The sequence below is a fragment of the Ornithorhynchus anatinus genome, chromosome 12 (assembly GCF_004115215.2).
Source record: "Ornithorhynchus anatinus isolate Pmale09 chromosome 12, mOrnAna1.pri.v4, whole genome shotgun sequence".
NCBI lineage: Eukaryota > Metazoa > Chordata > Mammalia > Monotremata > Ornithorhynchidae > Ornithorhynchus > Ornithorhynchus anatinus.
Window position 1 is genome coordinate 25,695,977 of NC_041739.1, and position 72,089 is coordinate 25,768,065.

Below are 72,089 nucleotides of genomic sequence, written 5' to 3' on the forward strand. Positions count from 1 at the left end.
GAGCAGAATTTCAGCCTTTTCACCGTTCCAAGTCGACAGTCGCGACCGCACTCATCGTGACCAAATGCTACAGCAGCAGTCACCACAGCCTCCCTGACACTTTGTGGAGACAGCACTGTGCTGTAGCTGCTCTTCTTTGTCCTTCTGGGGTGGGGTGGGGTGGGTGGTGTAGGGCAGACCAGAATGGAGGTTCACTCAGTGACACAGAGGATTTTGGCCGGGTGGGGTAGGGGGAGGGAGTGCGGCAGGCCGATAGAGGAGGCCGCCCGCGGCCCTGGCGGCCACAGCCGGGGTTGGCAGGCCAACGGAGGATTCGTTTGGCCGTCTGGTGAGGAGAGAGGCATGGCGAATATTTAACAAATAACGGTATTTGTTAAGCACTTACTATGTTCCAGACACTATTCTAAGAGTTGGGGTAGATACAGGGTAATCAGGTTGGACACAGTCCATGTCCCACATGGGGCTCACAGGCTTCATCCTCATTTTACAGAAGAAGTAACGGGCACAGGGAAGTTAAGTGACTTCCCAAGGTCACACAGCAAACGAGTGGCAGAGTCAAGATTAGAACCCTGGTCCCTCTGATTCCCAGGCCCATGCTCTATCCACTAGGCCATTCTTAATTCCACTTGGCTGACGGTACACAGGGCATGCTGGGAGCAGAGCCTTGGGTGCCAAGCGACCGTGAAACTTTCCAGAAATTTCTCTACTAAATAATACCACATCAAACGTCATGATTTTGAGCGCTTATTTTGGCAAGGCACGGTGTTCCATTTAAAGTTATTCCGGTAGGGCATCACAGTTGGGGGTAGTAACATTGAGCTAAAGGATTTTTTGCTTTGGAATTTGACTTGAACATATGACTGAAAAGTCTGGATATCCTCAGTTCGATAGGTTAGTCAAAAATGGGGTCAAAATAGTTGAGATTATTTACAAAAGCGCAAAGTATTAAGGAGAGGACCCCTGTTTGTTGGAGTTCAGATACTCAACCACAACTTTGGTAATGGGTTGCTCACTAATGATGTTATTTGGGAAGAAAGTCTGAAACACTTCTGACAAATTTTGAAAAAAAAAAAAAAAAGATGGAGCAGACATTTACTGGAGATAATGTGACCTGAAAAATGAAAACAAACTGTGGCATGATAGGCACTCTCACACTTGGCCTGAATTAAGGAGGGATGATTAAGTTACTTTACTGAATGGAAAATGTTGGGAGGATAAGGGTGCTATGTGTAAGTGATGGTTCCAAGATTGTATGAGGTTAAAATGAAAAGGGAGGAACAGAAGGAATAGAAAATGTTTACAACTACTAGCAGCTGGGAGTAATAAAACCACTCCCTTACACAATAAGGGAAGCAGCGTGGCCTATGGGATAAAGCACGGGCCTGGGAGCCAGAAAACCTGGGTTCTAATCCCAGTTCCACCACTTGCCTCCTATGTGATATTCAGCAAGTCACTTAACTTCTCTCTGCCTCGGTTTCTTCAACTGCAAAATGGGGATCCAGCACGTGTTCTCCCTCCTACTTAGTCTGTGATTCCCATGTGGGACAAGGACTATTGAGCACTTTAACAAATGCCAAGGGGAGAAAATTAGGGTTTTAGGAAAAAAAACTGGTAACAAGAAACGTGAATGAAGAGATTCCTAAGTAATGGCGGGGAATAATAATATCTCAGGCTGTGAGCCCCATGTGGGACAAGGACTGTGATCAACCTGATTATCTTGAATCTCCCCCAACACTTGGCGCAGTGCCTAACACATAGTATGTGTTTAACAAGTACCATTAAAAAAATTTAAGGGAAGAATGAAAGGATGAAATATTTATGTCGACTAGATTTATATCATTTTTTTCAGGTAAATGAACTGTTAAAACCCTTTAAATATTAATGGTTGAATATAAAAAGTAGTCATATGTTTTATACGGGAGAAAACACTGTTTTGTTTTGCTTTTTTAAATATTTGTTAGGCACTTACCACATGCTAGGCATTGTACTGACCGCTGCGGTAGATACAAGCTAATCAGGTTGGACACGGTCCAGGTCCCACATAGGGCTCACGGTCTTAATCTTCATTTTATAGATGAGGTACTGAGGCACAGAGAAGTTAAGTGACTTGCACAAGGTCACACAGCAGACTTAGACTGTGAACCCCATACAGGTCAGGGACTGTGACCAAACCTGATTAACCTATACCTACCCCAACACTTAAAACACTGACACATAGTAAGTGCTTAACAAATATCATTTAAAAAAAATGGCAGACGAGAAATTAGAACCCAGGTCTTTCTGACGCCTAGGCCCATGCTGTTTTAACTAGGTCACACTACTTCTCAAGGGTTAGAGTACCTTTAAGAGATGAATGTTCCAGAGTAGGTTTTCAATCACACGGGGCCTTTGCGGGCATGAGGAAGGATGAGCAAAGAAGATCTGGGGGAAGGCGGGAAAGGTGGGAACAGTGTCTCCTGCTAACATGCTATTGCAGCCGTGGAGTTTGCAGCTCTAGGATCCTGGACCAGGGTGAGAGGAATGATGGCAGATGTGAGTGGCAAATCATTCTCTCTTTGCTCCCCTTCCCCAACCCAGGCCAACGGCACTGCATCTGGTCCTTTGACCCGAACCCACATCCCCTCAGGAGTGGTCCTGTTCAAGGCTGCAGGGGTGCCATTTCTAAGCATCGAATATGAAATATTGCCCCGAACAGCACAGCATCAAGCAAGAGGAGCAGAATCGCGGAGGCGTTTGCAACCATCTGAGTGTCTGTAGATTTAAGAATACAATATAACAGAGTCGGTAGACGTGCCCTGCCCATGAGAACTTTACAGTCCAGAGGGAGAGACAGACATTAATACAAATATGTACATACGTACGGTGGGACTGAGGTTGGGGGTGAATAGTCATTCATTCATTCAATAGTATTTACTGAGTGCTTACTATGTGCAGAGCACTGTACTAAGCGCTTGGAATGTCCAAATCGGTAACAGATAGAGACAGTCCCTGCCCTTTGACGGGCTTACAGTCTAATCGGGGGAATATCAAGTGCAAGGGCCACACTGAATGGAGATGGAGTAGGAGGAATGAGGGCTTAATTGAGGAAGGCCTCTTGGAGATGTGATTTTAATGAGGCTTTGAAGATGGGTAGAGTGATGGTCAGTTGGGTATGACGGGGAAGGAAGTTCCAGGCCAGAGGCAAGATGAGAGAGGGATGGATGGTGAGACAGACGCGATTGAGGTCCTGTGAGTAGGTTGGCTTTTGAGGAGTGTAGTGAACATGCTGGGTCATAGTAGGAAATCAGCGAGGTAACACAGGAGGGGCCGCATGTCTTCCAACTCCATATTTTCCCAAGGTCTTAGTACAGTCCTCTGCACACAGTAAACAGTCAATAAATGCAATTGATTTAACTCTTCATGGTAAACACCAAACTTAGGGAGTTTCTGGGAGGGGGGACTCCCCCATTCCACTCCTCCCCCAACTTCTAAGCCTCTGTGTCCTCTCTCTAAGCTTCCTCTGAACACGGGTGCTGCTTTTGAGCTGCAGAAGTTGGTGGCAGGAGCCGAGCCAGAGGGAGACTCAACACTTAAAAACACTCTACATAAAGATGTCCGTTGAAATATCCCTCCTGGACAGTGTAAAGGACAGCTGGAAACCACGCAAATGCTCACTCTACAGGAGTACCAGAAGCTTGAGGCTGTGCTAGAACCTCCTTAGGTTCAGCTGCCTGCTTTGACAAGAGAGAGCTTCCTTCTGAGTTTCTGGAATGAAGCACTGCAAATAAGGTTTTTCATTTACTCAAATTCAGCTTCCCAATTACTTAAAAAGTGAGCACCTAAGCTTAGACATCCCCGCTCCCCACTTACCCCGTCGTGGAGGCTGGCTACCTCACTACTCTAGTTCATCAAACCATGATCCAGCTGTGTAGACAAATTCCAACTTCAGCTGGGGATAGCCCACTTGAAATCATCCTCCTCGGAGTTACATTTTGGCCTTCTCAAAATCTCACGGATCATGGTTTCCCGACACAGGATCACAGGTCCTGGTGGTGTTTTGGGAAAGTGGATCAACCACTTAGAGGAATCATGGAGAAATATAGAACTTCCCTGACATTCTGAATCATAAATGTTTTATGCAGGAATTTAGATTTAACAACGGCAAACACAAAAGGTGAGAGAGAACTAAATTCTTATATTAACACTTATAGGAGGATTTGGGAGGATCTGAATAGCTGGATTTGAGCCTAAAAGCTTCCAGGGTTGCCATGCAGAGGTGATTGTGAGTTCACCGGAAGAAACAGGAGAAAAGAGACCATGCTTTTCCTCTCTTGGATTTGAGTGCTTACTGTGTGCAGAGCAATATACTAAATGCTTTGGGAGAGTATAATACAGTAGAGTTCTTAGACGTACGAAGCTTACGCTCTGGTGGAGGCTTTAACGTTGCAAATGGAATTAAATTTTCCCTCAGATAATTATTGGCACATTCAGTGTAGATGGAAGGAATGGGGAGTCAATGCTCTTGTCTCGTGTTTGACTTGATGTGTCTGACTTTCTTTTCACCTTGGGTGAGGCACCCAAACTCTCAGCCCTTCAGTTTTCCTGCCCATAAAAGGGCTATAATATGACCTTCCTTCTCCACTGACATGTCATTATTATTTATGAGCATTTATATATCACATAATACTTTCGAAGTGCTTTACAATCACTAATTAGCTCTTCAACCCATCACCCCATGAGGTAGGTCGGTATTATTAACTCCATTTTATGGGGGGGAAACTGAGACACAGGAGCTTTAGAAGCTTGCTTCATAGTTGTCTGTCAGGAACTGAGGCAAAGTTAGAACTCGGGAGTTCCTGACTACTAAATCTGTACACTGTACTGCATGCCTCCAAAGTGGGGGAAGAAGGGGGAAGGAGGGCGAGGAGGAGAGGGTCGGGATACCTGAAAGAACAAGAGTCCACAAGAACAACAGTGAGAAGATGATAAAAACTAGTGAATGTGGCAACATGAAGGATTAACAGAATCTTCCCAAGTTTAGCATTCCAGCAAAGCTCCAACTGAATTATAATTTATCTTGGTTCTTTAACCCATCTGTAATCTAATCCATGTGTTTCTGATTCATTTACACTCATTAACCAGCTCTTTAATAATAATAATGTTGGTTTTAGCTAGAACTTCTTTGTTTCAGATGAGACTCTGTTAATCATTTCTGTCTGAAACCTGTAAGTCATATTTGCCTTGTTCTAATGAGACGTGAACCCCAGGAGATCCAGTTGGGTTTTCAAATTTTGCATCTTCCATTTTGAAATCCCTAAGGGATGAGCAGTTTTCTTCTAAAGGGAGATGCTGTGGAATGGTTAAAAAACAAATATAAATTTTCCAAAAACTTCAAAAGTATTTTTCCATTCACCTTTAAACAATGCTGGTAGTGTTAGCAAATGATGTACTTGACCTATAATCTGTGGTTTCCTTAACTTAGCATATATGTCATCGTGGCTGTAGCCTCAATTCCCTCCACTGCAATGAATTGTATGATTAGGTGGCTGCAGGAAAGGCACCAACAGTAAGCAAACCGAAGTTAAACGATCAAGCATTGAAGTCTCAAAGGACCAGCCAATCAGAGGCTTTTTTTTGTCAACCACAGTAGTGGAAGGAAATGGCTAATTAAAAGAAGCTTGATCCATGCCATTTCAGATGCTGAAATTGAAGGTTCTGCCAGGCCAAGAATGAGGATGGTACAGAGAGTGACCACCCTTCCTTGGAAGGGAGTTGTTATTGGGCTTCCTTGGGTGCCAAAGTAAAGCGATAGGATTAGAGTGATATTAAAATAGAATGATAAAGATAAAGTTATTCGGGAAAATCAGGTAAAAATGGGCTTTATTCCTCCAAAATATCCCAGGCTGTAGACACACTTTCACTCACAGACACTTCACATATATATATATATATTTTTGGTTGGATACCTGGTTTCAGAAAATTACTTGTCACAAAATGAATGCAAAAAAGGTACCATCCATTTCCTTTCAATTTTTGAATAAATTTATTTTGAACAAATTTCCTTCTCCTTTTATACATTCATACTTTACTGATTGCATGGTAACTAATGCAGGAGAGTTTCAAACTTACATCCCAGTGATATTTCAAATTTTAGAGGTATCTGGATACTTCTCTGCCACAGTGAATCCCAAATGATTTCTTTCAAGTTTTGAAATAGTGAGAAAAGTGTAGTTTAATAATTTGATTGGCTGGGGCCACATTTTATTCCTGTCTCCCTTACTAATTCACTCCATGTTACTAAGCAAATTATTTATCTGGGGTGTTTTAATTTCCTATTCTGTAAAATAGTTCTAATAACACATTTTGCCTTCCTCTTTCAAAGTATGTTGCACTAACAGACAAAGATGTGGAAAGTTTGCACTCCATTCTGCAGACTGTCCAACAGTATCAAGGGTCAGATCGAGTTACAGGTACACAGAGTGATAGTGTCCAATCCTCGTTATGGTTTCAGGATTTAGACTTCTCACTGACTTCAGACCTGAGGGCATCATCTAAATAGTACTTGGGTGGACATAATTCTGGCCAGAATGAGAAGAAGAGAGTGAGGATATAGAGGTGTTTGACTCTACTCCCCAACAGGTTTATATGCAGGAGGGAGACAGTGCTGACTTAGATATACGTATAGAATGCGGACACATCAAGTCAGAACTCCCTTCTCACCTCCCAGTAAATACAAATGAATATCTCAATTTTCCCCTTCACCCCAGACACACACTTTCCATGGCAACACAGGGAAAAGGAGCCTCCTTCCTCCTTTCTTTTCTGGGCTCTCCCCTCTCAGAATCAAGTTCCTGGTTGGACTCAAACCAGAAGGCAGTTGACCATTCCTGCAGGATATGGATCTCTCTCTCTTTCTCTTCCATCTGTGACTTAGGTTGAGATGGGAAATTAGCATTCATGCATTAATAGGTAGTTTATTGGTCTTATCAGGACATACTTTAATGACCCCACTTTTCCCTTCTATAGGACCTCAGAGCTTAGTAATGGTGCTTTCAGTGGCTACCCGATATACTAGATTTGGGAAAGAAAAGGGGAAACAATTGATGAAAAAAGGCGGTGATGGGAGGTCAGGGAGTAGTGAGGAATGGTTAAAGGGAAGGACATAAAGCATAGAGTGGGTCAATCAATCAGTGGTATTTATTGATCCCTTACTGTTTGCAGAGTCCTGTACTAAGCACTTGGGAGAGTAGGCTATAACAGAGTTGGTAGACATGCTCCCTGCCCCCAGCGAGTTTACAAGGGGTAAAACAAAACCTGGGAAGGGCAAGAATAAAGTTGGAGCAGGAACAAAGTTCAGGGGAGAATTTGTGATGTTGGAGTTAATTCTTGACTTAGGAATTTTGAATCGAAAGCAAGACAGAAATATCTTGGAGTAGGGGAATTGAGGAAAACTTAGGAAAGGTTCAGGAGTAAAAATGGAAAAGAGGAAAGAAAATTATGAAAGTTAAACTTGAATTTTCAGATGACTGTATTTCCGTTCTGCCATCTCAAGCAAATGGGATGCAACCTTGAGAGAGTCAGGGACCTTCAGAGGGTGCCCGACTAGGCAGGTAGGCCCACTTCCCACATTACGGAGAATGCGGACTTCTATTTTCCTTGTCTCTGGCGTGGAAGTCACACACGGAGCAATAAAGCTGGGAATGAAGACTTACAAGAGACTATCTAGTGCTGCCCCCTGCTCCTGGGCAGATGAACAACTAAGCCATCCTGGACAGATAGTTGTCTCTTCTGTCCTTAAATTTCCCCTAGGTTGGAAATTCCACCGTCTCCTTTGGGAATCTTTCCCAGGTTTTTTAATAATGATAATAGTAATAACTTTGTATTTAAGTGCTTACTATGTGCCAAGCACCCTGGCAACCCCGAAGTATGATTTTATGTGTAGCTGAACTCTCTCTTGCTGTAATTTAAACTCATTTCTTGTTTGGTTTTCTGTGATCCTGGGGAGTGACTGGTCAGAGTCCTCCCTATAAAATACTTCACTGACTCGAAGACAGTTTCCAAGTCCTTCCTTAGCCTGAATTCCTTTCATCTTTTCCTCTAAAAATCTATTTTTTTTTTTAACATCACTCGTTCAGGTCACCTCCCCGATTCCAGGCGGCTATCAGTCGGCGACTAGGCTCGCTTCTGAGTTGTTCACGGGTGGGACATGAGAAAACCCAAAGCTGCTTCACAGATTCCCCCCATTTCAGCCACACTCTATCTGTACTATTTTAATCATCAAGACAGGTGGCAATTCAAGCCAAACCTTCCCACCCCCATCACCCTTTTATAAACACACACACTTCCACTTTGTATATACTTGGTGATTTAGGTGGTTCTAATTGGACCTGGCATCAGTGGAAAGAGATATATACACATCATCTCTAACTAGAAAGAAGGGTTTATTCAAGGAAAAGTAAACAGTGTAAAAAAAAAAAAAAAGCTCATAGTAGCTCGTAGGATGAAAACCTTAACAAAAAATAGCCTGGAGCCTTTTTTGAAATTATAGTTCTGACCTCTCTAATATGCTGTCTTACTTAGTTCTCAGTCCCTATCTTATTTCCCTTGGAGATGATCCATGTAACTTTACCACCCTGTCAGAAGGAGAAGCGGTCACCGGCAGCTCTATCTGCCGATTCTGTAAATGTTGGGCCGAACCCCACCTGAATGAATACACAAAGGTTATAAACGCGTGCGAGTGGGAGACGCTTTTTGATAATTGGCTAAGTTTAAAAATATATTCTTTGGAGAGTTTGCCAGTGTCCTGAGAATGCGTGTGTGTCTCCTGCTCTGTTACATATAAACTCGCACTCACACCCCTCAACAAATCTACACGTATGCTTTTAAACTTACCTAATCACATTTTCATATTTTTTTCTTTAAATCTAAGTTTTAGGTTGCATCCTGAATATTCCATAGTTTTAGTTTCTTTGAAAGAAATAATACTGGGTTTCAGTGCTTCTCAAGAGCAATTTATGGGATATGCATAAAACATATTGGCCAAAAATAAGACTGTTTGACATTTTCTGTTAATTATGAGCTTGAAGTGAATTTAGCCATGAACATCCCAATAAGAGAACTCCAAGAGTCCCCAAGTCATGCTCTGAAGCCCTGAAAACATAGCTAAATAGAAAAATGTAATAATATGGCTTTAAATGGCAGCCAGATGGCAACATCTGTGCCAGATCCAGACCACAGCAAAATCCTAATCTCTGGTCATCTCAGTTCCTAATGCAGGACTGCAGACATTGCAGTTGTCAAGTCCTCTGAGGGGGGGGGGAAAGTATGTGTGGCCTGATTTTTAACTTCGAACTTTAAAAAAAAAAAAAGATCAAGGTTAAGGGTCAAAAGAAAATGGACTCCCTAAGAAAATTTAATTAAAATGTAACCATTATCTCCCTTAAGGTAAGTCTTCTACTGACTCTTTTGTTTCTTTACTAAAGGAAAGAAGGGTGTCTTGCTTCATGTGAGTTTTTGCTTTTAAGTGTCAGAAAATCAGTAAGGTTATATAAATTAATTGTGCCTCCCCGGCTCTGACACATAATAGGCTCTGTAGAAACATCGTATCTGAGTGGGGATGACTTTTTCTTTTTACCACCCACATTATGTTATGAGTAAAACAGGGGACTTTTAAGTACTTTGGCACAGAACGTGAATAAAAAACTGATCCTGAAAATACCATTATCGTTATTTATTTTGAAATTAACATTGTGCCCTATTTTAAGACTTATAACCCGTTTTATCTGTCTATCTCAGATAATCCAACACATACACAAAACCATTCCCATCTCCTTTTTTTTCATTTAATTTTATATTTTTTTTTTTTTTGCAAAAAGGTGAAGAAAACAGAGGTCCAGAAAAAGAAATCAATTGAGGAATTTTGTTTATTATGATTGGACAGCTGCAGTAGGTCCAGTAAGGATCATTTTATGTTTTATTTTGATTGAGGAGATATCATTCTGCCAACCATAATTTTTACAATTCAGCTTTTGCAGTCCAAACTAGGTGACCTTTTGTTTTTTCAGCAGATGGTGGTCCCCCTGCAAGTGTCACTGCTTGACAAGATTATCCTTCTGTTACCTTAAGCATAATTGATTGGGTATTAAATTTAAGAAACTTTGGGGGTTTTCTCTTGCTTTTTCTACTTGGGTACAGATCTGTTTTATCTAAAACTGGAGGAAAAACCTCTTAAAGCAACAGAGGAATAGAATCTAGATTGTGCCTTCTATGTTGTTCCTTTTGGAGAATTCCACAAAACCTCGACTTCTTTATAATCTCTTAAATCACAAGGTGTGTGTAGGCAGAATGTTGATCCAGCCTATAGGGTAGCTTGAAGTATTCTCCTTTAATAATCTCCCCCATGATCTGTTCCTGGTATTTAATTTGAAAACAGGATTTTCACGTATTGGCTGACCTCAAATAGGCTACATAGGCTAATGGTATAAATACGCAGAAAGATTACAGTGACACCTGTGTAGGAAAGTATCACCTTTTTTTTTTAAGTAAAGATGGCTGGCGTATACTTTAGGAGACTGAGTGCTATGCTAGAGTGGCTTCAAGCTTCAACTCAAGTTGAGTATTACCTGCTGGGTGAATTTGGGCGAGTCATTTAACTTCTCTGTGCTTCAGTTTCCTCATCTGTAAAATGGGGGTGAAATTCCTGCTCTTCCTCAGACTTACACTGTTCCTGTGGAACAGGGACTGTATTCAACCTGAGTGCCTTGTCCTACCCCCAGTGTTTGGCACATAGTGTTTAAAAAAAAAAATCACAGATATTCGATGGCCGGCCTTCAGTATAGTTATAAGACTTCACATTACCACGGGTGCCACATCTGAGTTCCTGACCAATTGTTTTAGCCAATACATATTCAATCTCTCAGCAGATCCTTTCAGTTCTACCTTCACAACATTGCTAAAATCCACCCTTTCCTCTCTGTTCAAACTGCTATCATGCTGATTTAAAACATTTATCCTATTCCTCCTTGACTAATGCATCAGCCTCCTCACTGACCTCCCGGCCTCCTCTGTCTCCACACTCTGCTGCCTGGATCATTTATCAACAGAAATGTTCGGTCCATGTCTCCGTACTCCTCAAGAATCGCCAGCGGCTGCCCATCCACCTTTGCGTCAAACTCCTTATCATTGGCTTCAAAGTACTCAGTGTGGGCTCTCCCAATCCTACCTCACCTGATTCATATACTACAGACAATTTAACCCAGTCCACTCTTCTAGTGCCAGCTTACTCACTGTGCCCTAAACTCTTCTATCTTGCCGACACCCTTCCCATGTCCTCCCCCCTAGCCTGGAATGCTCTCCCCTTTCATATATTCCAGACCACCCCCTTTTTCTACCTTCAGAGCATTGTTAAGGTCACATCTCCTCCAAGAAGCCTGCCCCGACTGAGCCCTCTTTCCCCCATTTCACTCTTCCTTCTGCATCATCTATGCACTGGGATTTGTGACCTTTGGACACTTGATAATCACCCCATCCCTAATCCCACAGCGCCTGTGTACATCTCTTTAAGTTATATATTATAAATTATTCATATTAGTGTCTGTCTCCCCCTCTGAACTGTAAACTCATTATGGGCAGGGGATCTCTAATTCTGTTGCAATGTACTTTCCCAAGCACTTAGTACAGTCCTCTGCACATAGTAAGCACTCAATAAAACAGTGTGAACTAATGGACGGAGCAGAGGCCCGGGAGTCAGAAGGACCTGGGTTCTAGTCCCAGCTCTACCCTTTGTCTGCCCGCTTAACCTTAGGCAAGTCACTTAACTTCTCTGTGCCTCAGTTACCGCGTCTGTAAAGTGGAGATTAAGACTGTAAGCCTTAGTGCCTCAGAGTAAGTGCTAAAAAATACCAGTGATTGATTGGTTTAGTTACATAATGGCGATGCTTGAAATGGCAAGAGAGGATCACAGTGGGTGACCTCCAGCAATGAGACGTTGCTTATCGCAGTAGAGCATCAGTGGCTAATACTTATCCTATCAGGATCCTCAGCCAGTCGCTGTAAGCAAACTGTCATAAAAGATGTCAGAGGAAACATTTTGAAAGAATCAGTGAACTCTAATGATGTTCAAGGCCTGCTGGAAGACAACGGCGGCACTGGGGCCATCTTGCATGTAGTGGTTAGGGCCAGGGTGGCTCCCGGATTGTGATGGCAAAAGGGAGAGCGCTCATACTTCAGGAGCCCCCAAACGCAGGCAGTAATGTCCGATACCTAGAGCTGAATTCTCACCCCAGCGTGAGGGAGACAGATCCTTTCTTCAGATTACCTCCTGGAGAGGGGGCCGTTATAAACTCAGGCAGAGAGCGAGGCCTCTTGGAAAGGACCTGGGCTTGGGAATCAGAAGACTGGGTTCTAATCCTGGCTCCACAACTTTCCTTCTGTGTGGCCTGGGGCAAATTAGTCAACTCCTCTCTGCCTCAGTTTCCTCTACCATCAAATGAGGATTCCATACCTGCCTTCCTTCCTACTTAGACTGTGGGCCCCATGTGGGACGGGGACTGTGACCTGATCAATTCATAACTACCCCGGCACTTAGAACAGTGTTTGACACTCAGTAAGCGCTTAACAGATACCAAATTGATCAGCGGAGGGAACGGTGTCCGCAGACTCGTGTCTCCCCTCTCTGCTTTGGGTACCGATGCTACACGGCAGGTACGCACGCTTCCATAACTGCTTGTGTGGACCGCAGGCTGGGCAAGGCAGCCTAAGTGCCCTGCGGAACTTCTTTCGGGACCCGACAGCAATTTCTGCTCCGCTTGTGTAACTCCCATGGCGTTTCTAGGAGATACCCATGGGGCTACCTTGTTGACGGCCATAGGAGGATGTGAGCAGTGGGAGAGGTGGGTTCCTTTCTCTCTTCACCTCTGACAGGAGGACAGACGGGATCCAGCTAGTTCTGCATGCCAGCATTCTGTACGATGCTTCAGAAGCAAACTGAAGGAAGTAGCCTATGCTGCCGGCTTCCGGGACTCTTATCTTCAAAAGGTCTCACTGTGATACCTCGGTGTAGGTTTTAACACTCAAGCGGGCACTGAGGTAAAATTATAACCCGGGCAGCTTTGAAAAATGCCTTTCAGAACAAGGGGCTTCCATTTTTTTTCTCTTGACCATATGCTCTTAATTCCTGAAGTGCTGAAGGATACATGTGGCATCTTACTCATGTCTATTTTAGGAAGTGGTTTGGTGTAAGGATAAATCTGACCCTTATTTAGATGTGGCTTTGTAGCCCAAATATTTGCTTTGGTTGCAAACATTTGCTTCCAAAATGGAAAAATTTCAATTGTTATAGCAGAACATTTGTTTTGTTTGGGATATATAGCTCAAGCTAGAGAGCACATCCCACACGTGTCTAGCACCCACCTCTTTTTCCGCCCAACATTAATGTAGAAAAATCCCTCCAGTGAAGTTTTTATCTTTCACCCGCTACATATGTATCTGTAGTGAAGAGACTCTTGACAAATATCCTTCCTCTATGACAGTCATGCCACTGCCTTGCCACTTTTCTTCAGCTCACTGGTCAAAGATGCTGTCAGGTCATCACCAGTATCATTTCCTGTGGATTTATATTTATTATGCTTCATTTGTTTCCAAAATGGAAACACTTAGTTCAGTTTTGTAGTTGACCAATTGTTTGGTTTGGGGTAAAGAGATGGGCCCTGAATTTATTCACAATTCCAGGGGCCTCCTGCTGAGCTCTCTCTCTCCCGCCAAAGCAAACTTTTTAAATGTCCAGGAACTCTCCCTGAGCTCTAATGGTGATCTATTGGAAATGTTTGCAAAATACTAGCATGGCTCAAACGCTTTCATTTGTCAAACCCTTTTGCGCCGGCAGAATGAATCTTCGTAAATGGATTGGAAACACCACAGTGTTTTGGTTGGAATTACATTCCCAACTGAGACAGGAAATGCAGGCTAATGATAATTCCTGCGGACGATGTGCAAAATTCATGAATTTTAATTATGAGAAACACAAAGCTGTCATTTACATTATTTGCCCTACATATATATATATATTTCCAACATATGTTCACCCAAACATGCCTATCAGTCATTATTGGGGCAACTGAGAGGACTCTTTGGTGGCCATATAATAATCAAAAATGGAGCATTGATCATATAGAGACATCAGTCGATTGTATTTACCGGGTACTTCCTGTGTGCCGAGCTCTGTACTAAGTGCTTTTTTCTTAACGGTATTTGTTAAGTGCTCACTCTGTGCCAGTCACCTTTCTCCGTCCTAGGGTAGATACAAGCTAATCAGGTTGGATGCAGGCCATGTCCCACATGGGGCTCACAGCCTTTATCCCCATTTTACAGATGAGGTAACTGAGGCATAGGGAAGTGAAGTAACTTGCCCAAGGTCACACAGCAGCCAAGTGGCTGAGTCAGGATTAGACCCCGATTCCTTCTGAGTCCCAAGCTGTGCTCTAGCCACTAGACCCCACTGCTTCTCTTGGAAGACTGCTTGGAAGAGTACAATGTAACAGTTGGTAGACACGCTCCCACAAGGAGCTGGCAATCTAGAGGGGCAACAACCATCTGATTAATACTAAGTGCTAAACAGTGTGATCATTGATCAAACCAAACAATGATCTGCCCACTTCATTCATTCAAATGTATTTATGTAATCATCACTGCTTACCACTTAGCTAGCAGAGATTGCATTTCACTTAAGAATAAATGAGCAAGACTGTGGGGCAGGGACTGTGTCCAACCCGATTATCTCGTATCTACCCGAGTGCTTACTACAGTGCCTGGCGTATAGTGAGCACTTAAATACCACAGGTATTATTATTGTTATTTGGGGCTTTTCTGTTAACTTGGTTTAGAGGCTGACATCATTCAATGGTACCTCATCATTCAAAAGGTATTCAATCAATCAGTAGTATTTATTGAGCACTTTGGGCAGAGCACTGTACTAAGCACTTGGGAAGATACTCTACAATAGAGTCGGTAGATGCTTGCAGCAATGCTTTACCCTGCTTGCAAGAAGTTTACAGTCCACAGGGGAAGACAACTATAAAAATAGATTCGTGATGGGGGAAAAGTAGAGTAAAAAAATGTTTACAGAAGCGCTGCGGGCCCGGGGTGGGTATCAAAGTGCTTAAGATGTACACAGCCAAGTGAATAGTCAGCACAGAGGAAAGGAGAAATTTATTCAGGAAGGTTTCTCCCCGAATCTCAGATCCAATATCTTTTTGGAAACGGTGCCTTTTTAGGATCGAGGCGGGCGATGTGGACAGAAGAATAACAGTATCTTTGAGGATGTAGCACAGAAAAAATATGAGCCTAAAATGATTTTCTTTTTTCATCATCAAAGCACTAGAGGTCAGCTCAATGCTTCATCCTCAGGATCAGTTGACTGTATCCCGTAGCTGATAACTCAAGCCACTTGTCCGGGCCAAATAGCAGTTTTATTCTGGGTGAACAGAAAACAGGGCTGATTTTATTTATTTTTATGAGCTGTGTTGCCTCCTAAGGAGAAGGGGGCTGGTGAGGAAGAAAGAGTTTGGGGCCAGTAAATTCTTTGTTGGGTGTTAACAAGGGAGTAAAGAATTGGGCTTCCTGCTTCCTCATTACAGAACCTGGCGTTATCTGGGCAAGATGGCGGCGGCGGTGGTGTCGGTGATAGTGGTGGCCCTGGGTGGGGAATTCGTCATTCTGGAATCCTTAGCTTTGGTTTTCCTGAGCTTGTGTAGCGAGGAAATACCATCAGATTGGACCAGCGCTTGACCCTGCCCATTTTCCACATATAGAGAAGAGTTGAATCTCTAAAGTACTATATATGTATGTATATATAAAATTTGTATATATAATATATACATATATATTGTGTATATTGTGTACACATACACACACACACACACACACATATATATGTTTAGCCATAGATTCTGTGAAACCTCTAGCTATAGGTGCCATCTACAAGACCAATACACACACACACACACGTTTAGCCATAGATTCTGTGAAACCTCTAGCTATAGGTGCCATCTACAAGATCAGTCCACACATATAGGTGACTATGTTAGTGATGATGGCTGGAACACTGCCTCGTACAATGTGAACACACATTGCCGGCAAGGGAATTGATGAGTTGGTTGGGACTCCTTCCTGGGAGATGTGAACAGAAATCCAACAGCGTGTTACTAACCTTACTGAAAGCCAATCAGTCGATTGCACTCTCTGTATGCAGAGCACTGTACTGAGCACTTGGGAGATTGCAACAGAACTAGCAGACACATTCCCTGCCCATACCATGCAGATGGTCTAGATCTAAATAACCTTTAGATCTTGAGACCTATTGCCCGATATTATTTTATACATAGTAAGCAATTAAGAAGAATAGTCAACCCGCTGATCGTTTTCATGAGTAATGGGACTCTTGGATAGTGGTAAATTGGGAGATTCAAGAGACGTCAGCTTTCACTGCCCCTGGGGTTCTGAGAGAATATGGGTCATTTCAGCTTTATTTCTGCCAAGACCCAATTTTTTTAAAAAATATTCAGTCCACCTGTATCCCTGTGATTATCAGAGCTCCGATTTTGAAAAGAAGTACCATCTCCGTCACCTATTGTTTATATTGTAAATCAGACACATTTTGATCTTTTAATTAGGGTTCACATGCACCAGAATGACCCAACTTGATTTTCCCCAACACAGGTGTCCTCAAAGCCCATTTGGTCAAGAAATCCTCTGGACAGAAGTCAGCACGGCTCTGGGAACTGGTAAGTTTGGATGGCATTTCAAAATTTCAAAGTACTTGGGTTATTGTCCACAGTTCTGCAGTTGGAATTTCTATTCAGGGTGCAGTCAAACTCTCCTCTCCTGCTTCTGAGAATGGCTCTAATACAGAAGGAAAAAGCTCCCCTCCCCCTCGGGCCCGTCTTCTCTTTTCTGCCTCATCTTGGGCCGGATGAAGGGGAGAATCGTTCTCCAGTCGCCCAGGGTCTCTGTGACTCCTGGGAAAGGAGCATCTCCCCTGCTGGGGTCACAGGAGAGGCAGCAGAATCGCCATTTGTGCACCACACCCATCCCTGTCCCCAAGCCGGTCCTGGCTGCCTTCAAATGTCCAGCTCATTGCGGGAGATTAATCTTCCCACTTTGCCCCCCAACACATCGATTGTTTATATGTCTCTTTGGACTGGAGGGAAACTGATACCGGTTAATTGGCAAATACACGCTCCCAGGCGGGGGCAGCACTCCTAGGAGAATCCGGGATTCCTGACTCCATCTTCCACTCTAGCCATGACTCGGCATGCCCTCTCTTTCCTAGCTCGTTCGCTTTCTGTTTCCTAAATTCTGCGGACCGGATGGCTTGAGCAGAGTTTGAGTTTAGCCAGGTTGCTAGTGAATAGGTCTTTACCCTCTGAAAGCTGCTTTGACGGGCTCTGTCAAATGAGTTCGCGGACACCCACAGCAGAATTGGCACCCTCGCCGGCAGTCTCGGAAGAGATCAAAGCCTGGATGTTACGTAGAGGCTGTTGCCTTAGGTCAGCGTTGAAGCTTCCTGGCAGGGCACAGGAGGAGGCTTCACCGGCTTTTACCCGTGCCATGCTTGCTGGCTAACACCGCTACCTGTTCTGGGCTTGTGCACTAAAAGGGAGCTTTCAGTCTTCAAGTCTATTCTTTGGCAGCTTTCACTCTTGGCGTAGTTAGAAACCATAGAACCGACTCTATTACTTTTAAAATGCAGTAAGCAGACGATTGTTGGCTTGTTGGCTTTTTCTTTCCCTTCACACTGTCCCTTTGTTTCTCCTGGGCTGCAATAATGAAACACATTCAAAACGGGGTGGGGGAGTTTGGGGGTGCAGCATTCCGTGAAGGACCTGGGGGGGGGTTGCGGGACATTGGCGTCAGCCAGATTCTCTGCCGAACACTGCGCGGAAGGGTTAAGAGTGTGTATTTATTGTTCTTAAACCACTTTCCCCCCGCTTGCCAGCAGGATCCCAAGCGCCGGCAAGAGGCCGGGCCTTGTAAACGTCTGGCATTTGGCATGGAAAAGAGCCTGTTTTATGGAAAAGACTACTCTATTATGCATGGGGGCTAGCTCCCAAGTGCTTCGTGAAGGCTTGTCAAAAAAAAAAAAAACTCCCTCCTTTCTACAGACACTGGATATAAAATGGGAGCGAGACGTCGTCCGGGGCCGCCTTACCTCCGAGGGGCCAAGATTCGAGGTGTCTAACAAGGCAGCAGCTCCACCGTATTGCCCGGTCTGTTGTGGCTCAGAGGGCAGGGTGGATTCTCTCCAGGCCCTGCGGTTGGTTCCTCCTACAAGCCACAGCGGAGAAGTGCGAGGGAAACAGACCCGCATCTTGGTCTAGGCCAAGTTGCTCCTCTGAAGTTTGGAAATGAGAGCCTTTTGAGTCAAAAGACAAACTCTGTCTTGCCCCCAACCCCCACCCAGCAGGATCTGCAATATAATTCAGTCGTTTACGTATCGGCCTTGGGAGGCGATTTAATAATCAGGGGACAATAGAGGTCCTTGTCATGTTGGCGGGGGGCGGAGGAAGGCTGGGAGGAGATTCAAACAAAAATGACGGCTTCAAGAACTGAAGATTTGCCAAATGGGACCCTTCCTTCATGTGGGTATTATGAAAGTCTTGTGCCAAGGTGAAAAGATGGCGTTGTAAATGATGGCACATTCAGAAAAGTCAAGGTTCTTTAAAGCACAGTGGAATTGTCTGAGGGCAAAGACCCTGCAGGTGTGTTGTTCACAAGAGGCTAATTGGGTTACTGGGAACGAATACAAGGAAAAACAGAGAAGGCTCTTGTGGTTAGTTGAACAGCTGCTAGTACTGAGCTCAGTGGATGGAAACAGAGAAACAAGCTGGACTCTTAAATTGCTCTGCCTCAGTCCTTGCTAACCCAGGACGCTGCCTGCAAAATCAGATAAAGCATGAAACAGACCAGCTGAAGCCACCAGTTATGGTGGTGTGAAGTTGTGGTTTCTCTGCTCTGAGCATTTGTTTTCTTCTTCTGTTTACCGATGCTATTAATTAACCAGAGGGGGAGAAAAATTTGACAAAGGAAAGAAAGACCCCAGAGAGGTGATGCGATTTACAAGTAAAATAAGCATTTTCCGCCCCTTTCCCTTCTTCTTCTCCCATTTCTTGGCCCCTCCACGACACATCCTGACTCTGCTTGTGTTGTGAAGACTTGCATAGAAGACTCTTACTGTAGTGCAGATGTGCAAGGGGAAGCGTTAGAAAAAAATTTATTCTGTCACCCACTAGGAAAAGGAAAAACAACAAAAAGGAATTAAACTATATCCACGGACTGGGCCATGCCAGCTTTGGCTGGAGTCCTCTCGTCCTGTCAGCTCTTAAAAGTTAAGTAGGGTTAAACCAGGTCTGTAGTTTGAGGAGGCGGCTAAAGAACACCTAAGCCCTCAATCAAGTGCTGTACATGATCATATAAGTAGCATCCCGGTGCAACTGAGCAATGTGGAATTTCTCCCAAAGATAAGTGACTTTTGGAAAAAAAAAAATCAGGTTTTTTGATAACTTTCAATCCAGTTTTGCTGATTAAACAAGACCTGCACCTGATGAGAAGTCAGTTATGCTTAGGTCATTAAGCCCCTTAGAAAACAGGAGAAGCAATTGGTTGTCCGGCTCCTGAAAGTCTGGACAGGAATAGGGGTGGGGTGGATTAGGCACTATTTCACAATTTCTGACTGAAAGAGGAAGAATATTCATTTTTACTATTGCAAAATGGCTCTTTAAGGATCCTAGGTTTTTAACCTGAATGATCAATTTGGTCTGTGGCTTATACAAAACAGGCCTGAGGTACACACTGCCATTCAGGAACCCTTGGATTTGGTTCCACAGAACAAAAGCCTGTTCTGGTGTTTTTCAGGAATTCTAGGACATTTTAAATTACGAAACACGCAATAGAAGCAGTATGGCCTTTTGGATAGAGCACGGGCCCTAGAGTCGTAATTACCCATGTTCGAAGCCCGATTCTACCGCTTGTCTGCTGTGTGACCTTGGGCAAATCATGTCACTTATCTGTGGGCAGGGAATGAGTCTACCAACTTTGTTATATTGTTACATTGTATTCTCCCAAGCGTTTACTACAGTGCTCTGCACACAGTAAGCGCTCAATAAATAAATAAGTTGGCAGTTGTGGCCACCAATCAGATCCTGTGTTGGGGAACTAATCAGAGGATGTGGCCTGTAAAGTGGTGCTTCCAACTGGTGGAATACAATCAAAGAAGGTGGCCCGAGGACCTGTCATTTCTTAGTCCTTCACAAAGGTGCAGACTTCTGTACCCACAAAGTGAGTTGAGAAGTTCAGGCAGTTCTGGGAGGAGGGCTTAAGTTATCTAAATTGGATGTCAACACTGATTAGACTTGCCAGATAATTACTCAACTTTCCACTTTATTTTGCCTGCATGGAAACGATTTCTTTATGCTCTCAAGTGTATAAATATTAAACGATATCTAATTGGATTGAGAATACCGCTACATGCCGGTTAGCCCTCTTAACTAACTCCACGGAAATGTGCTAAACGAAATATAGTTTCCCATAGCAAATAATGTGTAGCGCATCCAAAGAATTGACCGAAACAAAATAAATAACAGTCAAATGATAAATGCACATTTATAGTATCAAACAGCCTGAGCGTATGTGCCAGTGACGAAAAAATTTTGTGTTGTTTTATACATGGAAGTGGGAAAGAAAACACTCTGTACTGTAAGTACGCCATTATCTATGATAGATTTACCTGGGCTCCAATCATTCTATTCAGGTTGGTCAAAATACTTCAAAGGTTGGGGGAAGGAAAGTGCTTAACCAAGATAAACTATGCAAGGAAGAGAGAACACACTAAGTAATCCACGCATTAAAATTCAGTGGACTAGAAGAAGAGCATTATAAAGGGGGAATGGCCATACTCTTAGCGAACAGGGTTTTAAAAGTGAAAGGATGAATTGTGAAGCAGAGATGAGTCCAGCAATGGCAGAGTATGGATCTGATGCATTTGAGATGGGCTGGGCAGCTTTTCAAGGTTGTAGCCTATAAGTATATATCATTGCTGCCTGCACTGCTAATCTTGATATTCCAATTTCTAAAGGTTTCAAAAACCTATCTCCCAGGTTAGCACTGCCTCTCCCAACCTGTTACGGACTGTGTTGAACCAGTTGAGAGACTGGGGTCCCAGAACGGCTGTCCAGATTGCCCTCTGTATTTAGAAAGGCCCATCTCCACTACTTTGGGGGACACTTACCCATGCATGGAAATGGGAGGGAGCTTGGTAGTCATACTGCATATAATTCTGATTGGGATCTTCTCAGAGAAAGAAATAAGACCTTGGACCCTGGTGTTGATTTCTATTTCACATGCTTTGTTGATTGTGCTAAAGTATCCCTGCTCTGCCAGCTGTGTGACTGCGGGTAAGTCACTTCTCTGTGCCTCAGTTACCTCATCTGTAAAATGGGGATTAACTGCGAGCCTCACGTGGAACAACCTGATTACCGCCTGTTTCTACCCCAGCGCTTAGAACGGTGCTCGGCACATAGTAAGCGCTTAACAAATACCAACATTATTATTATTATTATTATTAAAGCACTAGAACGACAACTTCCAGAACCGATGGAGAATTTTGAGGCCCCTGTCCCCGTGATGGAAAATGTTCTCCTTCAGCGATAAAATAAAGAAGCAACTTCTATCTCAGATGGGCAATTAGTTTAGCCAGAGGGACAAATCAGATGCAACACTGATGGTCACGCAGACCCTGATGAATCAGGGAACCAATGGGTAGTCAACATAGAGTAGGACCGATGTCATTAACCCAATGATTTATATTTGATCTCTAGCCATTCCATCGTCTGTTACTGTTCTAATCCCCAGCTGCGTGCTCTTTCCCAGTGGTTAGTACAGTGCTCAACGTATAATAAGTGCTTACGATTAATACCACTATTCAAAACATGACCAGCTGAAACTCCTGGGATGTCCTTCTAGGGTAGGTCTGAAAGGAGTCCTCTGTCATTTGTAGCCTGAGGAGAGGCTTTTTTCCGAGAGGAAAGTTTCTAACCTCTTTCAAGCATAGATGGAACAAAGCACTCCTCATCACAGCTTCATTTGAGAGCATAGGACGAGTGGGGGATTAAGGAGTTCTTCAAACTGCCAATCTCTACTCCCTAAGATAAATAAATCCTCTCTTAGGTAAATCCCAAATCTATCTCTGGGTGTTTCCTCCTGCATGCGGGATCACTGTGACCACTGACCAGTTTCATCTCCTACACTCTTTGGAATGAGCCACATGACCTATGTTGGATGGAGAGAAAGCAAGGTTAAATATCACTGGCCTGCTATTGACAACTGAAATCCCACAGGTCCAGCGATCTCTGTAAATTGCTGCCCTCTCTGAGCATAGAGGCTGCTAAAGCAGACCCCAGGTTCTCCTCTGAAAACTCCCTCGGAGAGATTCCCCAGCTTGGGGAGATGCCCAGCTTGGAGCTGTTGTCTTTCAGCCTGGGTGGAAAACTGAGATCTTGAATGACTTACGCAACTAGATCCCAGTCAAACAGCTTGGTGCCCACACTGCAAGAATAGGAGGGTGTTAATCCAAGTATATTGGCCAACTTCCAGAGGGGGCCTTCTGGCTTTACAAATTCTTCTCAGGAGGTTTTGCAGGAAAAGGAGTCGTTTTCTTCACTTCCTGTCCTAAACAGCAGAGCAGTGTTGGGTGGGGTTTTTTAAAGTGGCTGTATACGGTTGGAAAGAAGAGATACTGGTACATGTGCTTTGTGTAGAACTTTGGAGGCTATGGAATTTTCTAGTGCTGGGTCCTGGCAGCAGCAGAGGTCCCCTGCATTAGGACATGAGATTGATCCTATTACATCACGTAATTAATCTTGGGCCAATCACATTTTCTTACTCGACATGGAGAAACGACTGTATCGAAAAAAATTAAAAGGCCACTCTTTCCATGAAAACGGCTGGAAGCTGCTGCAATTTTGGAAGTATGTGAAATTAAGCAGTTCGATCCAAGAAAGCAAGAGTGACATTTACACTCTAAACGATATTAGAGTTAGAGGTGCTGGCTGGAAAAAAAAAAAAATCTTTGGAGGGCCTTACTGTAACTGTTAAATCTCGGTTATGTCTCCTCCCTTAGTCATGTACATCTACCTTCTTTCTCCCTAAAAAAATACCAGGAATGTGTTCCAACCAAAGTGATCAAATTCATTTTCACCAGTGGAAGCTCTGCTTCTGCTCTCTGTCTCCCCTAGTTACTTATTTCCCTACAGTTATTTCGAGTAGTTTTGACATTTTCTTAAAAGGAGGGAAACTCAAAAGTTACCTAGCTAGAGGTTAATTTCTCTCATTGTCGAACCCTTGCTTGTGTCTTCTGTCCTACCTGAACTCCCTTCTCCTTCATATCCAACAGACTACCGCTCTCCTCATCTTCAAACCCTACTAAAATTACACCTCCTCCAGGAAGCCTTCTCTGATGAGCCTTTCATCTCCCCACCCTATTCTCCCTCCCTTTTGCATCATCTACACATTCGCCTCCGTTACCCCTAGGCACTTTACGACTCCTCCTCTCTCTACAGCATTTATGAACATTTCCTGATGGTCAGTTGCCCGTACACTCTGTAATTTATTTTATCTGCCTCTCCCTCTAGACTGTAAACTCCTTGAGATGTGGGATCATGTCCACCTACTGTTGGACTCTCCCAAGCACTTAGTGCACTCTCTGACACAAAATAAATGCTCAGTAAATACCACTGATTGCTGGAAAAAAGGATTAGATTCATTTGGTGTGGGGACAGAGTGGCGGACACAAGAAATAGGTGTAAAATATTAATGGGAACGCATTTTGGTAGTTGTTGTTTTCTGTTTTTTCTCATTCTCTTCTTTAATTTCCTTCATTTCTACCCTGAGAATAACTGAGCAAGGCTTTGAGATGATGTTAGTGGCCAGTGGTCAATGTCCTTAAGGGTAATTGGGAACCCACTTTTCCTTAAGAACAACGTCAGTGTTCCCTGACCTATGCCATCTAAGAAACCATTAAACTGGACAGGTACGTGCTGGTGTGGAAGAAGTCAGCTTCTAAGAGGTGACCTGGAGCCATGGGGCTGACCAAAGCCCCTCTATTGATACTTGCACACTGTCCTGTTCCTTTTTCCATCTCCTCCTCTTTCCTGAAATTTGGGAAAAGAAAATAGGTAGGGCAAGAAGAACGGGGGTGAAAGGAAGAGAGGAAGCCCGAACTTATTTAAGAGGTTTAGAATTCAAAATGAGAAAATGATTTAAATGGCCCAAAGACTATTGGCAGAAAGAATTATAATTTGAAAGAGAGGAAACTGTGTTATGAAACCTGTCGAAAGATGCTCTCCTATTTTTCTTCCAGCTGTGGAATGAAGAAAAGTTTTCTTCCCTGTGCCCCCTCCCTGCACTGACCATGAGATTTTCAGCCTCGTTGCACTGATAATAGAGTTTCTGGAGTAATTTCACTTACTGCGACACAATTAAGAGTAATTTTATTCTTAAAATTTAGTCTATTTCTAACCGGATGGCTACTGTATAATGAGTTTCTTCACCTCCTTTTCTGTAAGCAAATCAGTAACCTAGAATTTCCGAGTTGCCGATTTCTGTTCAAAGTGATCATAGTACTGAATATTTTAAAGAAGTTTACATTCCAATAGAGAAGACAAGCAACTCATTCTTTAGGTGGTAAACTGAGGCATTAGGAGGCTGGGAGACTGGAGATTCCACAGCATAAACCTGGAAGAAAATCTAGTTTTCTTCACCTTCCTTTCCCATATTCACCCACCAAATCTTTCTATTTAATTCGCTATCTGAGTTCTAGATATTAAAGGTACGGTTATTTTAGGGAATAATACCTCAGTTATGAAAGGAGGCAATCAAAGCCTAAAACATCGAAAATACAAATACTATATTCAGGAGATAGAACCTGCGGGTGGGAAAGAAAGGAGGAGGTGACTTTGGTGGGCCTAGGACCAATGCACATTTTTGTGGGCCTCATGGTTTTTCAAAACTATTTGCAAGATTGTATTATCTAATTGGCCTAATCCTGCTTTATCTCATGATGTCGGGTCACCATTTTCAGAAAGAGATCAAGTCTTCTGATGATTGGGCCAGAGAACAATTTAGTTTTTAGGTCAAGAAAATAAGAGTATTTCAGGAGAAGCATATCTCTAATTTATTTCCAAATATAAGCCTCCCCAGTGCTTTTTGTAGTATTGTGGTTGGGAGGAGGTGGGAATTCAACCTGCAGAGTCACACATAATTTAAACCTCATAATAGCTACCAATGCACTGCAGTCAAATTTTACTTTTGAACCTAATTACTAATGTCTTTCAAGCTGGTTGCCAGAAATCTTAGAGTTCACTTATAAAGGGATATGGGAGAATATACAGACCAGTGTTTTGAAGGGGGTTTGTGTGTGTTTTGTGTTTTCTATTTAAGATTATGGGACATGTGCTCATCATTTTTAACCATCTTGATTAAATGTAATTAGACTCTGGCAAGCCCTCCTTCCACTTTCTTGGCCGTCTGAGTGTTTTTGCATTTTCACATGAGTGATAGGAGGTTAGCACAGGAGATTATTTTGTTACTAGATGCCTATGCTTCAGGGGTGGCCAAACTGTTTTTTTTGCGTTTTTTGTTGTTTTGGGGGGGTTTCTTTTTTTTGTTTTTTGACATATTGGGCTGCACAGTGATTTACAGATTAAGGCTCTGGCCTGTACCAGTGCCAACAGGGCTGCTGTTCTCTCTCGCCGACACACTGCACCGCTCGAAACCAGCGGCTCTTTGCTTACCCTCTCATTAGAGTTCTTTAGCCCACATTTCCTTTTGGCATCGAGCACTCCATTATTTCGACAGTGTGCTGGGGTTGCCTCCTGCCTTGGCCCCCACCCCCACCCTGCTGCCTTGTGAAAATGACCAGAGCAAAGAGGAGCAGGTGATAGGGCACAAGCGGCTCTGTGGGGTCCCAGACTTGAATGGTCTTCCTGAAAGAGGAAGGACTTGCTCGGACCACACTGAGGGTTGGGGGTGGGGGGGCGGTGGGTTGGAGGATTGGCCTTTCCTGTTTCCAGGCCACAGTACCCTGCACACAGTAAATGTTCAAAATATACCATTAATTGATTGATTGATAACCAAATTGTCCTGGTTATTCCTAAAAGACCTCGTCAAATTCCCTCGAGGCATTTAGCAAACATAAAGGGCTAGTTCCGATCGCACTTCCACGGTGACTTGAAATAATTTTTTGCAAGTGGAAAGACAAACTTGAGATGCTGATGTTTGGGTGGGATTTTCCGCTTGCTTTTTGATCCGACTCTCTAGTCCAGATTCTCTATGGGGATCCTTGACTAATTCCCACCTGTGTACTTTTCCCCAGCATTTAGTACAGTGGTCTTCATGCAGTAAGTGCTTATTAAATACTACTTGGAGTTTAAAGCTTGGATTTCCTAATCTAGAATCACAGACCACCACTCTCGACATTAAAGTCCCTTAGCTCTTCCAAGAGGCCTCGGTGAAGACTAGTGACTGGGAAGCAGCACGGCCTGGTGAACTGAGCGAGGGCCCGGGAGGCAGAGGACCTGGGTTTCTAACACTAGCTCTGCTACTTGGCTGCTGCATGATCTCGGACAAGTCAATTAACTTCTTTTTGGCCTCAGTTTCCTCAACTGTAAAACAGGAATTAAATCTGTTCTTCGTCCCATTTAGGCGGTGAGTGCCAAGTGGGCCAGTGACTGTGTCCAACCTGATGATCTTGTATCTACTCCGGTGCTTAAGAACCCTAATAATTATAATTATTGCTGAAGGAAGTGAGGAGCTGCTAAACCCGCTGCAACTTATTGGCCTTCGTTATTGCTTCTGTCACTGTTTCTTAATTGAGGAGTCTTGGGGTTCTTAGCCCCAAGTAGGTCACTGAACCAGATCTGCAGGGGGGATTCTGGAGGCCTACGGTTGGGGCAATGGAGCCCTTTTTTCTAGCTTAAGTTTAAATTGCTCCTTGGGGATTTTATCTGCAGGGAAGCATTACCCCCGCAAACTGTGGTCCTCTTCCCTCCAATCTCCCCTAATGCCTACCCTGAGTACAAGGAACAAGTTGGAGTTCAGAAGTTGAGAAGTAGTATGGCATAGTAGATAGAGCATGGGCCTGGGAGTCAGAAGGACCTGGGTTTTAATCCCGGGTCTGCCACATGTCTGCTGGGTGACCTTGGAAAAGTCACTTAACTTCTCTGGACCTCAGTCACCTAATCTGTAAAAAAAAAATGGGGATTAAGAGTGTGAGCCCCAATGTGGGACAGGGACTGTGTCCAATCTGATTAACTTGTATCTACTCCAGTGTTTAGAACAGTGCTTGGCACATAGAAAGCGCTTAACAAGTACAATTATTACTTTTTCTCACTGCTCTCCCTGCACCAGACAGACGGTCATTGGTCACGGCCCCGTACAGAGATCTGAAAAGCAAAGGTAGCAATAACGGCTCTCTGTAGTAATCATAGTAGAAAAAAATCAACTCAAAAAACAAAAACTCTCCACACAATCTCTTCTGAAGCTGAGATCCTGCTCTCCTGCCTGCTTCTCTTTCCCGTGAAGGGTTAGACAAAGACAATTGGGGACCACTGTGTACCTAATTCTTTCCCCATTAGCATCATTATTACCTTGTCCTTCCCCCACCGAGATCCCTTGTCTTTCCCTCCTTCTCCTCATCAACAAAGGAAAGAGACCACTGCCCAAAAGCCTGGGACATAGTCCCAGCTTGTTTTGGATGTGCACAGAAGGATCATTAGAGGTTGCGGGAGCCCTCAGAAAGGTCACTGGGTGCTAAAAGGTTTCAGGGCCGCCTCTAGTTTAGGTACAATTGTCCTGCTTCCCAACTGTCGGTGTCCTTTCTGCATTAGGTTTACTAAACAGCACTCTCTCAATCTATCGTTCAGTGATATTTTTAAAGTGCCTGCTGAACGCAAGACACCCTACTCAATTCTGGGGAGAGGGCAACAGAAGCCAGGTACAGATTCCCCGTTCTCAAAGAACTTACAACTTAATGGCGGGGGCAAATAAATGTCCAATAATGGACTTTATGTGTGTTTCTGATTCGGTTTAATGTGATCGTGGTTTTGATTTAGTAAGGAATGGAATGACTTCCACGACTGTTTGTGTTGGACTCTAAAGCATTAGCTTTTGGAATATAAAAGATGTGATCATTGTTAAGAACTGATAACTTACTGAGCTGTTAATGTTCTAAAGACTGTGTTTAGGTATGTGGAAGGGAGTGAGCATGTTTTACGAGTTTGAGTAACATGCTATGTGACTCAGGAGACCTGAGCAGTTGTACGATCTTGCCAAATATTTCTTTCCTAGCCTGCTTTCCCAATTTGCATACAAGGAAGACAATGGCATTTCACATGTTCTGCTCACTGGCAGTTAGAGGTTCACGAGGCGCATGATGGAGGATGGAGTTGGGAGGAGTAGACAAGGTTTTGGGCACCTTTTTTGAGCCTCTTTCCCAACTGTGCTCCCTAAATAGATCTGCTCAGACCCCCAGGGTATAGCCTACCTCTCCTGCTGCTAAGTTTCAAATGGTCTGAATGACCAATCCACATCCTGAATCTTCTACTTGCACAGGACTTTTGTTTAGGGGTAAAAGGGAATGGGTATCCCATTACCAGAAGTCATGTACTTCAATTGTTTTTCTAGTAATAATGATAGTTTGCCCAGCCCCATCCGTATTCCCTCCTTGATCCCCCTGTGATCACCTCAGGGACTGCCAGATGGCTGATGGGGGTTAATTAAGCCCTTCAAGGGAAGAGATCACATCTGCCAACTCTGGTGCGTTTTACTTTCCCAAGTGCTTCATACAGTGCTCTGCACACAGGAAGTGCTTAATAAATACCTTTGGTTGAAGGTTGCAGTATATAGACACGGAACAGAATACCGCCACCCACCCTCTGCAGCAGCTGATACTGCTGCGCCTTTTGTTTTTTATATTTGTACGCCTGCTATTGGGTGGGGCTGGCTCCTTCCTCCCCCTACCATCATGGAGAGGCAACGTGGCCTAGTTATTATTATTCATCTCAGCTCCACCACTTGCCTGCCGTGTCCTCTTAGGCAAGTCACTTTGACTTCTTTAAACGGCACTTGTTAAGCACTTATTATGTGCCGAGCACTGTACTAAGCGCTGGAGTGGATAGAAGATAATCAGGTTGGACACAGTCCCTGTTCCACAGGGTGCTCACGGTCTAAGTCTGCGGGCGGAGGATTTAATACCCATTTTGCAGGTGAAGGAACTGATGCATCGAGAAGCTGTGGCTAGCCCAAGTTTGTCTGTGCTTCAATTTCGTCATCTGGAAAATAGAGATGAAATATCCGCTCTCCTTCCTACTTAGACTTTGAGTCCTATGTGGGACAGGGACTGTGTCTGACCTAGTTATCTTGTACTTACCTCAGAGCCTAGTACAGTGCCTGGCCCAGAGTAAGGGCTTAACCAAAACCACAATTACATCATGAAAAGGGGTAATAGAAATAGAATGTATTGACTGCCTACTATGTAAATACCTGGTACTAAGGATGGGGAAAAAAAAGCGCAAGGGTGAACATTAGACACGATCCCTGGTCTCCAAAGGGCTCACAGTGAGGGAAGAGGAAGGGCTGGCGACAGACATATTAAGAAAGGTAAAACAAAAATACAAAAGTAACATAAAAGACTATGCCTATGAGAGGAGCAGTAGGGTACTTTGGCTGGAGCAGCTGCAGAATTTCAGGCTCCTTGTGGCTCAGCGTTCAAGAGTCGCAGATGCAGCCACGGCGGGTCCAGAAGACCCCGTACTCCTGTTGCTTAAGCAGCTCACTTCCTGGTGGACGTTGGACTCATTTGGACAGAAAAGGCCCACTAGGTCAGCTGGCCTTTTCAAAATAAAAAGGAATTGGTTTGGTTGCCTGGTCTGTCAAGGGGCTAAATGGACAGAGCGTGGTCTAGTGGAAGGAGCCCAGGCCTGGCAGTCAGAGGCCCTGGGTTTTAAACCTGGCTCCACAATTTACCTGCTGTGTGACCTTGGGCAAGTCACCTAACTTCCCTGTGCCTCTTTCCTCATCTGCCATATGGGGATTCAATTCCTACTTAGACTGGGAGCTCCACGTGGGACCCGATTATCTTGCATCTACCCCCGAGCTCAGTACAGAGCTTGGCATTTAATAAGTGCTTAAAAAAATACCACAGATATTATTTTAAAGGCTCTTCCTCAGGAAAACAGATAAAAAAGATTCAATCTCTCCTCCCTCCTTCCCTCTTCCCTAAGTCCCAACCCGCCTCCAACCATACCGCAGATGACGGCAGGCTTTGACAAATGATGTTTTTATGGTGGTGGAATTAAAACTTTTACATGTTAGGCCGCATTTTATTTATGCTTCCCTCTGTCTTTTTCACATGGTGGAATTTAGTACTTTATTAGTCTGTCCTTTTGCTTCTTGGCTTTGTTACAGTAACTGTAGATACCCAGAAGAATGTAGCATGTATGTCGATCACAGATGGAATGCAGATCGTTAGCTCGAAGAAACTTTCATCTCGAGGTCAATTGATTATGGTGGGAGAAAATGGGTCTGCTTTCCCGAAATCACTGCGCATTAACTTTAAAGCCCCCTTTCCAAGCCTGTGTCAATTCTGGAGTGTCTCTTTGAAATCCTTCCCTCTGCTTCTTCTCTTTATTCCTGTACTGCTTTGGTGGTCTAGCAGTATTGTTGGCTGTGCCGTCTGAGAATTTATAACTCCCACCGCCGAGTCTGTCAGGCTGGACCTGTCTCTGGTGCGCAGCTACTGATCTCTCTCTCTCTCTCTCTGGTCAGCTCCATGGTTACCCTGTGGGGGCTACTGCCCTCGTGAGATATGCCGTCTCCGTGAAGTTTGTTCAGCTGTTTCAGCTTTAGCATCGGGGCATCCTAACTTTTTACGAAGCACCACCCTTCCCCAGAACCACCACCTCAGCCACTTTGAAGTGCTGGTAAGCTTGGGGTGATCCTGATCGATACCAGGGGCGGTAATACTGGGGCCACATACTTCTGTAGTCTCTGAAAAAATGAAATCCCAAACGCAATGGTTGGGAGTGGTCTCTAATTGTGGGACTCACACAGCCTGTAGATTACTCCTACAATTAAATATCTGTTAAATCCAACAATAAAGACTCTTCCCCCCTCCCCCAGTATTGAATGGTAGTGATCCCTGCAGCATCGCTGAAGGTCTCTGGAGAGACAGAACCTAGATTTGCAGATACTCTTCGGGAATTCACAGGTGGCTATTGTTACTATAAAACAGCTTTAGTTCCCAAGAAGCTCACAATCTAGTATCTACTCATTACATTCAGAGCGCTCTGAGAGGAAAAACTATTTCTTGCAGAGATTATGTATCCCTAAACAGAATGAAATTGTGGCAGAGGCAGAACCAGAAGCTGAGACTCCCCACTCCTTAGACCAGGATTTTTACTCATTCTTGGCTGCTTCCCACATAATGAAAATCGTCTGATCTTTCAAGGTCTAGAAACAAATAAAAACAAAATAACTTTTCATCCACCTTACAGCCGGTCACATAAGGGCCAGTGAATGACAATCAATCAGTAGTATTTACTGAGTGCTAACAGTGTGCAGAGCACTGTACTAAATGCTTGGGAGAGTACAGTATAGAGTTGGTAGACACACTGCCTGTCCACAGTGAGCTTACAGTTTATTCATTCAATAGTATTTATTGAGCGCTTCCTATGTGCAGAGCACTGTACTAAGCGCTTGGATTGTACAAATCGGCAACAGATAGAGACAGTGCCCAATGACGGGCTTACAGTCTGAGGGAAATGGTTATTAGTATAAATAAATTATGGATATGTACTTAAGTGCTGTGGGACTGAAGGAGAGGTGACTAAAGGGTACAAATTCAAATGCAAGGATGACACAGAAGGGAGTGGGAGAAGAGGAAATGGGGGCTTAGTTGGGGAAGGTCTCTTAGAGATGTGTCTTCAATAAGGCTTTGAAATGGGGGAAAGCGATCATCTGTCAGACATGAAGAGGGAGGGCATTTTGGGCCAGAGGCAGGAAGTGGGAGAGAGAATGGCAGTGAGATAGATGCTATTGCAGCACAGTCAGTAGGTTGGCCTTAAAGGAGATAACTTTGAGGGCTGGGTCGTAGTAGGAGAGCAATGAGGTATGATATATAAAGAAGCGGCTCTAAGAAGGAAATAAAAAAAAAAACATGGGAAGTTTTGAATATAGAAAATAGGTTCAAGAGAGGCCTAGAACAGTTCATGGAAGAAAGTTACGAGGACCATAATGTATTGGGAAAAGGGTTGATAGATGATTCTTTCATCTCCTTTAGGATGGGTGTCTAGGAAGAGTTGGTCCTCTGAGCATCCTGTTAACACAGAATACTGGGCTGGGTGAACTATGGTCTGGATTCACTAATTATAATAATGATGGCATTTGTTAAGCATTTACTATGTGTAAAGCACTGTTCTAAGCGCTGGGAGGGATACAAGGTGATCAGGTTGTCCCACGTGGGGCTCAGAGGCTTCATCCCCCTTTTACAGATGAGGGAACTGAGGCACAGAGAAGTGAAGTGACTTGCCCAAAGTCACACAGCTGACAAGCGACGGAGCTGGGATTAGAACCCATGACCTCTGACTCCCAAGCCCGGGCTCTTGCCACCGAACCACGCTTAGTTCTTGTGTTATGAGATTGGATATACAAACACCCAGAAATTTTTCAGCTCAGAGAACAGCATACCATAACTTTGGGTTCTTAATGGAACACTGTTAGGTATGACTTTGAGTCCTTCACTTTTCTTAACACATTAGTTACAAGTTGTACAGTTGAAATTATTTTGCACCGTAGTTGAACGGAGTCAAATAAATATAACTGTAGTATTTTAAGTGCTTTAGGATGTGCCGAGCAGTGTATTAAGCACTGGGGTACACGCAAGATAATCGTGTTGGACAAAGTCGCCGTTCCAAACGGAGCTGACAGTCTAAGTAGGAGGGAGAACTGGTATTGAATCTCCATTTTACAGCTGAGGAAACTGAAGCACAGAGAAGCTAAGTGACTTACTGAAGGTCATAATAATAATAATAATGGTATTTGTTAAGCCTGTACTACGTGCCGGGCGCTGTTCTAAGTGCTGGGATAGATAAAGGGTAATCGGGTTGGACACAGTCCCCGTCCCACCCAGGGCTCACAGTCTTAATCCCCATTTTACAGAGAAGGAAACCGAGGCCCAGAGAAGTGAGAGAAGAACCCAAGGGAAGGCTCCCATATGCTCAAACTGATTCAGGGTTCAGCAGGGTGGATTGGTACCCCCCACATGATCCATCACATACCTAAATCACACATGCCTGGTTCAGTCGTGGCTCCGCCACTTGGCGGCTGTGTGACATTGGGCAAGTCACTTAACTTCTTTGTGCCTCAATTTACCTTAGCTGTAAAAGGGGGATTAAGACTGTGAGTCCCGTGTGAGACATGGACTGTGTCTAACCTTATATCTAGTCCAGTGCTTAATATACTGCCTGGCACCCAGGAGGCGCTTAACGAATACCAAAAAAAAAAAAAGCTGCTCGCCCACAGATTTTTAAACCTGTCACCCTGCATTTAGGAAGAGAGACAATGGAACTGAGAACTGACTACCCCCATGCAATTCAACAGAAAGACAGACACTTCAGGAGACTGTCCTAGAAGGCAAAAATGACAGAACTTTTCATCACGCTTTTACTTTTTTGCTTCCTACTACCGTTCCCCCAGCTCAGATTTCCCATAAATAATAGTTTAATATTAAAATTAAAAGACTCTTGGAGAGTCTTAAATTTAACAGAAATACCAGAAGCCCAATAAATAAAACCAAAAGTAATTAATCGGCAATGAGTTAAAGCTACTGAAAATATTATATGTTCGCTGGAGTTAAATTTCCTGTAAGGAATGATAATAGGAAAAAGAAATCGCTTTGATGTTTAGCCAAAAGCCACCAATGTGGCGATCCTAAATAGCTACGATGTGGGCACCTGGCCTACAGATTTCAGAATTCTGCCTGGTTTTCCGCATCCAAATTTCTGAGGGCTAGGTCGGGGGTGGGTGGGAAATGTGTTATCTATAAAATGAAACCACAGAAAAAATATTCAAGTGCCGTTGCGGCCCTCAGTTGAACCCGTAAAAGCCAAGGCCCTGAGAATGAAAGACTGTAACTCCATCATCCAACTAGCCTCAAACGTGGAAACACTCGTGGTGAATAGCGAAGCTTACGATGAGGGGGGCAGTCTTGTGACGTATAAGCACCAGAGGTGAGACGGGAGAGGCGGATGAAGTTTTAACTCTGTTCTCACTCCTGGGGTTTTAGTTCTTACTCTCGAGGTTATCTGAAGCAGCGTGGCTCAGTGGAAAGAGCCCGGGCTTGGGAGTCAGAGGTCGTGGGTTTGAGTCCCGGCTCTGCCACTCGTCAGCTAGGGGACCGCGGGCAAGTCATTTCACTTCTCTGTGCCTCAGTTCCCTCATCTGTAAAATGGAGATTAAGACTGTGGGCCTCACACGGGACAACCTGATTACGCTGAATCTACCCCAGCGCTTAGAACAGCGCTCTGCACGTAGTAAGCGCTTAACAAACACGGGAAGCAGCGTGGCTCAGTGGAAAGAGCCCGGGCTTGGGAGCCGGAGGTCATGGTTCGAATCCCGGCTCTGCCACTCGGCAGCTGTGTGACTGTGGGCAAGACACTTCACTTCTCTGGGCCTCAGTTACCTCATCTGTAAAATGGGGATGAAGACCGTGAGCCTCACGTGGGACAACCTGATTACCCTCTATCTACCCCAGCGCTTAGAACAGTGATCTGCACATAGGAAGCGCTTAACAAATACCAACATTATTATTATTGACAAAAAAACTGGAAGCTCCCTTGGATTTGGCTACTTTAGCCATAAGAAGTATAGAGAGGTACTTGTTTGAAGGAGGATCGACTGTTTTCGCGTAGGGATTGGGGAAAGAGCCTGGGCCTGGGAGTCAGAGAACCTGGCTTTTAAACCCTGGACAACTCGCTTCATTTCTCTCTGACTCATTATCCTCAACTGTACAATGGAGATTCAATCTGCTTTGGTTTGTTTCCTTAGTATTTGTAAAGCGCTCACTGTGTGCCCGACACTGGACTGCGCACTGGAGTGGGTACAGGCAAATCAATCTGGACACAGTCCCCGTCCCACAGGGCGCTCACAGTCTTAATCCCCATTTTACAGGTGAGGTAACTGAGGCCCAGAGAAGTTAAGTGAGTTTCCCGAGGTCACACAGCAGATGAGTGGGCAGAGCTGGGATTAGAACCCAGGGCCTTCTGACTCCCAGGCCCATGCTCTATCCACTAGGCCGTGCTGCTTCAGAAATGATTAACTTTTATCTACCCCGGTGCTTAGAAGAGTACTTGACACATAGCAAGGGCTTAACAAATACCACTATCAGTATCATTATTGTCCTCATTAGTCTGATGAATCATTCGCTAAGAAACTGGTTAGCTTTTCCGACCTCTCTGCTCCTCACTTGATGAGAGAGAGGCCTTGACACTGAGGGTCCAACGTAACTGGCTCGGGGCCGCCCCTGACTCTCCCTCTTGCCCTTCACCCTTTGGTTTCATTCCCCCACGGTGTAGTAGGGAGAGCACAGCCCTGGGAGTCAGAAGGTCATGGGTTCTAGTCCCGGCTCTGCCACTTGTCTTCTCTGTGACCTTGGCAAGTCATTTCACTTCTCTGGGCCTCCGTTCCCTCATCTTCTGTAAAATGGGTATTGAGATTGCGAGCCCCGCATGGGACAGGGACCTCGTCCAATCCGATTTGCTTGTATCCACTCAGCGCTTAGTACAGTATCTGGCACACAGTAAGCATTTAACAAATGCCATAATAATAATTACTATTATTATTACCATGCTCATTTCTCCCCTGCTCTCTTTTCTTTGGCCTACTATCATCCAATTTTTCCTTCGTGGCAATTGGAACGGCGGGTTAAGTCTTCATTATCCACAGAAGTCTACAGCGTCAAGGAGACGCCAAGCCGGGGTGCCATCTTGGCAGTCGCCGTAAGACTGGCCCTGGAATCAGTGTGAGAGATCCTGGAGGGTTCTCTGATTCCTCCCACTGTTTCCTTCTCTGCTTCCTCATCTTCTGTCCACCCACTCCGCCCACACATCTCTTTTTTTCTCCTCACCCCTCTCCCCATCACCCCAGTCCCTTTCCAATTCCAAGGTCACTGCTGGGCCAGCTTCCTCTTCCCTCACCTGCGCCCTCCTCCAAAAACCAGCATCGCGGGCTGACGGTGATTCTCGAGTGAGGCCCACCTATGCCGTGGCTACCCCCAAATTATCTGGTGCCTGCATGCTACCGCTGTGGCTGTGCTTGAAGAATACTGGACTAAATGACATCTTAGAGTCCCTTCCAGCCTATAATTCTGTAAGCCTTTTTATTTGTCCAGTGATTGCTTTGCTTGGATGGCCCTGACCACACGGCCGCGTTGGGATAAAAGAGTGAAATCTCAGGTTGACCTCAGTTGCATCCGTCCTATTCCGAAACGTGTGAAAATGTCTCCCGTAAGGATCTCTACTTTGTTTATTGGAAGAGTGGTCAAACCTCTGCCACCTTACAGGATATGGGCCTGGTGAGCGGCCCCCACACAGCAGCCTCGAGGAATTCTGGGGCTCTGCTAAAAAGGAAGCTTAGCAAGTGGGCCTCGTGACTGAGGACAGGATGCTGGAAAATTCATGAGGAGGAACGGACTTGTCAACCAAGGGCAGGGATTGTCTCTATCTGTTGCCGAACTGTACATTCCAAGCGCTTAGTACAGTGCTCTGCACGTAGTAAGCGCTCAATAAATACTATTGAATGAAAGACAAGGGGAAGGCAGGACAAATGAATTTGGAATTAGATCTGATAGGAGTTTGGAAACTCAGTGGGGGTTATAAAAATTTTTGCACTAGAAAACGCTAAGGCGGTCGGTGATGATTTAGTGAGAATCCCTTCTAAAGGCTTAAAAGCGGATTGTAAGCTCACTAGATTGATTGACAGCTCCTTAAGGGCACGGATCATGTCAACCAACTCCGTTCTCTCCCAAGCACTTAATACTCTATACCCAGTAAGAGCTCAATAAATACAATTGATCGATTGGCTCCCTGGGACTGCTGGCATCTTCAGGCATATTACCACCTGGCCCACTCTTTTGTAGTCATCAGATGGAGGGCCATGAAGATGTAGCATGGCCTACTGGATAGAACGTGGGCCTGGGAGTCAGAAGCACCGGGGTTCTATTCCCAGCTCCATCACTTGTCTGCTGTGTGACCTTGGGCAAATCACTTCACTTCTCTGTACCTCAGTTAACTCATCTGTAAAATGGGGATGGAGATTGTGAGTCCTAGCGGGACAGGGACTGGGTCCAACCTGATTATCTTAAATCTACCCTAGCACTTAATTCAGTTCCTGGCACATAGTAAACGCTTAACAAATAGCATAAAACCCCCCGAAAAAGAATAAAAAAGCATTTAAGCTCAGCTCGATAAAGTCAAACATCTGAAGTTTTTAATAATTTTAGTATTTGATAAGCACTTACTATGTGACAGGCACTGTACTAAGCACTGGGGTGGATACAAACAAATCGGGTTAGACATAGTCCCTATTCCACACGGGGCTCACGGTCTCAATCCCCATTTCTCAGATGACAGGTCACTGGGGCCCGGTGAAGTGATTTGCCCAAGGTGACCCAGCAGACTAGTGGCGGAGCCGGGATTAGAGCCCATGACCTTCCGACTCCCAGGCCCGGGCTCTAGCCACTACGGCATGCTGCTTTTCTTTTATAGAACGCAGGGTTGTGTAAAACCCTCCTGCCTCCGGGACGTCTCCACCTGGATGTCGGCCCGCCACCTAAAACTCAACATGAGCAAGACTGAGCTCCTCATCTTCCCTCCCAAGCCCGGTCCGCTCCCAGACTTCTCCATCACCGTGGATGGCACGACCATCCTTCCCGTCCCGCAGGCCCGCAATCTCGGTGTCATCCTTGACTCGTCCCTCTCGTTCACCCCACACATCCTATCCGTTACCGAGACCTGCCGGTTTCACCTCTACAATATCGCCAAGATCCGCCCTTTCCTCTCCACCCAAACGGCTACCTTACTATTACGGGCTCTCGTTATATCCCGGCTAGACTACTGTGTCAGCCTTCTCTCTGACCTCCCTTCCTCCTCTCTCGCCCCGCTCCGGTCTATTCTTCACTCCGCTGCCCGGCTCATCTTCCTGCAGAAGCGATCTGGGCATGTCACTCCCCTTCTTAAACAACTCCAGTGGTTGCCTATCGACCTCCGCTCCAAACAAAAACTCCTCACTCTAGGCTTCGAGGCTCTCCGTCACCTTGCCCCTTCCTACCTCTCCTCCCTTCTCTCTTTCTACCGCCCACCCCGCACGCTCCGCTCCTCTGCCGCCCACCTCCTCGCCGTCCCTCGGTCTCGCCTATCCCGCCGTCGACCCCTGGGTCACGTCCTCCCGCGGTCCTGGAACGCCCTCCCTCCTCACCTCCGCCAAACTGATTCTCTTTCCCTCTTCAAAACCTTACTTAAAAATCACCTCCTCCAAGAGGCCTTCCCAGACTGAGCTCCTCTTCCCCCTCTACTCCCTCTGCCATCCCCCCTTTACCTCTCCGCAGCTAAAGCCTCATTTTCCCCTTTTCCCTCTGCTCCTCCACCTCTCCCTTCCCATCCCCACAGCACTGTACCCGTCCGCTCAACTGTATATATTTTCGTTACCCTATTTATTTTGTTAATGAATTGTACATCGCCTTGATTCTATTTAGTTGCCGTTGTTTTTACGAGATGTTCTTCCCCTTGACGCTGTTTAGTGCCATTGTTCTCGTCTGTCCGTCTCCCCCGATTAGACTGTAAGCCCGTCAAACGGCAGGGACTGTCTCTATCTGTTGCCGACTTGTTCATCCCAAGCGCTTAGTACAGTGCTCTGCACATAGTAAGCGCTCAATAAATACTATTGAATGAATGAATGAATGAATGAATAAAACAGTAAAAATTCAGTCTAATTTGATTTAGTACTTTCCAATTAGACCTAATTTTCAAAGCACCCCAAAGTTCAGGACCTGCTGATGTGGGGCTGAAAGGGAGGAGACTTCTGATGTCATATCTGGATGAGGAGGAGAAGTGAGTTATAGTGGAAATTGGTTTACTTGTGACTTTTGTTCCTGTAGACTGCCTAGCCTTTTCATGCACGTGACTCTGAGGCCTGGACTTTGGGGGTTTCTTAATTCCGGGGAAGCACTGTACCAGCAGATTAAACTGGAAGAGGAGAGACCTCACATTCTGAAATATGAACCCCTGTGAAGGTGTGAGTCCTTATCTTTAGAGTTGGAAGAGAACTCTGCTGATGGAGTTGAAATCATAAATACCCCTGGGCCATCTATCCTATTATATCCTTCCTGGCAGTGGAAACCGGATAGAGGAACAGTGTGATAGTTACCCTCCTTGACATCTATTCTCATATTTAGGGAGGTACTAACTTTTTCTTCTACATTCCTAACTTTTTCTTTAAGCAATCCATCTTAGGCTTCCAGCCCATGAATCTATTCTAAGGCTTCTGAGCCTTTTGGTAATTTTAGCTCTCACAACTCCCTGGATTGAAGCCATGTGTTCAGCAGGTGAAAATACAAAGCGTTTCGTGACCCTCAGCTTCTTTCACTCTGTTCCTCACCTGGAGGCCATAGTCACTATGGGCAGGCTCCATTGCTATTTGTGATACCGCCTCCGCCTCTCAGATGGCCCATTGCCTTTGCTCAGTGGAACCACTCCTGCTCGTCGGCCCGAGGGTAAAATTGAGGCTATGGATCCAATAACCCACTCTTTGAATCAGGAATCTCCACCCCGGACCATCCCATCTTTGACTACCCCATGAGAAGTTGGTCTGCTGCTGCTATTTCCAGGATCCAAATCCTAATTTAGAGATGACCTAATAAAACTGAACCTCTTCACAATCCTGTATCAGTTCAGTGATGGTGAGAAAGAGCATCCGGTTTCCCCTATCTGTAATTTAGTTGAAGGTGTATTTCCCCCCCACTAGATTGTAAACTCCAGGAAGGAGCGGGGATTGTATCTGCCAACTCTAGTGTAGTTTCCCCAGAACTTAGTACGGAGCTTTGCCAGTAGGTAATCAATCAGTGGTAATTAGTGAGCACTTGCTATGTGAAGGGCACTCTACTAAGCGCTTGGGAGAGTACAATATAATAGAGTTGGTAGACACGTTCCCTGACCATATATCAGAGAGTAGTCACGGGATCTTCCTCTACTGAGCACTTACTAGGCACTTGGAAGCCAAGAATAAAAGTAAAATATACAGTCCCTGCCTTGGTGTAGTTTATAACCTAATGAAGTCAGAAGAGTTTCTCGGGGCTGCCAAATTGGTTTATAATAATAATGCTGGTATTTGTTAAGCGCTTACTATGTGCAGAGCACTGTTCTAAGCGCCGGGGTAGATGCAGGGTAATCATGTTGTCCCACATGAGGCTCACAGTCTTAATCCCCATTTGCTAGATGAGGGAACTGAGGCCCAGAGAAGTGAAGTGACTTGCCCACGGTCACACAGCTGCCAAGTGGCAGAGCCGGGATTGGAACCCATGACCTCTGGCTCCCAAGCCCTGAAGTTATCAAGAAGTCTCAGTCGATATCTTGGTATTGTTCTCTCCACTTCTCCCGATTCTGCCACATAACAAAAATCAAGTCCTCTATAACACAAGCCACATTGTGATTCCTTTAGCACCCAGTTGACACTGTTGAGGAGTGGGTGTTGACAGTGTCAAAATGTGATGGCATGAAAAGAACTTAGAGCTTTCCCATTTCCAGTTGTTTAAAATTAACGTGGCGCTAACAACTTCATCCTCATAATACCTCCTAAAGAGGCAGTAGATAATCTTTTTCTCATTCTATAGCTGGGACCAAGAGGAGCTTAAATGACTTGCCCAAGGCCACACAGCAAGTTGGTTGGCAGAGCCAGGATTAGAACTCAGAAATTCCTAATCCCCAGTGGCGTGTGCTACGAGGCCACAATTAAGCGACCAGAGAGGTGGAAGAACTAAGTTATACTTACTGCTGATGATGAGAGAACCTCAAGAGGGTTGGATGAGTACTTCTATGCGCTTATTTATACCTCCTGGGATGACAATTCAGGCTGGAAATTATGCAACAAGTAGCTGCCTCATGATATTTCCAACGCGGCTTAGCTTGATTTGTATAAACAGCTTTTTATACAGTTATTGAAACCTTCCTCTTTCATGCCAGAAAGCCCTGGAGAATGGGAAATTTTCAGAATCTCCAAATGGTTTGAGTTTGTCTTCCTATTTGGTTTAGAATCTGAGATTCTCCTTCGCCGTCGATCCCAAATGGATCGCAGTACGAACAGGTTTCGGGTTAGAGAATTTAGACGTCCTTCAGCAACCCAGGAACTTAAACCTACCCGACATGGATAACGTAGATAGCGACTTAAATTGAACGACACTGACGATTTAGTAGACGATCTACTCGGTGTTAATCGTACCATGGTTGGGGTGGGGGGGGCGGGTATTGTGGTGGTCACCTCGCCGGTGGGGAATCAAAGGAAGAGCCACTTATTGTCTCAAAACAAGTCACTCCTATTTTAAACAACAATGAAAAAAAGATTTCTCAGTCACCAGGTATTCAGCCGCTCAGATGCTGTAAGTACAAGTTCTGGTGTTGCTCCTAGCAACCAGTTCAAAGAGTTACTACGATCCAATGCACCAAACGATGAAGGCCGAAACACTCTCCCCCAGTGATTGAAAGGCAAGGTTGAAGGATTTCATTCCAGATATACTGGGCAATTCTAGATCTTTGGGGTCAAATTTGAGCCAATTATACCCCTGATTTCTTTGACTTCACAGAAGCTCACAGTAACTAGGGCAAGATGTATGAAGTGGTGTTGCCTCTTCTGTCAAGCCGCTGTCTCCTGCAGATTGTTAGGCTACAAAAGGGACCACCCTTGATATGTTGACAAGAAATAAGCTTCTAATTTGCAACACTTCTTTATACGGCTTGTCAGTTCAGAGTTCCTACCAGAGAAGTATTTCCCAACAAGCCTGGCTACCTTATCACATTCCGAAGACAGGGCTTTTGTGGCCTGGAATACTCGAGTTAAAATGACGACAGCTACTTGGTTCCTATTTTAATGCCACTAGCGTTTGTTCTTTTTTTTTTTTCCATCCTTGTTACTTTTTCATTCAAAGAAGGCAGCTTATCATCTTTTATCCATTTTACAGGCATCGATTTGGATATTTACGTTAGAATTTATGCAAATTCTAGGAGCCTATCACCGGCTCCTACAAGGGAGGAAAAAATAACAGCACTTAGTAATGTTTGGTGGCATGTTGACAAGCAAGCTATGACAAGAATTTTTCATTTGGTTTATGTTCAAAGGCCGTTTTGTGAAATTTGGGCAAATTTTGTCTCAGCTTGAATGAAAGGCCACCGGTTTTGTTCTTTCCCTTCTGCCCTGCAGAGGAGTGCTACTCTTCTTGTAAGCTCGCCAGCGTGTGCCTGAAAAAGATTAAGATGGTCTGCAGGGGTGGGAGATTTTTCATCAGAATTTATTACTGTTCCAAGCCACCATAAAAGCTTTCATTTAAGGCTGCCCTTTGTGTTTCGATCCATGAAAATTGTTAATACCGTGACCAATCGGAAACGTTGTAGGTGTTCTTCGTGGACTATTCCAAACAAGACCACAGAGAACCAACCATTTGGCCAACGACACACTCAAAAAAAGCTAAAGTTGCTTTTACGCTATGTGGCTTTTTGCATCCAGGTCAGAGTTTCCTCAGTAGAGGTTTGATGCAAACTCGGTTTTGACAGTTAAAAGAATACCTTGGATAGATGTTGCCTCCGTATGGTTTCTCAAAATGAGCCAAAATTTCAATTAGATCCGAGGAAAAGAGTGGGTTTAAAAGGTACAGTGTTCTGTTTCCATTGTAAACCCACACCTGCCAATTACAGCTGTCGGTCCAATTTAGTGTACGTACAGTATTTGTATCTTTTCTTCGGGAAATATCCTTCTTAGCTTGCTTTAGTGCTATCTAGGTGGGAAGAAAAGCTCATTGTACCCATTTGTGCAAAGGCGCTCTTTCTCATTCAGCACTTTCAAATGTCCCCACGGGCATGGAACGAGCCACACAATCATGCCAAATACTATTCAACTGACAGAGATTATAGACAATAATGGAAATAAATGAATTATTGAAGATTTGTGATCAATTAAAAAAGTGTCGCAGAGACTCTTCATTTAAAAAAAAAAATTAATTTGGCTAGCTGTCGCTGTGTAGTCAAGTTTCCCTAAATTGGCGTTAACTGAACAAAAGCAAGAAGCTTGGTATCTGGAGTAGAGGGCTGTGAGGATGAACAAAAGTAAACTGCCAGTGGCATATACACTACAGTTAATTCTGATAAATAAATGGAGTCCCCAGTTTTAATGATTTAAATACGAACAATAAAACCTCGAATTAAATCTGCATTTTAAAAGCAGGCCACTTTGAATCACGGGCTAAAGGGGTAACGAGAGTGTAATGCAAGCAGCCATAGGTAACTCAGCACTGGTGAATTTTGAATAGGTTGAATGATGTAGGGAGGAAGATGTTCACAGACTAGAAAACAATTCCTTTTATCCCATGATTTAATTGAGGGAGAACGAAAGCAGTTGAACCATGTTCCAGCATCAGCGGGAACGGTCACCACACTTTTTTGTATTGGTAACCGTTCTGCCCCATGCGTTTCTAAATGGTTTTTGTCTTTCGTAATCCAGCTACCTGGGTTACAATGGTACCAAAATATAAATTTCAATCACTTTGCACTCCTTTTCCTATGCAGAATCATTATGAGTTAATACATTTATCCAAATTGCTTTATTTGGGGCGGGGTGGAGGGGAAAGGTAAAAAGAAGGAGGCATTTTAACTTGAAGGAAGAAAGAGCGTGGGCCTGGGATTCAGGAGACACAGGTAATAGTCCCAATTTTGCCACTGGCCTGCATGTGTGACTTTGGACAAGTGGCTTAGCTTCTTTGTGTACTAGTTTCCTCATATGAAAAATGGGGATAAGGGATCTGCTCTCCCCACCTCTTATATTGAGAGTCCCACATGGGACAGTGACCTGGGTCTAATCTATCGCAGATGGTGTGCTGATCAACTTCCTATACGATTAAGACCTGAGTCCACCAAAGATGTCATTTCGGGCTTCTCGAGCAGCTCTGTTCTTTAATAATAATGTTGGTATTTGTTAAGCACTTACTATGTACACGGCACTGTTCTAAGCGCCGGGGTAGATACAGGGTCATCAGGTTGTCCCACGTGAGACTCACAGTTAATCCCCATTTTACAGATGAGGTAACAGGCACAGAGAAGTTAAGTGACTTGCCCACAGTCACACAGCTGACAAGTGGCAGAGCCGGGATTCGAACCCATGACCTCTGATTCCCAAGCCTGGGCTCTTTCCACTGAGCCACGCTGCTTCTTTATTGCCCATGTGCCATGCTCAACATCATGTGCCTTGAGAAGAGCAAAATCAGTGATGTCACAGGTCAAGTCAGTCACCTAGCATTGAAGTTCGACTGTCTATCAACGTAGTTTGGGTGGGACGTGAGAATGGATAGCAGCCTAACAATAATAATAATAATAATTGTGGTATTTGTTAAGCGCTTACTACGTGCAAAGCACTCTTCTAAGCGCTGGGGGATACCAGGTGATCAGGTTGTCCCACGTGGGGCTCACAGTTTTTTTTTTATCCCCATTTGACAGATGAGGTAACTGAGGCACGGAGAAGTTAAGTGACTTGCCCAAGGTCACACAACTGACTAGCGGCGGAGCCGGGATTAGAACCCATGACCTCTGACTCCCAAGCCCGCGCTCTTTCCACTGAGCCACGCTGCTTCTCTAGCCCACACGCTTCACTCCTCTAGCACCAGTTTGCTTACAGTGCCTTGATATCGTCTACCTCGCTGCCAACTCGTTTCCCACGTCCTCTCCCTGCCATGAAACTCCCTCCCACTCCACATAAACCAGACCACCACTCTTCCCACCTAAAATACTAATAACAACATAATTATTATTATTCAAAGCCTTATGAAGGTCACACACCCTCCAAGAAGCCTTCCCGATTAAGCCCTCTTTTCCCTGACTCCCTCTCACCTCTACGTCATCTATGGACTTGGACCTGAACCCTTTGAGACTTGATATTCGCCCACCCTCGGTACCTATGTACATAACCCTAATTTACTTATTTATATTATCTATCTCCCCTTCTAGGCAGTAAAACTTGGTATCTGGAGTAGGGGGCTGTGCGGATGAACAAAAGTAAACTGCCAGTAAACCTGTTGTGGGCGGGAAACTTGTCTACCAACTCTTGTATTCTCCCAAAGGCTTAACACGGTAGGCACTCGGTAAATACCGTCGATCGCCTTATGGTGAGTGGAAACGAGGCAACTGAAAGCAGGGAGGTGGAGGAGGTACTTTAAGGGTACCGTGCAGCAAGGTCTAGAGTTTGTGGGTTTGGCAGAGGAATGACAGCGCTGTGGCACAAATTACCACCCTTGTGTACTTGTGTGTACATTAGCCTGGAGGATACACCATGGGACTCGGAACCAGGAAACCCAGATTCTCATCCAAGCTCTGCCACTTGACTGCTGGGTGACTTTGGGCTGGTTGCTTATTGTCTCTGTGCCTTCAATGAAATGGGGACAAAGCACCCATTTTCCTTCCCTCTTAAACTGTGAACCCTGTGGATAGGGGACGGTCTGATCTGATTATCTTGTATCTACCCCAGGGCTAAATACAGTGCCTGGCACCTAGAAAGCACTGAATAAGTACCCTAATTAATTGTTGATTGAGAATGTGGGTATATAGTGAACTTCCATATTGTGGGATGTTTTCCCCGTAGACTTAGTGTTATTTGGTTTTGTTTTTTTTGGTCTGAGATATGACTGGGTCCTTCTAGGTAATTAAAAAAGACACAGAAGATCATGCTCTGCCACCTCCCTCCCCTCGTCCCTTTCCTTCCGCTACTTCTAGACACTCTTTTGATTACCCGTTTATGGCAAACATGGCCCTAACCACTTACGCTACCCAGTATTTATTTTTACTAGGGACTTGTGTGGCTGCCTCTCAAGCCCTTTCCAATCAATTACATTTCTCGAGCGCTTACTGTGAGCAGAGCACAGTATTAAGAACTTGGGAGAGTACAATATTACAGAGTTGATAGGCCCTTTCTGCTACGATTGCCAACAAGATGGGGGCAAGAAGAGTCCCAGTCCAGACCCAATTGACTAGACACCTGAGACCCAGCCTTGCCTCAGATGGTGACGAGCTAGTTCGGTTTAACCCAACCACATTCTCTCTCACTGCTCTTGGTCGGGTTAAGCTTCATGCTCTTCCCCACGAGCTCAAAGATCCCTGCTATTAGCTGCCTGTCCCCTTTCTCGGGCGTATTAACGGGGGGCATTAACAGCTCAGATAAGACACTGCAATTCCCCACCAGACCACCACTCCCCACTTCACTGAGTGCAGCCCAGAGTTGAAGCAGAAGAGAAAGCAATTAGTGGGGCTGCAGTTAACGAATGGGAAACGAAAGCTCCAAAAGCATCATAAGTGCTAGGCCATGGAAATTCCAGTCACACCAGCGGGGCTGGATTAACTCAGGGGCTCATGGAGCCAAAACCCAGGGACCTCAGGCTAAGGAGGAAAGCTCGTTGTTATCTTTTGCGGTCGATTCGCCTCCGACCCGGAGCGACACCACGGACACATCTCTCGTGGACCGCCCCACTTCCATCTGCAATCGTTCTGCTCGTGTATCCAACGGGTTTTCCTGGTAAAATATGAAAGTGGTTTACCATTACCTCCTTCTGCACAGTAAACTTGAGATTCTGCCCTTGACTCTCTCCTATGCCTCTGCTGCCCAGAACGAGTGAGTTTTGACTTGTAACAGATGGCCTTCCGCACGCTAGTCACTGCCTAAACTAAGAATGGAATGGATATGCCTCCGCTTGACTCTCCCTCCCTTAGTCAAGACTGGTAGAGTCCTGGAAACTCTCCAGTTGCAACCCTGAGAGTTGCATTCTCTCAGAACTCCATTCTGATCCTCCTTGACCTCTCTGCTGCCTTTGACACTGTCGACCATCCCCTCCTCCTCCGTACCTTATCTCACCTTGGCTTCACGGACTCTGTCCTCTCCTGGTTCTCCTCTTACCTCTCTGGCCGATCATTCTCGGTCTCCTACGCTGGAGCCTCCTCCCCCTCCCATCCTTTAACTGTTGGAGTTCCTCAAGGGTCAGTTCTTGGCCCTCTTCTGTTCTCCATTTACACTCACTCCCTCGGTGAACTCATCCGCTCTCACGGCTTTGACTACCATCTCTACGCAGATGACACGCAGATCTACATCTCCGCCCCTGTCCTCTCCCCCTCCCTTCAGGCTCGCATCTCCTCCTGCCTCCGGGACGTCTCCACCTGGATGTCTGCCCGCCACCTAAAACTCAACATGAGCAAGACTGAGCTCCTCATCTTCCCTCCCAAGCCCGGTCCGCTCCCAGACTTCTCCATCACCGTGGATGGCACGACCATCCTTCCCGTCCCGCAGGCCCGCAATCTCGGTGTCATCCTTGACTCGTCCCTCTCGTTCACCCCACACATCCTATCCGTTACCGAGACCTGCCGGTTTCACCTCTACAATATCGCCAAGATCCGCCCTTTCCTCTCCACCCAAACGGCTACCTTACTATTACGGGCTCTCGTTATATCCCGGCTAGACTACTGTGTCAGCCTTCTCTCTGACCTCCCTTCCTCCTCTCTCGCCCCGCTCCGGTCTATTCTTCACTCCGCTGCCCGGCTCATCTTCCCGCAGAAACGATCTGGGCATGTCACTCCCCTTCTTAAACAACTCCAGTGGTTGCCTATCGACCTCCGCTCCAAACAAAAACTCCTCACTCTAGGCTTCAAGGCTCTCCATCACCTTGCCCCTTCCTACCTCTCCTCCCTTCTCTCTTTCTACCGCCCACCCCGCACGCTCCGCTCCTCTGCCGCCCACCTCCTCGCCGTCCCTCGATCTCGCCTATCCCGCCGTCGACCCCTGGGTCACGTCCTCCCGCGGTCCTGGAACGCCCTCCCTCCTCACCTCCGCCAAACTGATTCTCTTTCCCTCTTCAAAACCTTACTTAAAAATCACCTCCTCCAAGAGGCCTTCCCAGACTGAGCTCCTCTTCCCCCTCTACTCCCTCTGCCATCCCCCCTTTACCTCTCCGCAGCTAAAGCCTCATTTTCCCCTTTTCCCTCTGCTCCTCCACCTCTCCCTTCCCATCCCCACAGCACTGTACCCGTCCGCTCAACTGTATATATTTTCGTTACCCTATTTATTTTGTTAATGAATTGTACATCGCCTTGATTCTATTTAGTTGCCATTGTTTTTACGAGATGTTCTTCCCCTTGACGCTGTTTAGTGCCATTGTTCTTGTCTGTCCGTCTCCCCCGATTAGACTGTAAGCCCGTCAAACGGCAGGGACTGTCTCTATCTGTTGCCGACTTGTTCATCCCAAGCGCTTAGTACAGTGCTCTGCACATAGTAAGCGCTCAATAAATACTATTGAATGAATGAATGAGAGGGGAAGGAGGAACCCTAAACACCCAAAATGTGATTCCCCAGCTAAACAAGCTGCAATTGCCGTTTCCACCGCTGTGGTCAACCGACGTCATCAACAGATATTATTTATTGACTACCCGTATGTGGCTATATTGAACATACATAAGAGTTCAACATATTGCATCAGAACTAGCTCCTCTTCCTTAGAGAATTTCACTATGGAGAAGCAGCTTATACGTAAAGGCATAGGCAGTTGTTTTCTGAAAGACATACGGTTATAGGCCCATATGTGTACTCTTTTGTTGAGATAGACCAAAGGCATATCACGTAACATATTAATATATGTACTCAATGGGGGCTTGATTGAATAAGTTTCTAATGACTGACTGCCATATAAGACTATTATGCTCATTGTCTAATCTGGTATCCGGTCTTTTCCTGTCCCTTTTCACCCCAGAGAAATCAAAGAAAAAATGAGGTAGGACTCTTCCTTTTTCATTATCAGGTCTCCCCTGGACTAACTGCTGTTCCCAAATACACATAGAGTTGCTTTAAAGCTATTTATAGTCATGATACTTTTGAAAAACAAATGAACAATTCTTGTTGTATCTTCTGAATTTCTCCTGTAAAATGGGCACAGTTGAGTCTCCATTGCTCTTCCAGGACACATTTCATAGGCCCAGAAGCCAGAATCGTCAGAGACTGCTGAAGAGTGGATCCCAAACTGGCCCCTGGCTCAATGATAGGTTTCGTGACTGGTATCCCATTTGGTAGTGCCTGTGTCCGCTGAGGTTTTGCTGGCTGGCTGTTGGGTCTTTAAACTCACCCTTATTTGTCATCATCATTCCAACTTTTAAGAGGTGAGAATTGTGGGGTAAGAAGCATCGTGACTTACTAGAAAGAGCATGGTCCTGGGAGTCAAGAAAGCCTCTGTGTTCTAATCCTGGATCTGCCCCTTGTCTGCTGTGTGACCTTGGGCAAGAACTTAACTTCACTGTGCCTCAGTTACCTCCTCTGTAAAATGGGGATTAAGATTGTGAGCCCCATGTGGGAAATGGACTGTGTCCAACCTGATTATTTTATATCTATCCCAGCACTTAGTAGTGTGCTTGCCACATAGTAAGTGCTTAACGAATACCTTTTTTTTTTTTAAAAAAAAGAAAGAATCAAGGCCTTTAGAATGTGGTGAGAGATACCTGCCTTGTTATGGATAGAGTGCACCCCCAAATTCATTTCCTGGACTCCATTTATCCATTAACGATTGGTCAGGGCATTTGTTTTCGTACTCAGAAAAAAAAACTAATCTGGAGGTAATTTGCCTAAATTGAAGGTTCATTTCCTTTAGAAATACTCACTTGCTCTCTTTCTTCTCTTTCTCTTCTCTCCCCCTTCCCAAAGCTGCAAACATTTTCCTCAAAAAAAGTTATTTTTCCCGGGTCTATTTGTCTCTGTCACGCTTTTACTTTCTGTATTTATCTATGTAGATGCAGCAGCTTTCTAGACACTTAAAGGATCTATGTGTTTGTGTACATGTATCTATATATTTATAAACAGGGTTGGGGCGAGAGGGAAAAAGGATCCCCGGTAGAATTGTGGCCAGAAGGTCTCGCTTCCTGTAGAGGAGTGTCTTGGACCACACAGAAAATGGCCCCAAACTGCAGAAAGTCATTTCCCCTTTCGCCTGCCCTCCATCTGCTGCCCTGGTCAAGAGGGGCCAACCAGGCAAATATCTCTGACCTTATATACATCACATGGTAAACATTTCCAAAAATGTCTGTAAATAGACTGGTTTGTGTACATCTATAGATAGAAAAGACCTCTAGGCACTCAAGTATTATTCTCTGAGGGAAAGAACGAAAAACTACAAAGCAGAAGACAAGTGGGTTCTGGTTAAAAACGATCATTGGCTAATTCTGTGGTTCCGACAGAGATTGTGCTCTTACTGCTAGATCACTGTAACCTCTTTACTGGCTGTAACCTCTCTGTGCCTCAGTTCCCCAAAGAAGGAAATGGGAATAGCGAAAGGTTGGCCGCTTCACAGAAGCTGTTTGGATAAAAGGCAAGAGATATTTTCAGTTGTCTAGGGGACAGTATGTAAGGTCCCCCAATAGGGTCCAATCTAAAATGCTTTTGGGGCTTAAAATGGAGTTTAAAAATAAAAAGTCATGTGATAAAACTGTTCTTTTTTTTTTTTACCTATTTCTGCTAGCCAATACACCAGCCTTCCCCGGCCCCTGGACTAGCTCAGGACTGTTGCTAACATTTTTGCAGCCTTGGGTGTTGAAAGAGAACTTAAAGAGTAAGGGCCAAGTGTTGCTGCTCCTTAGAAGGTGCCCTCCTCAGATCGAGTTAAACAGGCACTGTCGCCCTTCATGCTGCCCTGGGCTTGGAGTGAGGTTGGGGCCGTTTAAGGAGTGGGGACTAGTACTTCGGGAGGTAATTCTGCTCTTCTAATCCCTGCTCCTGCTTGGCACCATGAAATACCAGCGTGCCAGGGGCACCAAACCCTTGTGCCATTGGGGTGGGGTGGAGAGAGGCAGGAGCGCTATTTGTGAGGAGGGGCTTTAAAATGGTCACTTCCTTTGCCTGCCTCTAAAGCTGACTCTGGCCAATGGGAGAGTCCAAAGAGCAGTGAGAGGTGGATCAAGTGGAGAAGACAGGAAGGGTTTTGACAACCTTAGAGAAAGGAGAAAGGAACAATGAAATACAGGCCCAGCAGCAATGAGGCGATATTTGCTGTTCTAGTTGCGTTCCACACTCCACTACCTGTGGAATGGTGTGGCCCCTTATACCAAATGGTTAAAACAGCACTGTGTGCCAGAGGGACCTCGGCCGTGATGGCCTCTCTGATACCATAGTGGGTACGCAATGGGGGTGCAGTTTTCATAAAGGGCACTTGGATTACAAATGTGTCTGGGGTGTCCTATCAAATCTACCAATCCCTAGTATCAAGGATTGAATCACAATCCAGATGGCACCGTGTCCCCTATAATTGACATCTGCAGGTGATATGACACAATTTGCACCTGGCCTGGGGCCTGCCCCCCAACTCCAATGGAGGAAATCATGCACATCCCCCTCCACCCACACACACAGCCCTCCTCCAATAATCGTAATAATGATAATAATGGTATTTAAGTGTTTACTTTGTGCCAGGCTCTGCACTAAGTACTGGGGGTAGGGACAAGGTTTGGATACAGTCCCTGTCCCACACGGGGCTCACAGTCTTAATCTCCATTTTACAGATGAGATAACTGAGGGACAGAGAAGTTAAGTGACTCGTCCAAGGTCACGCAGCAGACGAGTGGCAGACCCAGGATTAGAACTGAGGTCTTACGGAATCTCAGGCCCATGCTCTACCCACTAGGCCATGCTTCTTTTCTCTCTGTCCCCTAGAGAGGTGGTGGCCACTGGGGCCAAGGAATATGGAAGGAAATGCCCTAAAAGGGCGTTATCCCTCTCCGGGAGCTGGGACAGAGTCGCTTCAGTTTTCATTCACCACTCTCCACCCAACTCGTCCACTCCTCGCCCTCGCAATCCAAAAGCATCCCTGGGTAGACTCCATCCTCCCTGACCTTCCCTCGTCAGCTCCCCGGGAAGGTCCAGCCTCCCTCTTCTCCAGCCGCAACCCAGGTCGCAAGATCGGGTGATTTAGTAATTTAAAGTGTGAAGAAAATCAGTCAGGAGCTGATGCAAACCACTTATCTATCAATCGATCCAGTCGTATTTATTGAGCGCTTATTATATGCAGAGCACTGTAGCAAGCACTTGGGAGAATACACTGCAACAGAATTAGCGAATTCCCAGTCCACAGCGAACTTATAGTTTAGAGGGGTAGAAAGGCAATAGAAATAAGTCATTTATAATATATAATTTAAAAATATGTATGTAAGTACTGTGGGGTTGGGGGTGGAGTGAATATTAAGTGCCAAAAGGTCACCGATTAAAGTGATTAGATGACTCTGAAGGGAGAGCGAGCCATGGAAAAGAAGGATTAATCAGGGAGGGCCTCTTGGAGGAGATGCGACCTTACTTGCAAGTAGTTATCAGATCATCTAGAAAAAAATTTGGCTGATTAATGCATAAAATGAGTCAATCCGTTGTGGAACCACCACAGTATCTGCCAGCCGGTGCCAGCTGCCCTGCCACCAGGCTGCCCCAGGTCCCGAAGAAGCTGGTAGGTTGCCCATGTGGTCACTGGCACCACTTTCTTTGTTGTCAAACATGACGCCACTGAGAGTGAAGCTCCATCCCTACAGTTGAGGGTGGCTGAGGAGACCAGGGTATGACCTCCCTGGCGGCAGTAGAGGGTGTGTTCCAAATGGGGCCATTTGAGTCCGCCCCTTGGGAACCCAGTGTTTAGCAAGTGCCTACTAATAAAGTAACCCCTCTCCTCACTGCCACAAGTCAAGCTAGCCTGTCTTGCCGCAGGGGTCTCTCAACAGTCTACTTCTGGGTCACGTAGTAGCAGCGGGGCTCAGTGGAAAGAGCCTGGGCTCGGGAGTCAGAGGTCATGGGTTCGACTCCCGGCTCTGCCACCTGGCAGCTGTGTGACTGTGGGCAAGTCACTTCACTTCTCTGCACCTCAGTTACCTCATCTGGAAAATGGAGATTAACTGTGAGCCTCACGTGGGACAACCTGATGATCCTGTATCTACCCCGGCGCTTAGAACAGTGCTCTGCACATAGTGAGGGCTTAACAGATACCAACATTATTATTATCATCTTTTCAAACATAACAGTATAAGACACGACCTTTATGTGTGCCCAGAATGGCCAAAATTGGGAGCCTTGTTTGACTTTTTCAGTCACACTTTGCACTCACAGGTAAATTTGAGTCAGAGGTGTCTTTGCTGACACTGTGTGTAGAACACTGCTACATACAACGTGTATGTTGTGTCTTTAAATTATTTTTCGGCCCACTTTACCATTCCACAGAGCCACTCCTAAATGAGGCCTTGACGTTTGAACGAGTCTTGCTGAGTAAGGGCTGAAAAATTGGATCGTTCGGTGCATTTGGCAAGAGGCTTTCATTTCAGACATCCTTCACCAATTTCTTCAATAAGTCTTAAGTCAGTCTTCATCTTTAACACAAAGGCAAAGAGGAAACAGGCCTCTATTTGTGTTTGTTATTTTGAACGTGAAGACACATGGAGCACATTAGTTGTAGATTTTGGAGCACGCTGGTTGTAGATTTTGTTTTTCTTGTACAGCATTGTTACAAACAGCCTAGACGGCAAAGTCCCAGATGCTTATTAAAACTAGAAATGTATATCTATGTTCACATCTTTCTTTTTTTGGAAAGAATTTGTTACATTGGGTAATACTGCCAGCCAAACTAATAGTGGCACTTCATATGTATCATCTTAACAGAGGGGAAGTAAAAAGAGAATTATGTAGTATTTTTGGCTTGTCCTCTTTAAAAGTTTGGCTAAATATAGAGGGAGTGCATTTAATTGTTAACACTACTCCACACTACACAGTGCCTCTGCACACTAGCTCTCTCCTTATGGCATCCATTCTCTCCTTAAATATTAAAAAAATTTTCTTTCACAATTTCAACCTCCTACTGTGCTTTTTGACAACGGCCTCCCCAATCTAAAACTCCATCTACTACGTTTCCTATAACTTCCTAAACCTCCGAAGAGCAGGACAGGGCTCTGCACGTCGCAAGCATTAAATACATACAATTGATTGATTGACAGATTGATGGATCTCTTTTCAGTTTATCTTCCTTCAGGAGCTGTCCCATTCTCCTATGAGAGTGATCCTCATTTCACTCAAATATAGAGTTCATAATTGTCTCCATTTAATCGAGAAGTGAAATACGCTGAAATCCCTCTATCTAATTAATATGTTTATTCGATCAGACAGCGATTTTCATGAAGAAGAAGAATAGTGATGATAACAGACTCTCCCGTCAGGAACGATGGATGACCCTGGGTCCTGAGACTTCCTGAGCGGAGAAATTGATTCTAACTGTAGTGGCTTATGCAGCACCATTCGCATTCCTTTGTCTCTACCCTTCTTCTTCCCGCTGGGGAATAGAGTGAGTGCACTGAGTGATTAGGCAGGCTGGGACTCAGCACATGACCGAGGGCATATGTGTGGGCTTCGTCCAGTTTTGCTAGATACAGGCAGAATGGAAAATAGCACCCTCGTCTCTTGTTTCCTCCTGAGGGACTCTTGTCACTAGACCATCAGCAGGGCTGGTAAATAGGGAGAGGAGATGGTGTAAGGAGAGGATGCTTGGCCTACCGTTCCAGGCTGGGAAATCTGAACAGTGCTGGCTGAGCCCTCGTTCAAAGGGGCAGGCTTTGGGGATATTCTCCGGGACCAAGCTTCTCTAACTTTGAGACATCCAGGGTAAGGTGCCTGCCTACCAATTCTATAACACTGTACTCCCCCAAACACTTAAAACAGTGCTCTGCAGCCAGGAAGTGCTCAGCAAATACCACTGATAGGATGATTAATCTAGCTGGCCAGTAGAATCCCCAGTAAGAAACAAAAACACCATTTATGTTGCCCACAGCACTGTGCGTTTTACTTCTCTTGCAAACAGAATCCACCGTTGCACCCCGTCACCTGCTTTACTTCCCTCTCCAGAAGTGCTCTTTGGGAATTCAGGGGCTACAAAATGTCGATGGGGCTCTATACCCCATTTTTGAGTTTAGCAGAGGTTAACAGCCTGAAAAAGACCGGAGACCACTGGGCTAGCCAGGTAGCCCCGAGGAGCTCAAGATTTGTGCCAGCCGTAGTGCTTTGGGCCTTTAATAACTAGACAATTGCCGCATTCTGTACCCACAGCTGGAGCCTCTGGGTGGTCTTAAACCAGAGCCCCAAGGAGAGGGCATTGAGGTAATCCAGAATGGAGTTCACTAATGCATGGAAAACTGTGGTGGGATTCTCGCTGGTGAGCAGCGAGAAGAGGTTACGGCTTTGGTGCCAAATCCTCTGTGGCTAGATTCAGTGCCCAGGGGATGATTTCCACATCCCAGTGTTGGTACTATCTCTCTAAGGGAGAAAAACAAGCCCTGATACTACACACCACTCCTGAACCGAGAGACGGTCCTAAAGTTTTTTATATCGATTTCTTATTTTTACAGTAAAAGTGCGGTAATTTCTTCACCGTTCACAACAGGCAAATAGGGAGTTACCCGGCACTGCACCTTACTCTATTAATAAGGAATTGAAAAATGTTTTCATACTTCTATCACTAGGGTGTTTGTTTTTATTTCCCTTTGCCCTCTGTACTCCATTAGACTGTGGCTTCTTGTTATTTCCCTCCCACTGTACTGCTCTTCAGGGGGCGTGCAATAAATTCGTTGGTTGACCAGCCCTCTCTGAATTGACTGTTCCAGAGTCAAGTTCTGAGATTGAATTAGAAAGTCTGGATCGCTCGATATGCAGAAAGTAGCTTGATTGGAATTTCATGGAATATCCTGTTAGCCTGAGTTGTAGAAGGCAGGGCAAAGTCAAGAAAACAGAAGTAAAAATAACACTGGAGCCACCCAGATTTCCCAGTGAAACTCTGACCTCCCAGAGAGAAGCCATGATGGCAGGTCACTTCCTAATCTGACTCAGAGCTCATCAAAACAACATTATCAAAAGCATTTTCAGTGAGCGCGCTGCGTGTCTGTGTTGGACACGATGTGAGGCCGTGTTCAAGGTTTAATTCAGCAGCCCTACCCCTGCCTTCTTTTCAACTTGTTTTATAAACAAGCATCGAGAATCAGCATATAAAAGGAAATACGGGCAAGAGCACAAGTAAAGAAACTAAAGTATCGGTATTTTGCCCAAGGGAGGATGCCAATGTATTTATAAATCGGTGGCGAGGGAAGAGGGACCGTGTTAGATGTTTAGTCAGATAAGAGCTGTGAAGGTCTTGGCCAGTTATGCTGTGAACAAGGTTGCCTTTGCTGGCTTAGAAATCAAATAGAGTGTTCAAATAGGTACCAGGCGTTCGATGGACACCATCCCAGAACACTGGCTGACTATACATCCTGGACTACATTTTGACTCAGTGGTTAGATCCTCATAGCCACCACATTACAGAAAATCATCTTGAGGAAGCTTGCCTTCCACATATGCGCATATAGAGTCTTCAGATACAAGCCCTAATTTCTTTCATGCCCGATGTGGTGGATATCATTTTGTCTATTCAGGTTATTTCTCTCCAAGTCTGCGTTTACACTTGTTTGCTTTTACTGGATTTCATTTACCACACATGACTCTGAGGTGGCCACAAAAAAGGTTTTTCTTGCACCAGCCAAATATTTAATAGTGGAGTTAATATGAAACTGTTGCATTCCCTGTGTGCTCTCCGTGTAAAGAAACACACTAGCGGACAATAGAAGACTGTTGTTGAAAGCATAGAGTAGCCAGGCCTGAGTCAGGCCTGAGATCAATCCCTGGGTTAGATGGGAGAAGTCACATGCATCCTCCCACTCCGGACTCACCTTTTTGAACGAGACTTTCAGACTTGCTCGTACCTGAGAGTTTCTACTTATTTTTGCAGTAAAAGTGAGGTCATTTCTGAGATTAAAATTTTCTTCCTGCCCTCTTTGGACCCTCTTTCTTTTTTCCTGCCCTCTTTGGATCCCAGTTCTAAAAATGTAAAGTTGACACCTCTGATGAGGGTTGCTCTCGTATTATCCAAGCACCACGTACATTTAGAAGCCTAGTTGAGAAAGAATTCCACGGCCTGCTGGTTTGCGTTTTCTCTGCCACACGGAATCACAGTGAACAAGTGGTTCTGTTTCCATGTTCTAACTTTATCAAAAATAGGAAAGTACCTAGGATGAGTACGGTACAGTTCCTTTATGGGAAGCAGCATGGCTCAGTGGAAAGAGCCCGGGCTTGGGAGTCAGAGGTCATGGGTGCGAATCCCAGCTCTGCCACTCGTCAGCTGTGTGACTGTGGGCAAGTCACTTCGCTTCTCTGGGCCTCAGTTACCTCATCCGTAAAATGGGGATTAAGACTGTGAGCCTCACGTGGGACAATCTGATGACCCTGTATCTGCCCCAGCGCTTAGAACAGTGCTCTGCACATAGTAAGCGCTTAACAAATACCAACATTATTATTGTCTTTTCTCAGTGCCCAGGGAGATGTTCAGTGAGAAGATCTTTCCTTCTCAGCAGTAACCTGAAATATTTTTTATTTCTTGTACTTTTCTCAGGGAATTGATTTCATTTCTTCCCAGCTGCCACTTAAGGCAATCAGTCAGTGGTATTTAATAATGATACTAATAATAATGGTACTTCTTAAGCACTTACTATGTGCAATTATTACTTACTATGTACAATTATTATTATTATTATTAGAGGGAAGGTTCAAGATATTTTTCGGCCCTGCAAAACTTTTCTTTAACCAGCAAATAGATCAACTTAGAGCACTTTCTCATGAATCCAGACTGACTTCCGAACTGAGCTTCTAGGGGTAGGTGGGATTTTGGGGGGTAGGACTGGGTGGGATTGGCTATATCTCGCGATATGTAAATATGACTAGGGAGAAGGTTGGGAAAAGGAGTTGTGGGAGGTCAGCAACAGGCCTCCAGTGATGCCAGTCATCCTTCCTACTCTTTCCCCCACCTCTTCCAGAGAAAGCAGTGATTAGCACCCAGACACTTGGGCAAACATTCGTCCTACAATATTGTAGTTGTTTCCCTGCATTCTCCAGCGTTACCCAAAAATTGTGCAGGGTCAACCCTTGCTTTAATGGGAAATTAGCTGTGGAGAAGTTGGTTCAAAAACAGTTGCAATGGTTTGTGGCTTCTGTCACAATGGGTAAAATTGAAGAAGTTTGTGGAAGATGAAAAGCTTCTTATGGATAAAACTTGGTGAACTATTGTAATGGTCTTGTTTCTCTGACACATATCAGCAATCATTAGCTTGTCATGTGGAACCAATTTCCAAAGGTTTAAAATGAGTTTCTAGTAAACAATGCCTTTTTTTGGAATCCAGTTCCCTTATACTTTGGGCTTGTGGGCTTGGAAGAGTCGCATCATCGTAATTTTGTGTTTTAACGCTGCACACAATCTGGGTCCTGTGACACTGTAGCCTGTTGTATCCTAACTGGCCTTGCACTGTCAGCAAACGACTCTGACATCCCTAACATGGTCTCCCAAACACCAAACAGAAATACACTTTATGACAGATCTATTTTAGTAACAATTGTTTCCTTTTGTAAAGTTCACAACACGATAGGATTGTCAAACGATTCTGTCATCTACTTAAAACCTCACTGTGTTTCATCCAATTCACATCCAATTTATGGTAACTATGTTCTCCTATTCATCTGTCACCTTCCCTCTAAAGAGTTCACTAAAAAAATCAGGTTCTGACAGGAATGTCTGTATTTGACTGATTTCTTGAAAAGCTCTATTGATGCTTCAATTTTGCAAAAAACTCCATTTGCCCATCGCCCTCTTAAAATATTAATGTTGGTATTTGTTAAGTGCTTACTATGTGCAGAGCACTGTTCTAAGCACGGGGTAGATACAGGGGAATGAGGTTGTCCCACGTGAGGCTCACAGTCTTAATCCCCATTTTACAGATGAGGTAACTGAGGCCCAGAGAAATGAAGTGACCTGCCCACAGTCACACAGCTGACAAGTGGCAGAGCCGGAATTCGAACCCATTACCTCTGACTCCCAAGCCCAGGCTCTTTCCACTGAGCCATGCTGCCCCTATGTATGTGAGCACTGGTAGGATGAAGTTCAGTTTTTAGAACTTTACTTTTGAAATGTATATTGAATTTTCCACTCAACCTCTTTAATCAATCAGTGAGAAGAAACAGCTTGGCCTACTGGGTAGAACATGAGCTTGGGAGTCAGAAAGGCCTGAGTTCTGCTTCCAGCTCTACCACTTGCCTGCTCTGTGACCTTGGCAAGTCACTTAAAGTCTCTGTGCCTCAGTTATCTCATCTATAAAATGGGGATTAAGACTGAGCCCCACGTGGGACATGGACTGTGTCCAATCAGTCTACCCCAGAACTTAGTATAGTGCACGGCATATAGTTAAAAAAAAAAAAAAGTGGTGTTTACTGAGCACTTACTGTATGCAGAACACTGGCGTTTTCTTTACTGTCCCATCCGTGGATTTTGATTTAATTACTTTCACCTCTCTCCTAAAACTCCCAATCTCTTCCCAACTTTGCATTTTACCGCTAACTATAACAATTGATGAGAAAATTAAGACCATCGGATGAAAGATTTCCCCCATTTTTCCCATTCCCCACAATGAATCAACTGCCCCTGGAGGCCGTAAATTCCTTGAGGGCAGGGAACATTTGCTGCCAACTCTATTATAGTGTATTCTCCCAATAACAGCACTGTGCACCCAGTAAGTGCTTAATATGTACCACTGATAGATTCTTCCCAGAAATCTCACTGGAATAAATATTCCTCCCACTCCACTATCAGGGACTCCTATTTTCTTTTTCTGCCTCCTGGAATACTTCTACATTGGCTTGTCTGAACACCTTCCATGTTACCCCTGCTTCTGTTTGGGCAGGCCTGAGATTTTCCAAGGGCTTCCAGAGGCATATGAACAATACCAATTCCCAGCAAAGTTTACCATCAGGATCTGCCTCCCCCCATCCCCATGCCAACACCCCCCTCCACACTGGCACCCCCTCCCAACAACATGCCTCCAGCCCTTCAGTGTAAAAGGCTCTACTGTTTGCTGAGTTTGGAAGCCCTCAAGCTACCCGCCATTTTCCAGGAGGGGAAACCAAACCAGGAGAATTCTTGAAGAGTTTTGCACCCAGGGTTTTCAAAAACCCAACTCAGAGCTCAGAGAATTTCACCCATATTTCAATCTTCTTGAGTCAACCATGGCATGTGTCAGAATACAGTGTGACTTTTCCAGGTGGTTCCATCTTAAAAGCAGTCACTGAATCCTCAGGGTTAACTAACCTTTCTCTTTATCCCGTGCCTCATCAGGATTTATGTATTGAAGATTCGTAAGGTGCCTTACTAAACATTGATCTCATCTCTTTTACCGTCAACCCCTTGCTCACGTCCTCCCTCTGGGCTGGAACTCCTCGCTTCCTTCATAGCCAACAGACCACCATTCTCCCTATCTTCAAAGCCCTCCTGAAATCATATTTCCTCCAAGAAGGCTTCCCTGATGAACCTCCCATTTCCCCACTTTATTTGCCCTCCCTTCTCTGTTACCTATATACTTTTTTTTCTTCTTTTTCAGTGGTATTTGGTAAGTGCCTTACTATGTGCCAGGCATTGTATTGTACGCTGGGGTAGATGTAAGATAACCAGCTTGGACAAAGTTCTTGTCCCACTTGGGGCTCACAGTCTCAATCCCCATTTTATAGATGAAATAACTGAAGCACAGAGGAGTTAAATGATTTGCCCAAGGTCTTAGAGCGCACAAGTGGCAGAGTCAGAATTAGAATCCAAATCCTCTGACTCCCAGACCCATGCTCTATCCACTAGGCAATGCTGCTTCTCAAGCACTTTGATACACCCACTTCCCAGCACTTTTTTTTTTTTACATATCTTAATACTTTGCTGCTTCTCCTATTTGCAATTTATTTTAATGTCTGTCTCCCCCCCCTAGACTGTAAACTCCTTGAACATAGGGATTGTGTCAATTATACTGTTCCAAGTGCTTAATAAAGCAGTCTGCACACATTAAATGTGAGCTATTAATTGATTGATTAGGTATGAATAAAGAGAAGTGAACATATATGAAAGGAAAGGAAATTAGTGAATAAATAGGATTCTGATTCTACCCAACTGAAAAATATTAGTCTTGGACCATTTCCTCTCTGTATGTTGCCTAGGGAAATTCCGTAATGCCTGAGATTCTCTCATGTGGCCAATTCCTAAACAAACCAAGTGATACAGGTTATCCACTATTCTTAGATGTTGATTTTTATTTCCTTTTTGCTACCTTTTCCCTTCTCTTCTTATATTAATGGATGTATACATCCTAGGTTTATAGGAGTTATTTTTTGCTTTCTCTTCCAAGCACTAATAACTATTCTGAAATGTCCAATCTAAGCCTATGTGTTCTAGAAAGTTTTTTTTGTTTTGTTTTTTCCCTCCTAAACTGAGGAGATAGTCTCTACTCTTTTTTCTGGTGGACTGGGAGACAGGGAAATGATAGTGTAAAAATGTGAGCTTTTTTTTTTATCTTTATTAGATATTTTGAACTTTCTCTTGTTGCTTGCCCTGCTTCTCACCTTACCAATTAATTATGAGATCCATTGATTGCATTGAACTGAATGACTCCTAATAATACCAAGTATAGAGCAGTTGTAGTTTCTTATTAAAAATAATAAAAAAGAAAGTGCAAGTTAAATTAAAGTCCTTCTTTATTACTCCATTTCTTTTCTTTGCTTGAAATTCAAAACTGCACATGACCTTTATAGAAGCACTGTGGCCTAGTGGAGTCAGAGGACCCTCTAATCCTGTTTCTGCCACTTGCCTGCTATGTGACCTTGGGTAAGTCGTTTTACTTCAATGTGCCCCAGTTTTCTCATCTGTAAAATGGAGACTCATTACCTGTCCTTTCTCCTACTTAGACTGTGAGCCCAATGAGGGACAGAGACCTGGGTCAATGCTTAGTTCAGTACTTGACACACAGTAAGTGCTTAAATGCGATCACTATTCTTTTTATTATTAGAGTTGACCAAGAGACAGATGGGTTTCAGATTACAATACTAAGACCCAAACATACTTCTCTACTCTGCCATTAAATTTGGGGAACATGCTGGGATGGGATGTTATTTTCAGCTTCCATTCCAGGACTAGAGTATTCTCATCTTTTTCCCATTTGGGGATTCCAACAAGTGCCCAGAATTCCTGTAATCTTGCCCAACCAATTGCCAAAACCCAAATACTCTAATTCCAATTGTTCATTTTGCAAAAATCAGAATAATCATATCAGTAGATTTAGTCATTGAAAAACCCCCAAAAGTTCATCATGTTGGCACTAGGATACCATCTTTCATCTGGAACTGGGCCAGACGTGATTGGAGGACCCTCTTCTGATCCCTGAGTGGGATGGGGAGTCCATACAACCCAAGAACTTGAATTCTCATCCCACTCCCACTACACTGTAAATATCTTTATACTTGGATGCTTCCCCTACCTAAAATTTATTTTAATCTCTATTTCCTCTGCTAGATAGCAAACTCCTTGAAGATAGGCATTTCTACTTGTTCTATTATTCTCCCAAGCACATCTCCTACAAGAGGCCTTCCCTGACTAAGCCCTCCTTTCCTATTCTCCCTCTCCCTTCTGTGTCGCTCTGACTCATTTCCTTCATTCGTCTCCCCTCCTACAGTACATATCTGGAATATTAATTTATATTAATGTCTGTCTCTGCCAATAGACTGTAAGCTCATTATGGGCAGGGAATGTGTCCGTTATTATATTGTACTCTCCCAAGCACTTAGTACAGTGCTCTTCACACAGTAAGTGCTCGGTAAATACTGACCGGCTTAGTACGGGGCTCAGCAGGGTAAACGTTCAATAGATGTTACTGATTGATTGACTGATGGGATTTCCCCCAGAGCATAGCAGCTGCCCGCCAGGTACCATTACTGCCTCTGGAGACTGCTCCAGTCCAGATTGGGAGTTCATGCAGTTAGTCGGTATTGCTCTGTGAAAGGAGGAAGCCAGGCAGCTGGGCTGGAGACCTGATCCAGGCCAAATCGATCTCAGTTTGCAGGCGGTGGATGACCTGATCTGGTAGCCAGGGCTGCTCTGGGGCCAGAGAGACCCCACTCCAACTCTGCCATCTTTGTCTGAATGTGACCACGTGGTGCAGAGTCTGGGACAAGCTACTTAGCTCGCGCTTCCTCCAGCCCTGATGATGGGTTCTGGGGCAATTGGACTACTGACACAAGATCATTCCTAGATGAATTCATTGTCTGTGAATGAGTTTACTAAAAGAGAAGCAGCATGGCCTAGAGGATAGAACACAGGTCTGGGAGTCAGAGGACCTGGGTTCTAATCCCAGCTCTGCCACGTGTCTGCTGTGTGACCTTGAGAAAGTTAGCTTCTCTGTGCCTCAGTTTCCTCAACTGTAAAATTGGGGATTCAGTCCTACTCCCTATTTAGACTATGAGCCCCATGTGGGACAGGGACTGTGTCCAACCTGATAAACTTGTATCTACCCCAGCACTTAAAACAGTGCTTGACCCATAGTAAGTGCTTAACAAAAATAGTAATAATAATAATATGGCATGCTTGATTTTTCTTGTTCCATCCTTACCATTTGTTAAAACATGGGTCGATTCATTTAGGGACTATTCATATTTACTCTTGGTCTTAAGACTCCTGATTCATTAGGAAATCCTCAGTGGCTTAAGGAATGAACCCCACACATTTTTTATACATGTCTCAGTGGAGCTTATAATGATTATGTCAAAAAGCTTTAACTAATTTATTCATTCAGAGTTCATCTTGTAATCCCTATACTCATAATCAAGAATGTTTATTAAGTACCCACACGAGATGGAAACTGCAGAAAATGGGACATTAATTTGAGTTTATGGGGTAATTTGGCAAAATCCCTTCATGGTGCTGCAAGAAAACTTTCTTCAATTGTATTCCCTCCTAGAATATATAGAAAACGAATGGCTACGTAGGCACAAAGGCCTTCAGCATTTGTAGCGAGTATGTTTTATCAAAGTGATCTAGTTGGCATATTTGTGAATGGTGAGTCATTCAAGTCCGTGGGAAAAGTGGGGTTAGGTTATAACAATAAGAGACTCTCCAAATCCTTGGGGTGCAGAACTAACTGTGGGTGGAACTGATGTTATTTTGACCTAATGTTGTGTTGGGAACTAGTTTTGGGCGACCCCTATATTCAGATGAACAGATACTCTGCAGACCTAAAATTGTTTTGAATGATGCCGAGGAGGGAGAGGGGAGAGGGCAAGTTTTGCAATGACTGGAGCCTTGCCAGAAGGTTGCTGCTCTTGAAAAAGAATAACAAAAACTAGTCTTTCTGCAGTGAAAGCCATGAAAATTGAGGGATTGTGCTGCAAACTGTGAGTTGGCATACCTGGAGGCTGGCTGAGGAGACACAAGGCCACAAAAGAAAGACTTGTGAAAAGTGAGGGCCAACAATCTTTCATGTCTCTGTGAATTTAAAAAACGAGATCTCACTCATCGGGTACCTCCCTCCCCCATTCTCCTCTGTTCCTGCCCTACACCTGTTTCAGGGGGAACGAGGCACCTAAGACCCCCAGTCCCATTCTCCCTCCATTTCCCTGTGCTCTGGTCATGAAACTGTGCTAAATTTCAAGTACTGCAGAACAGCTAATGACTTGGTTGTGTGGCAATAATTACGGTATTGTTAAACGCTTACTATGTGCCAAGTAATAATAATGATAATGTTGGTATTTGTTAAGCGCTTACTATGTGCAGAGCACTCTTCTAAGCGCTGGGGTAGACACAGGGGAATCAGGTTGTCCCACGTGGGGCTCACAGTCTTCATCCCCATTTTACAGATGAGGGAACTGAGGCACAGAGAAGTTAAGTGACTTGCCCAAAGTCACACAGCTGACAAGTGGCGGAGCTGGGATTCGAACCCATGATCTGACTCCTAAGCCCGTGCCCTTTCCACTGAGCCAAGCTGCTTCTCTGCCGGGCGTAGCGCTTAATTAGGTCCCGTAATTAAGTGGGAGTCTAAGTGTAAGTAGGAGGGAGAATAGGTACTGAGTGCCCATTTTGCAGATGAAGGAACCGAGGCACAGAGACTTTAAGTGACTTGCCGAGGGTCACAGGGCAAGGACGTAGAAGAGCTGGGATTAGAACCCAGCTCCTCTGTCTCACAACCTTGTGTTCTTTCCACTAGATCGTGAGAACCGTTTTACCCCATTTGCCTTTTAATGGCTCAGACTGATACTTGAGCACCTGTAACGTTTCCCACTTGGAGGATGTTTTCTGTTTGCAAAGTTATTTTAGTATTCTGGAAAATGGTCTATAAGGATTTCACCCAATTCTTTATCAGATACTCTCATTATAATGAATACCGTGTTACCGTCCTTATGTATAATGAATCCTCTGAAGAGGATATCACTTCTCCGGAGATGTTTTACTTCTTTACAGACACCAAGATGATCCACATCTGGACTAGATATTTCTCCCATGTTCTATTTTAAGGTTTCTGAAAAATCACTTTGGCCAATCTTACAGCTTTAAACGGCAACTCAGTAAATTCTCAATTCAGGGTTTCTTGAAACACTAAAGCCAAAATGCTCTTTCTCTGGGTGAAATGTAACAGCATAAGTTTACAGCAAGGATTCTCCTTTCATAGCTCTGAGGGTGTTCCTCCCTTTCATCTTTTCTTTGATTTTTAGAAGCTGTTGGCTTCGCATTCCATTATCCCAACAACAGATTTGACAGAAATCTATCTACCTCCCAGAGCAGTTGCACAAACATATCCTTTCCGTGTTTTCCCCTACCCGGTGTTTAGACGAAACATTATATCGTTTCTTTTGCGCAGCAGCTATGCTTATCAGGTTTTTCGAAGGACCGTCCCCGAACGGGTCAGGAAGGAGCAGGCCGGCTGGATCTGAAGAAGCGAGTGGCTCTGTGCATCGTTCCACTAGCTGACCTAACTGGTTTCTCTAAAAAGCCAAAGTTTCAGGAACAGCTGATCCATCAATATCTTCAGTGTCACTCTGTGGCCACTTCAAACAAGCATATCCAACCCTCCTCCCCCCACCGACCAATCACCACAAAAAGATAATTTACTTGGATTGTTGGCTGTTTTCCATTTGCCTTTCAGACCCTTATTCCCAACATCCCAGTGGTGATTGAAGGGTAAGTTCCCTACAATTCAGAGAGGTAAAGCACTCTATTACTGTTTATTATTGGTGTTGCTTAGATAGTGTTACCAACTTAAAACCCAAGGAACATAATTTACTTAGTACCGAGGCATGAAAATGAATGAAGTTGTTGTTCGGCCAACCTCACCAGCGGAATTTAATGCTTTGATGATGGTTATTTCTCTCAGATGAAAGTGATTTCTTTGGTCGTCCCTTCGAAACTGAGGATCATTCTACTAGTCTCAATGACTCATTCCCCCACCCTCCCGCCGCCTCCCCCACCCATGTCCCCCCACAGTATTCTGGTACTCAAACAAGCCGAATATTGCTTCAGCCGCTGAAGGGTTGAGAACAGAGGGGCTGTGACTCCGATGTCTATTGAGTTCCCTCTTATCTGAGCCATCTTTACTCACAGCACATTTATGCTCCTCATGCAAATAAAGCTCTAGCTTCTGCACGTGTCCACACTCACTCTCCCACCCCTGCAAATGGGCCCAAATAGACACTCTCCCCCTGCTAGCACCCTTCCGATATCTTTCTTTAGATCATCTTACTCTACCTCCTCCTGTTTGTCCGTCCACTTTCCTTTCTCCTTCTTTCTTACCTTCCTTTTCCTTTCTTTTCCTCATACCATCCCCCAAAATAGGATAGAGGTAGCATCACCAAAGATGTTTTCTTAGTCTGTGGGCTATTGTTTTCTCTATTTCAAGTGAGCACGTTATTATTTGAGCGCCCATTCATTCATTCAATAGTATTTATTGAGCGCTTACTATGTGCAGAGCACTGTACTAAGCGCTTGGAATGAACAAGTCGGCAACAGATAGAGACGGTCCCTGCCGTTTGACGGGCTTACAGTCTAATATGGGCAGTTGACTGGATCTCTCCGTTGCCTGTCCATTCCGACTGTGGTATCTACAAGCTAAAGGAATGTTATGGGATTGACCATCGAGTCGTCATTTTGTGACTCCACAGTATTTATTCTGTCAGGAATGGCAACGGTGTCCACTTGTTCTAAGGTTGTTCGAGAAAATCAAAGCTGACGGTGAGATGTGGTATTAAAAAATGGCTTTGGTGTTATTGGTTAGTAGTTCAACAGTACCAACAGGTAGCTTCATTCAGCTTTAATCTTAGCTTCAACTGCATGAAACATAAATTGATAGTGTCTGTGTGTCTTCTGTCTTGGGAGAATTCAATGGAATTAGAAGACCTAATCCCTGTCCTCAAAGAGTTTATAATCGAGTGGGGGAAATGAGCATTTCTACCCTTTTGTGCTAGACTTTTAGAACATCTGCAAAAGCTTTCTTTCAGGCAGATATGACGGAAAAGTAAGTTGTCAGTTGACAGTAAATGGGTGTGGACATACCGCTATACCACTCTCCTCATTTTTAAAGCCCTACTAAAATCATATCTCCTTCCCTGACTCCTCATTTTCCCACCCTATTCACCCTCCCTTCTTTGCCACTTATGTTTTTGGTTGTGTTCCCCTTGAGCACGCTGATATGCACCCTAGTCCCAGCCCCACAGCATTTGTCTTTATAGTCCCTTATTGAGAAGCGGCATGGCGTGGTGAAAAGAGCACAGCCCTGGGAGTCATTGGATCTGGTTTCTAATCCTGGTTCTGTTACTTGTGTACTGGGTGACTTTGGGCAAGTCACTTAACTTCTCTGTGGCTCAGTTACCTTACCTGTAAAATGGGGATTAAGGCTGTGAGCCCTACGTGGGGCAACGACTGTGTCCAATCTAATTATCTTGTATCTACCCCAGCACTTAGGCACATAGTAAGCACTTAATGAATACCATAAAAAAACTTTTATGTTAGTGTCTGTCTCCCCCACTAGACTGAAGTTCCTCATGGGCAGGGAAGGTGTCTAGCAACTCTACTGTATTATTTTCTAGCAACTCTACTGTATTGTCCTCTCCCAAGTGCCTAGTATAGTGCTCTGTACACGGAAGTGCTCAATAAATATCACTGGGCGCTCGATAATTCTCCTCTTCCTCTGTGCAAAGTTTGAAGTACACTGCTTAACCTTTTCCTCATCACAAACTAAGCAAAGAAGTGTTGCATTTGGATCCACTCTTCTACACGTAGAAAATGACAGAGGGGCAGTGATTTAATATTAATAACAAAGAAACCTAGAAGAACCATTTCATACATGCAGAGTCCTTTCGAGTGAATAAAGCTATAAAATTGTAAAAAGTGTGCCTCCTTAGTACTAAAAACCAAAACAGTAAATAGGAGTAATCAGTTAAGAAGGGAATTCAATAGTATTTATTGAGCGCCTACTATGTGCAGAGCACTGAACTAAGCAATTATCCTTTATGGCGTTTGCCAAATTGATTCTTACAAAAGAAGATCACTCTTGTGTTTTGAGATTTCACTAATATTTGCTTATATCGAGACATGAGTTTATTCTTTTACAATTTCCGCGACCGGGCCTTTGCATCGTTCAGTATGTTTGCAGCAACGCTCAAAATTCTTTGAGTGGCTTCACTTAGATGAATCAGAACTTGTCATAGGAGTGACCATGAAAGAGATTATAAAAACTATTCAGATTATAAAAATCATTCGTTAAAGAATAGAAACATAAATGTCTCAGTGGAAATTAGGAGAGGGAGACAGAGATGAACGAATGCATTAAACCCTACTTGTGTCATTTCAGAGCAGTTGAAGAGATTTCCATTCCCTAACATTTTGAGAGCTATTAGGGATTACCTCAGTCAAGAAATTCTAGATGCTGCCATGGATATCTCCTTCAGAGCAAACAATATCTTCCCAGCCTCCCGCCCAACCACTCTCTAAATTTTGTTCAGTTTCGTTCAGTTTTCCAAACGATCGTCCCTTCCGAGTTGTGTTGTAGAAGGAAACAGAAGTTCTATTCATTAAGTGTCAAGATAGTGTCTTTTTCTCCACAGTGATAATTTCATATTTGTTCACTGGGCCTTTATGGCTAGGCGTGACTTCCTGAGGGATTTTCTCTGGATCCACAGAAGGCTCCCAAAAATAGAAGGAAAGCCTGACTCACACCCATAATGTTGTCGGGGTGTGGTTGGCATGACTTGGAAGCATCTCTTGCTTGGCTGAATTTACATGGCTATGATTTAGAAGTGGAAACCAAGCACTCCGAACGAGGGGGGTGGGGAAAGAAGGAGGGAAGGGGACAGTGATATTGTAAAGGCTCCACCCAGGAGGAGAGGAGCAGCAGAGAAGCCGCATGGCCAAGTAGGTAGAGCGTGGGCCTGGAAGTCCGAAAGACCTGGGTACTGATTCTGACTCAACTACTTGTCTGCTCTGTGATCTTGGGCCAGTTGCTTCACTTCTCTATGCCTTAGTTACCTCATCTGTAAAACGGGGTTAAGACTGTGAGCCCTAGGTGGGACGGGGACTGTATCCAACCTGATTATCTTGTGACTACTCCAGTGCTCAGTACAGTGCCTGCAGCATAGTTCGCACTTATCGAATACCATAAAAAAGTGCTAAAAGGGAATGAACCTTTTCATTCAATCGTATTTATTGAGCGCAAACTCTGTGTAAAGCACTGTACTGAACAGACACATTCCCTGCCCACCAGGAGCTTACAGTCTCCCTTACCAGCCCCTCCAGGACAGGGAAATCCATCAGCCTTACCTATCAGATGTCCAACCAAAGTTCTTTCTGAGAACTTGCTTATCCCCGATACGACCTTTACCCCAAAGGGAAAGGTGCTTCCCTGGCATGACAGTGAATACCTTCCCAGAATTTGGACGTGGGCTGCTGGCGCTGTAGCTTCCCGCCGTGCTCCCTCCCAGATGCCGACTCCTTGGGACTCCCCGGGCCGTCGCACTGCGTACCTTCACAACTTGACAATATTGGGAAGTAGTCATCCCTCAGGACCAGAGACTGGAACCTGCAGCGCCTCGCTACAGACCTGAGCTTCCACCCCCTGCCCTGCTCACCTTATCTCTGCCCTCCTCTCTTGCCGCCAGCAACTCACCCATGCCCATTCGTGAAGCTTTCCATATTTTTCCCTTCATTCACCCCCATCCAGCCCACAGAACTATGTACATATCTGTCTCCTCCTCTAGATTCGTAAGCTCATTGTGGGCAGGAAATGTGTCTGTTGTATTCTCTCAAGCGCTTAGTACAGTTCTCTGCACAAAGTAAGCGCTCAATAAATATGATTGACTGATCCAGACACCTCACTCCCATCCAACGTGTCAGTCTCTGCCTTCCATCTCATAACTTTGCTTAATGTGGCTGTGGGATTCACTGCTCCGTCGTGGACTAATGCCCCTTTATATTTTCCTAATCCAGTCACTGCTCCAATCCCGGAGGCTTGGCTTGCCCCAGATAATATGGGGAAAAGGAGAGGGGCCAGCCTGCTCCTTGCCCCTTCTCCCCATCATGTCTATTTTCCCACCCCCTCCAGACAGTGTCATATAATAATTATGGTATTTGTTAAGCGCTTACTATGTACAAAGCACTGTTCTAAGTGCTGGGGTTGATACGAGGTAATCAGGTTGTCCCACATGGGGCTCACAGTCTTAATCCCCATTTTACAGATGTGGTAACTTCAGCACAGAGAAGTTAAGCGACTTGCCCAAAGTCACAGAGCTGATAAGTGGCAGAGCCGGGATTAGAACCCATGACCTTTGACACCCAGGCCTGTGCTTTCCACTAAACCATGCCGTATCCCAGTTCAACTACTGTATTGGCATTAATCAATAAATTGCTCAATGGTATTGAGTGCTTACTGTGTGTGCAGAGCTCTATTTACTGCCATTGTTCTTGTCTGCCCGTCTCCCCCGATTAGACTGTAAGCCCGTCAAAGGGCAGGGACTGTCTCTATCTGTTGCCGATTGGTACATTCCAAGCGCTTAGTACAGTGCTCTGCACATAGGAAGCGCTCAATAAATACTAGTGAATGAATGAATGAATAATAAGTGCTTGAGAGAGTACAACACAACAGAGTTGGTAGACAGTCTCTACCCACGAGGGGTTTACAGTCTAGTCTAGTCTGAGAGATACAGACTTGCCTCCTCACTAGTCTACCTATCTTCAGTCACTTCCCTTCAGTTTAATCCATACTTCACACAGCTGCCTTGACCATTTTCCCAAAACGTTCTTCGGTACACGTCTCCCCATTCCTCGGAAACCTTCCTCGCTGCATTGAACAAAAACTCCTAACCAGTGGCACTAAGGTACTGAATCAGCTCTCTCCTTCCTACTTAACCACTCTCTTTTCCCACTTCACTATTTCAGTGTGCACTATTTTTTTTATTGTTATTATGGTCTTTATCAAGCTTTGACCATGTGCCAAGCCCTGAGTTAAGCACTGAGGTAGATCTCACTCTGATTTATATTTGTCTCTCCTGCCTCCGATGTCTTGCCTCACCTGGAAACCCCCGCCCCTCTGAATTAGACCACATTGTTGCTGACAAACACTGTCCATTGACAATGTATCCCTTATGTAGGATCCTGGAAGTGAACATGTAACAGCCACAAACCCCTTCAGAGCAGCAGCGTGGCTCAGTGGAAAGAGCACAGGCTTGGGAGTCAGAGGTCATGGGTTCGTATCCCGGCTCTGCCACTTGTCAGCTGTGTGACTGTGGACAAGTCACTTAACTTCTCGGTGCCTCAGTTACCT